The sequence below is a fragment of the Phocoena phocoena genome, chromosome 19, assembly GCF_963924675.1.
Source record: "Phocoena phocoena chromosome 19, mPhoPho1.1, whole genome shotgun sequence".
NCBI lineage: Eukaryota > Metazoa > Chordata > Mammalia > Artiodactyla > Phocoenidae > Phocoena > Phocoena phocoena.
In genome coordinates, this window is record NC_089237.1 from 38,001,851 (window position 1) to 38,072,403 (window position 70,553).

Sequence of the window (70,553 nt, forward strand, 5' to 3'; positions counted from 1 at the left end):
CCCTTCCTGGCAAGAAAACTCTGGATTTAACTTTTAGGATTGTAGGGAGACAAAAGGTACCCTCGGTGGGCCAGCCAACCCCAAAAGTTGGCCATTCGGAGCGGCAGAAGGTGACTAGTTTTTTTTCTCCGGATGTCCAAACTGAGGTTAAGTCCTCGGGACTTAACATCCCCAAAATTAGCGAGAAGAAGGGAGAGGGGGGTGCTCTGCGTTTGGCCCATGCTGTAGATCCTGAAAGAGATTGGTTAGGAAAGGTTAGTCTAAAAAAAACGAAAGTGGGTAAGAGCAGTCCCAATAGCAGAGCCTGTAAAAGGAGGAATGGAAGGTTAACGCGTGCGCGCTTCAGACGGGCTATAGACCCAGATGCGTTACGGTGGACGTCTCCAGCCGTACCCGGCTAAGTGTCCTATAGCGCGTCCGCCAGGACTGTCTTAGCCCCCAGAACAGAAGGTACCTTAAGCCGGCAAACTTACCGATCGGTTGTCAGCGATGACCCATTGACCTGATGTCTGGTGGGTTCGGGGAGGAATCCCGGACGAGCCAAATGAAATGCCCATTGGTCGCGAGACCCCTCCACTAGACCACCAGAGATGAGAGTCAAAGCCAAGCGGCAAGGGTCATTTATTGCAGGTTCGAACCTGGACCTCCGCGCACTCGTTGCCGTTGACGCTGAGAGGTCCCGATGGAGTTTTGTACAGTTCTTTTATAGGTTGGTACAAACAAGTTCGGGACTTTCCGCGGGGCTTTCCAGGGGTGGGGGTTATTGATTGGTTAGCCTCCACATAAGGACACTAGTCGCCGTCTGATAGGCTGTTTGGTCGCGGGGGGAAGTTTGGCAAGCATAGTTACAGAAGCAAAAAAGCGGTTGGTTAAGTTTCGGGGAAGGGGGAAGTTCTCTTGGGTTTCGTTTCTCAGCAGTTTGCAAAAGGTCAGGTTAATTACATTAACTTTGGTATACAATGAAAAGTACCTTCTCTGCCAAGCCTCCCCAATTCATGCTAGTTAGAATTCAACAGCATCACTCCGTTTTAGCACTGTATTCATATCGCTAATGTGACGCATCCTACCGTGTTCGAGGGTAGGAACCATTTTCATTTAGTGTAGCAAGTGCCTAGAGTTCCGCTTGAACGTTACCTAACCTAGAAGACAATTAAGGTACCAGCTTGAATGAAAAATAATCGTCCCAAACTCTGAACAACAGCAGGAAATTTTCTGTTGTTGTTAATAATTGGCAGCCATAAGGCTAAGGCTTCTATCTCGGCTTTGTCGCTTCAAATCCTTCCCGAAGGCGGCAAAAATAGTGAGCCACCACCCCCGCCGCAAGCAAAGTGAGCCTTCCATCTCCACATTCCCTTGGGTCCCTCGCCTCTCTCTATCGCCCCAGGGAACAAAGGCCTCAGCAACAGGCCGAGCTCTGGCTCCGGGCGCCAGACGTCAGTGCGGCGACCCAACACCTTGCCAAAAAGACTCTGTAGAGACATAGCACAGCCGTGGCTTTCCAACAAGACAGCGATACAAAACCAGCTAAGAAAAGTAAAACCTACCAGCGGAAAACTCTCCAACCGAGCCCGCTGGGGGCGGAAGCGGAAGTCCCTGTGAGATCATAGAGTTCTCTAGTTCCGGTCGCGGGGACGCGTTCGGGGCTAGAGCGCCTCTCCACGGCCACCGGGCTCCAAGCGGCTTCTATTTCCGGGTGCGGCTTCTGACATAAAGCCAAGACCTCCTTTCAAACGCGGTGTCGCGTGTTCCTCGCCCCTCGCCTGGCGTCAGCTCACAAGGATTGGAGCGGGCGGGGGTATTGCACAGCCCGCAGCTGAGCCAGGCCGTTGGGGCCGGCCTGCATTGGCACCTTCGATCCCTCAGCGCCTCCTGGCTTTTGAGCCCTCCGGATTGGGAGTCCGTGATTGGCCGCCTCCAGGACTGCCGCTCGAGAGGCCAGTGCTCCTTCGCCGTATCTGTCCCCCCATAGTCACGCTTTTCCCTGTGAGGTGCAGCATTAATCAACTCACCTCTCCCACACACTGCTTCCCTAACGTGGGTGTCCGCGTTGACTTCATTCTTCACCTTCCCTTGAGGCCCCCTCCCCTCTGCCTCCGGAAGAGGTCTTTTTTGCCCAGTTCCTGTAAAAAGCACCCATCTGGCACCCCCAGAAAGTTCATGCTTACTAGAGAGGTTGTGGGCAAAGTAAAACCCAGTGCACACACGAAACTATGGCTGAGCACGGGGCTCATATCACAACTGCTTCTGCGGTGGGTGACCAGCCAGCCATCCATCTTTGAGGTGGTAGCACAGGACAGTTTAATGACAGCAGTGAGACCTGCTCTTCATCATGTGGTCCAGGTAAGGATTTAATTCTCTGAAAAGTTTTAGGAACGTCCGGGTAAAAACCAAGCCAATAATCTGAATTTATTTGTTGGCCTAAGTTTTGTAATAACCAATTAGCATATAATGCACATCACATGATTTAATGGTTATGGAGTCTCTTGTTATGTGTACTGAATACCCAGCACTTCAGGGAGGTTAAGGTAGACCCAGAAAGAAAAGTGTGGAAATTCAGAGGGAAAAAAAGGAAATATAAATACAAGGCATAGTAGCTGTGTAATGGAATGAATTTCATTTATTTATTTTGCTTTAGGTTCTTGCAGAATCAAATCCTGCCCGCTACGGCTTCTTGTGGAAGTGGTTTGATGAAATCTTCACCCTGCTAGATCTTCTGCTCCAGCAACATTATCTGTCTAAAACCAGCGCCTCGTTTTCTGAAAACTTTTATGGCTTAAAGAGGATCGTAATGGGAGACACACACAAGCTTCAGAGATTGGCCAGTGCTGGTCTCCCAAAGAAGCAGCTTTGGAAGTCAGTTATTTTCCTGGTTCTTCTTCCCAGTCTGAAAGTGAAGCTGGAGAAGCTGATTTCTAGCCTGAGAGAAGAGGATGAATATTCCATTGCATCCCCCTACTTCCCACTGGAAACGATTTTACAGAGCCTTTTTGGCAGCCTACCCATTTGTTAACATGGCCTGGGAAGGCTGGTTTCTTGTACAGCAGCTTCGATACATCCTAGGAAAGGCTCAGCATCACTCACCACTGCTGAGTCCGGCTGGGGTTCGGCTAGGTCGACTTACAGTTCAGGATATACAAGCTCTGGAGCACAAACCAGCCGGAGCCAGCATGATGCAGCAACCAGCTGGGAGGTAAGGCCTTAACATTTCCCCAACATATTTGATTAATAAATCCTAAAATCTTATCCCAATTTTATGAAATTTACCCACCTCAGTCCACTTCGGGGTATTTCATAAAATCATCGAAAAATTCTTGTGTCCATAAAACAAGGATTGCCATCCTGGTAACCTTCCTCATCATAATGGCTACATTTTTGCACACACTTGCTATGTACCAGGCCCTTTGCTAGGTGTTTACGTATATTATCTCAATCCTCATCACAGCTCAATGAAATAAATGCATTAGCACCACTTAACAGTTGAGGAAACTAAGTTCTAACATTTGAGTACCTTGCCAAGGCCACACAGCTAATAGGCGGCAGAGCTGAGATTCAAGCCAGATCAGTACAATTCTAAAGACTGCTCTTAACCATTGTGCTATCCTGCTCCTAGTGTCTCTGTTCTCTGACAAGTTCAAATATATTCCTCAGTACTGCTGAGTTGTTCTTTAAGTGAGTTATTTCTTTTTCTGGATATACTATCTTCCACTCCCATAAAAGGTCTATATAATCAATGGCTCATTAATTTCTTTCTCAAAACACAAAGCAAACAAAGCCCTAGTCATTAAAAACAAAGCTTAGCTCCTAGAACTCCTAAACTACGGTAGGTCAGAAAGAGGGAATTGTTTCGAATGGACACTTACAAGTGAAAACGCCAGTCCAGCAACTATTCAATCCCCAAGCTGAATCAACGATTCTAATGAAAAGTGTAAGAATTGCATGCGTATTAGTTGTTCTGTGATTGTACCTAAATAAACAGTTTCTCCTTTTGCCTCCTTGTTCTGTTCTCCAAACGGCGTTGGCGAGAAGATGAAGTCAGCTCTGAAGCTAGCCGTGGGAGGTGCCGCCTCATGCCTCTCTACTGGCCTTTCGGTGGGTGTATTCTTCCTGCAGTTCCTTGAGTGGTGGTATTCATCCGGAAACCAAGAAACCATCAAGTCATTGACTGCCCTGCCTACTCCACCACCACCGGTACCTCTAGACTACAATTCTGATTCTCCCCTGTTGCCCCAAATGAAGACTGTGTGCCCACTGTGTCGTAAAAACCGGGTGAATGACACCGTTCTCGCCACCTCTGGCTATGTGTTTTGTTATCGCTGTGTGTTTAATTACGTGAAGAGTCACCGAGCTTGTCCCATCACAGGTTATCCAACACAAGTACAGCATCTGATTAAACTGTACTCCCCTGAGAACTGAAAGGGATTAGCACCTTGTCTCACAACGAAATGACTGCGCTATAGGGCCAGAGGGCTGGTTTTCTGCACGGTAAATAGCATTGTTTGATCATCCTCAATTAATAATTGTATGAACTTTAAACAGCCACATGGATTTCTTTAAAAGGATGTACTCGTTGATCTTAACCTTTTAGCTTGCTCCCTAGACACCTCTACTTAGAGTTGACCGAGCTGGTCAGAGTGAGGGAATCAGGACTGGCAGGGGATGTGAGGGTCAGCATAGAGAAGGGGATCAAAGAGGGTACTCGGCACAGAAGCTTTTCCTGTCCCCTTCCTTAAAGGACAAGAGGTATAGAAGCTCTCAGGAAAAACCCAAGTTAGACCTCGTAGAGTGGGTAGTGAAGGGGAAGCAGGCCTTTTGAGAAAGGAAAGCATTTATCTGCCTATGAGGAATAGGTTTTATCGGTTTGCAAACAGTATGAAATATGGACCTGCTTTTTAAATTTTTATTTTATTTATTTTTTTTAATACAGTAGGTTCTTATTAATTATCACTTTTACACACATCAGTGTATACATGTCAATCCCAGTCTCCCAGTTCATCCCCCCACCCCCCCCCCACGGACATGCTTTTTATAGAAATACTTAGAAACACTTTCTCCTTCCATATGCTGAGACTCATTTGTTAAGTAACATTTGCTATAGTTTATCACCTTTTAAAGATCCCTTTGTGAACGACACATATCTTCCTTGGGAAACTGGTTACAGGAAAATAGGGGTTGAATGTATATACAGAATAGTCTGAAGACGTCAGTGTGAAAGCAAAGCTATTAATGAAGAGATGAAGTAAAATACTGCCCTAACTATGACTGTGTAAAGACAGTCATCTTTTCATAAGCTCTTTGTGCTTGCTGTTAAGAGTTTGCTAAGCTGACATGAATTATTCTGGCTATTACTAAAGTTTCTACAAAACGCTTAAGTAAAATTTAAGAATAAATGTTTTTTTGGCAAAGAGCTGTTCCATGTCATGATTATGTGGAAACTGAAAGATTAGTCGAGGTATTTAGAGTAAATTTTTCATTCAGGCCACCTTTGCCTTTTTTTTTTTTTTTTTTTTTTTTTTAGCGGTACGCGGGCCTCCCGTTGCGAAGCACAGGCTCCGGACGCGCAGGCTCAGCAGCCATGGCTCACGGGCCCATCCGCTCCGCGGCATGTGGGATCTTCCCGGACCGGGGCACGAACCCGTGTCCCCTGCATCGGCAGGCGGACTCTCAACCACTGCGCCACCAGGGAAGCCCCTACCTTTGATTTTTTGAGGCATTCTGTATTAACATTTTGCTTTTTTTGCTAATCCAATATTGGAGAGAAATCCTCTCCTCCAACAGCAAGAATTCAATCTTGAGTGAAATACCTTATTTCTCAAGTGAAATACTGCATAAACACTTAAGTTGCCACCGGATTGGCAGGGTTAAACATACAGCTTAAAAACATACGGGTTAAAAAAAAAATCATTACTACAAGAGGAAGGATGAAAATGATTTTTAAGTGCCTCTGCTGAGACAGGTGTTGTCCAATACAACTCATTTCAGCAATTCAAAGCACATTTTCTGATAGCACTAAGATAATAGAACTAAATTTTGAAATAGAATATCCTATAGATTTTAAAATATTAACATTTTTATGTACCATGAGAAGAGTATAATGGATATTTGCAAAAATTCTTATTAAACCACAAGGTTTTACCAGAACAAATACCATAGTTAAGTAAACTTTTTTTTTAATTTAAAAATGTTTTAATTTGTTTCAAAGTTAAACCCAAGGCACACTGACTTCACAGGAAATCCAATGAGAAATGTTTTTGTAGGCTGAACACCTGTTTCCCCTTAGTCTCCCCCCAAAAACATGTACATGTTAATTACTTTCATTTTACAATCACTGCTAAATAAACATTTTTAATATAGTAATGAGTCAATAAGGGAACCGAACCAGATTCAGGACTGAAATAATGCAGTTTTCCATGAAGATATCAAAGCCATATTTTTCACCTCAACCTACAAAGAAAAATAGGAAAGTATCAGTAATTCAAAAGAATATTAAACACTCTTACACATAATAAAACCAGTATCCAAATAGGCTAGAACATACCAATGTGGAAAAACCACAACCAGAATCAGCGCAGAGAGAAGATTAAGGGGTCATACCCTGGTCAATGCCAACACTGAAGCAATGGCAATGCCAGGTCAGACTATACTTCACTCATCATTGCATCATTGCTTTTCACCTCCTTGTATTATCTAAGAGCAGCCCAACACCCTATTTTCACATCCAAGAAAACTTAGGTTTGCCCATGAGAAAAAAAGACTTCTTTTTAGATAAGTTGCAACCGTGGGCTTTCAATATTTGATCTTCTACTATTCACCTCAAGCAACTCTGCTGTACAAAAATGCAAACTTGAACAAGTTTTGTTTTGGAGGTGCTTTTTAAAAATTTTTGTAATACAGAGTAGAGTGGAGAAGCATTTACAGTTCAGAAAAACATTTCTTGTTTTAGTGAGTCCAAACACCATGCATGATAAAATCTCAGGGATGTCTGTGAAGGGATTTATAATCTAGTTCTAAAGCAAAATCTTTAGAAAAGATTTGCTCCTAAAAGCCTTTATAAAGTAAACTCCAGTTCATTTAACATACAATTTGATTTATAATTCTGCTGCCAACAAAGATGAAAAGTATAGTAATAAAAAATTTTATACAAGAGTCTGCTAAAGAGTCCAAGACCCACGGAGGCTAGGATTTGACAAAGGTCCATAGCAAAATAACAGCAATGCTGGAAAGAGAAACTGAGGTCTGATTACCAGATTTATATTTTTCCACTACCAGCTAAATACAAGGTTTAATTTCATTTTTCTCCAGGCCATGGGCAAGATAAAGGAAACAGTGCAAAGCCTGGGTAATTCACAACATGGATGATCAATTTCTGAATGAGAAGGCTGCCTGCATTTTATTTATTCTAAATGACATCTTCTCCTAATTCACTATCGCTGACATGCTATGCTAAGGTACTAGGAACACAAACAATGTCAACCTCTCCAGCTTTTCAGCATTGTATCTAACTAACAATTCTGGAGACACAGCATGCCTCCTTCAGCCACTTATAAATGTCAATAGCTTGATACTCCATAGTTAAAAACGTACAGCTATGGTCTGTGTTCTCCATTCAGCAACTGAATTCCACAAAGAGAGGGAAACTAGTAAAGTGCCTGTTTAGAGGCTTGAGCCTTTATCTCATCAACCTGTGCAGAAGTAAGTACACGTTACAAAAAGCAAACAGGCTAAGAGAACTTAAATAACCTTGTCTAAAAGCATGAAACTTGTGAGCAGAGCTCCAAGTGTGCTCCAGCCACAGAGGGCACACTTTCCTTGTTCTCTTCCTCAGTACGCTTTCCTCTGTCTGGAGTGCCTTCCCTACCCCTTTCAATCTGGAGAAAGTCTGTAGTTCTAAAACCTTGTTCAAATGTCACCTTCTCTGTTAAGTGGTCCCTAACTCCCTCAGTCATCCCCTCCTCTGACTCCCACAGCACTTTTTCCCACCACAGTACGCATCACACGCCAATTATTCACCCATTCACGTCCCCCACCTCCCGTCTCTCCCACCAGCCCCATTACGCAGAGCTCCTAAAGAACCAGGACTTCCTCTTACTGGCCTTTGCATCCATTACACTCAGAATGATGCCTGGGACTCAGAAGGCGGCTCAATAAGCGACAGTTTAATTCAGTCAGTGAACGACCCTCCCTACTAAAGCCTAAGCGCCTGGATTATACAAGCATCAGCACAGTTTATAAAGCCGACTTACCTCCAACATTTCACGTAGGTTAAGGACGTCCCTCAAAAGCATCTCTAAGCCCTCCGACCTCCAACTTCTAACTCATGGCATTCTGCATGGCACCCTGCGCAGGATCACCAATTCTTATACACGGTGTATCCTCAAAACGATAATAATAACAACAATAACAATACTACTGCTGATAATAATAATGATAACATCCAAACCCCACCAACTTCAGGAAAGACTGAGACGCCATCCTTCCGGGGAAACACAAGGCCGGATCCAGGGCTCAAACCAAAGCCTCAGGCAGGGGGTCCGCAGCCCGCTTTGGGAACCCCCCAAAACTCTTACGCCCTAGACTCTCAGGAGGCCTGCCCAGGCCTGCAGAGGCTGACCGCAGCCCACCCGCCGCCGTTCAGTCCCAGAGGTACCGGCTTGGGGCTTCCCACACTGCTCCACCTCGCTACCCCGCCGGCTGCCGTGGCAGCCCGATCCGGACGACCAGTCCCGCGACGGCCAGTGGACCAGGTGGGCAGCAGCCCTGAGGCTCGGCTGGTGCTAGGAGCAGCCAATCGGAGGGCTAGGCGAACGCCGGGGTTGGGGTGCGGAGAGCGGGCGGGAAGGCGCAGGCGTCTTTGCAGTCTCTTCTTGGCGTGGCGGGCTGCATGCTCAAAGTTGAAAGCAAGACCCTGAGTAGTCCCCGCTCGCCCTCCAATTCCCTGATCTCCGACCTTGGGGAGACTGACATCCGGAGTGGTTTTGCTGGTGCCTCGTTTCACAACTGGGGAAGGGCATTTGAGGCGGGCTGTAGAGTGTGTGTGTGCCCTGGCTTTCCAGGAAGAACTATCGATTCAGTGTTCCGACATTATCGTGCTTGCGCCGAATTCCCGCCTGAGGGCTAGGGGTTGGGGCGGACTTCGATGAATGTGTCCCTCTCTCCCCGACCAGGAGAAACTCATTGGCTTGTCAGGGCCTTGGACTCTTCCTGAATAAGCAAGAGGTGCCACTAAATATCAAAGAACTGCGAAAGAGAGCAAGAAAGTCTTCCTGGGAGAGGTGGCATTTGATCTGGGTTTTGAAAGATGCGTTGGATTTGGAGATCCTGGGAGAAAATAATTTAACTCCCGAATTAAATGAGAAAGCATAGGGGAGCTTACCAAATTTAGGTAAAGTTGAAACTGGTGTAGTGTTTTCCAAAATTCAGTGAGTTGGAAATACCAGGAGGAAACTTAACAACATAGATGTCCCCCAGTATCAAAACCAAACGACAAACTCCCACAATCCAGACTTACAGAATCATTAAGCTTGAATCTGGAGTTGGAACCCAGGCGTGTATATTTTTAATAAGTACCCCAGGGGAGATTCTGATTCACACCAAAGTTTCAGGACCAGTGTTAACATAAAGAAAGGGGGTGATAAGAGATTTGAAAGACAGGGCAAGACTTTGTTAAAGATAGTGGCTTGCTGGCTGTGTAGTTTAGACTACTCTGGAGAAAGTGGGAGATTTAAAGATTTCAGAGTCTGAGGAGATGGGTGATCACAGCTGAAAACTCAATATGCAACTGTGCTTTAAAAATAGATTGAAGGAAGGCAGAGTGAAAGAAGGGGAAGCTATTGCCAAGTGATTGCAATGGTCCAGGTGAGAGCTAGTAAGAAATGGAGAGGTGGCATATGAAGGACAGCAGGAGGAATGTGATGAGTGTCAGATAGGGATGGGGAGAAAGATATGAGGAAATAAATGGAGAAAAATGGAATGTCCTCTGTACCAGGCCTATGAAGGACCTCCATTGTACTTTAAGGATAGACTTTAGACAGTGAAGAGAACGGGCCTTTGCAAGTGCTGTTTCCTCTGCCTGGTTTTCCCCTTCCTTCTCCATCGTCCTTTCTCAACCTGGTGCATTCTTTTATTTTTATTTTTATTATTATTATTTCTCGGCACGCGGGCCTCTCACTGCTGTGGCCTCTCCCGTTGCGGAGCACAGGCTCCGGACGCGCAGGCTCAGCGGCCATGGCTCACGGGCCCAGCCGCTCCGTGGCATGCGGGATTTTCCCGGACCGGGGCACGAACCCGTGTTCCCTGCATTGGCAGGCGGACTCTCAACCACTGCGCCACCAGGGAAGCCCTCTTTCTTTTTTTTTTTTTTTTTTTTTTTAAGGTAAGTTTTTTTGCTTGTCTTTATGGAAATGAGGTTAGTCCTTTTTTATGTTTTTTATTTATTTTATTTTTGGCTGCATTGCCGTGCGCGGCCTTTCTAGTTGTGACGAGTGGGGGCTACTCTTTGTTACGGTGCGCGGGCTTCTCATTGCGGTGGCTTCTCTTGTTGTGGAGCACGGGCTCTAGGCGCGCAGGCTTCAGTAGTTGCAGCACGCGGGCTCAATAGTTGTGGCTTGCGGGCTCTAGAGCGCAGGCTCAGTAGTCGTGGCACACGGGCTTGGTTACTCCACGGCATGTGGGATCTTCCCGGACCAGGGCTCGAACCCATGTCCCCTGCATTGGCAGGCGTATTCTTAACCACTGCTCCAGCATGGAAGCCCTCAACTTGGTGCATTACTTGCAGGTTTCAGCTCACATACCATCTCATTTATGAAATCTTATCTTGTTCTCACAAGCATAGTCACTGTCACTCCTTAGAACACCCCAAGCACACTGTTCATATGTTTCTAACTCTCCAGAATGGCGCTAGAGTGTAGTGGTCGTGTATATGGACTATAGTATTTGCAAGCACCATAAACTCTCTGTTCCTCAGTTTCCCCATCTGTGAAAAGGGAATAATGACAGTACCTACCTCACAGAGCTGTTACGAGAACTGAATGAGAACAATGCGATAACACCTGGTGTTATCACATACGTTGTATTGCAATGAGTTCTTTAATATATGTGTTCCCCCTCTAGATTGTGAACAGGACATGTGTCTTATTCTTCTTGCTAACAGTAAAGGCTGCATGGCAGAATGATAGTAAATGGGTTTTGGAATCAGATAGATAGGAGTCCAAATCCCAGCTCTGCTACTTACTAGGTGTGTAATCTTCAACTTTACTTCCCTGAACTCAGTTTCTTCATTTATAAGATAGTGAAAATAATGCATGTCTTATAAGTTGTTACGAGGACAATTTGAGATCATCAAAGTTGCAGATCTGGCCCAAAGAAGGCAGTCACTAAATGGTGCAAATGATGGGTGGCCCCAGGACATAGTACCATGTTCAGAACACAGTAAATGCTTAGTAACTGATTATCGAATGAAAAGCTGACGTTATATGCCAGGCACCATGCTAACCTTTTTATATACATCATCGCACTTCATTCTCACAAGAACCATATGGAGAAGGCACTATTATTATCTCCACTTTACAAAGATGGAATGTGAGGTTTGGATTATCTTAACGAAGGCTTCTAAGCCAAAAAGTGCTAGAGCTAGGATTTCAAGGCCCTTGGTGCTTTAAAAAACAGCTGACTGAATGAGAGAATGAATGAAAGGAGACTCACCCAGAGTCAGGTGGTGGCGTGGTAGAACCAGCACTGTTACTCTTGGTCACCATGCTATCTAGTCTGCTATTCTAGCCGAATCATCTTGACAAATGAATTGAGAGTGAGATGGACGCTGGTATTTGGCAGTTTGTGTCTACTGACCAGGAAAGCTGTGCTATACCTATCTCGGCTGATAAATTGAAATGCTCAGTGAATAAACACAAATAAATTGGGAGCTCTAGTTCTTAGCCAACTGTCAGCAGTGTGTCCAGATCATTTTCCCAAGACCTAGAAAAAAACCACTGTACAAGCTACTCATCTCAAGTTGCTTTGTGGTATCAGAGCCAGAATGTGAGCTCCTCGCTGGCCTGATAACATACAATTCATAGCCAGAGGACTTAACTAAGGAACTCTGAAGAAGGAAGAGAAACCCTCTTTGCTCATCTTTCACATTATCCTTCCTTCTCCTGATTTGGTCCCTAATAGTGCATTAAAGAATAAGAAGGAGAACACAATACAGTTCCTAGCTCTTCTGCCCAAGAAATGTCCTTCCTGTTGATTGGGAAGGAAAAAGGAGGTACTTAGGTAGATTTCAGATTTTGAAGACTCCGAAGCAATCCAGAATCCCAAACTTGAAAGGCAGTGGAAGGAGTAGGGGCATTTGTATTAAACAGACCTGGCTGTGCATGCCATCTCTTCCACTTAACTGGCCATGTAATCTCAGGTTCCGTATCGTGTGCCACACTCCCAGCTTGGTCCCTTGTGCCCAAATGCATATGTCCAGTAAATGACGGTCCTTTTTAATCTTTCTAAAAGTAAGTGATATCAGAAGGATTTCAGTGTGAGAGTGAAGCTGAGAATTAAGGTACGTAGTAGAACTAAAAATGAGACTGGGGACTTCCCTGGCGGTCCAGTAGTTGAGACTGTGCTTCCACTGCAGGGGGCGCGGGTTCGATCCCTGGTTGGGGAACTAGGATCCCAAATGCTGCGTGGCACACCAATAAATTTTAAAATGAAATAAAAGTGAGACTGAATTTGGAAATGACGTGAGTGAAAAAGGGTTAAAGTTGAAGCTGAGAGCAGACGTCTGCAGTTTACTATGTTGCTGTGCTGATTATTCGTCATGGTATGTATTCTGCCTCCTATCCTGGAAATAACTTTTGAGCCAGACAGGTACAAAGTGTCATGCCAACAAAGCAGAACTCCATAGGAAGAGTAACCTCAGTTAAAAAAAAAAAAAAAAAAAACCCCGAGGGGGTATTCAGAAACCTATTTCAGAATGCCATTTCAGCATAAGCAAATTGGAGTAGAAACAAAGAGTTGTTTGATGGTTTGAGTTACTCGAGAGAAGTATGTTAGTTTCCTGTGGCTGCAGTAACAAATTGCCACAACTTTGGTTGTTTAAAACAATAACATTTTATTCTCTCACAGCCAGAAGTTTGACATACGAGGGCAGAAATCAAGGTGTTAGCATGGGCTGTGCTCCTCTCAGATGCTCCAGGGGAGAATCCATTTTGTGCCTCTTCCAGCTTCCTGTGCCTGCCGGCATTCCCTCACTTGCGGCCACATCACTCCGATCTCTGCCTCTGTGGTCACATTGCCCCCTCCTCTTTTGTAGGTATCAAATCTCTCTCTACCTCATTCTTTTTTTTTTTAAGATTTTTTTTTGATGTGGACCACTTTTTCAAGTCTTTATTGAATTTGTTACAATATTGCTTCTGTTTTATGTTTTTGGTTTTTTGGCCACGAGGCATGTGGGGTCTTAGCTCCCTGACCAGGGATCGAACCCACACCCCCTGCACTGGAAGGCAAAGTCTTAACCACTGGACCGCCAGGGAAGTCCCTCTACTGAATTCTTATGAGAACACTTGTGATTGGATTTAGGACCCACATGGATAATCCAGAATAATTTCCTCGTCTCAACATCCTTTCTTAATCACATCTGCAAAGACCCTTTGTCCTTGTAAGTTAACGTTCATAGGTTCATCATCATCATCATCATCAATAATTGCTGGCCAATATTCACTTGTTCCAGTTTAACCAACATCCCCCAAAGAGATAACTGTCTCTTACCTGTTTATTTTTTTCACTTGTTTTTTTTACTTAATTTAATTAATTTAATTAATTTAATTTTAATCTCCCCTTTCTGACTCCCCCTCCCCCCTCGCTGGGAGTGGAGGTGCAGGGTGGGGAGGAGCAGGGAGGAGTGAGGACATTTAGGACAGGACCTCGGAGGGAAGGAGACCAGCCTGAACTGTTGGAAGGCCACTGGAGGTTCCGGAACAAAGGGAAGAATAGGATTGGGGGAGGACACAGAGAGGGCACTGCCTACCTAGGAGCTCCTGGCCAAAGTCAGGTGGAAGGAGGTGTCATAGAAGGTCCTAAGAGACAGGAGGCAGGAAGCTGTCTGTGGGGGGATGGAGGGGAGTGTCTCAGTGACCTGTTGGTTGACCTTCTGCCAGGAGGGAAGTTCCTAGCGGCATGAGGGAGGCGGGCAGAGGCACTGGGAACCAGCTGTGGAGGCCCAGGCCTGGATCTTATTTGCCCGAGTGCCCAGGCTGGTCAGAGATTGCAGGTGTCAAGAAAGAGGAGGGCCTGGAGGCCAGGGGTGACGCCAGCACAGGCACTGTGGTTGCATCGTGGAGGAGCTGCAGGGGCAGGGACCCTGGCAAGCCCTCTCAGACTCCCACCCTCTGCCAGAATTACCGCTCAAGGGGCCTTCTACATATGGGAGTGATCATGGGATCCTTTGGGGACATGGCAAGAGAAGGGTCCAGAGCTCAGGACTTAGGCCAGTTTGGGGGGTCCGAGACTAGAGCTGCACCCTGGCTTCATTAGGCAGGCTCTTTCCCACCCTGCCGCCTCCGGCCACAGTAATTAAGCTGGGGGTTGCCATGGTAACTGGGGAGGAGACCAAGCCCCCAGGGACCCTAGGGCCTGGCACCCCCTCACCCACAGAACAGGCTACCATGTGGAGCTGAGGCCCACGGCCTGAGTCGAAGGCAACGCCAAGACCCTCCCAGGATCTCTAGCTCCAGTGGCAGCCTTGGGAGCTCGCTCTTCCTAGGAGCAGGAAGGAGATTTGCTGTGTGTGTGTGGGGAGGGGTTCCCCTGGGTCCAGCAGATGCCCTGAGGAGGGCCAGCCCCCAGCCCTGCCTCTGCTAGGCTTCTTGGAAGGTCTGCCAGGCATGGGGAGAAGTGCTGTAGGGCACACGGGCAGGAGGTGGGGAGGGATCTTCCGCCAGGGCTAGCTGGGGAGGGAGGGAGGGGAATCCGGTCTTGCCCCCCAGGGATGGGAGTGACATGTCTCCTGAGCTCAGGGCTGGAACTCAGCAGACCTGGGAGCCGGGCAGTGCTGCTTCTGGTCTGACTGTGTCCTTGTCCCCCACCCCCACCCCGGCCCACCTACCCGCCCCCTCCCCACGCAGATATCCGGGACTCCGGGAAGAAGCCGATGGTGCTGTTTCTGCATGGTGGCTCCTACATGGAGGGCACAGGGAACATGTAGGATGGCTCTGTCCTGGCCACCTACGGCAACGTCATTGTAGCCACACTCAACTACCGGCTTGGGGTGCCTGGTGAGGGTGGGTAGCCAACTCTAGGGGCTGGAGTCTGGGAGGAGGGCCTGCTGGCAGGGTTCCTCTAAACCCAGCAGGAGCAGAATGGCTTCTGGGTTGGACTGAGCTGCCCAGAAAGAGGGCAAGCGTGCTGTGACACCCCCAGGAAGCCCCCTTTCTTCCTCTACCCCCAGGTTTTCTCAGCACTGGGGACCAGGCTGCAAAAGGCAACTACGGGCTCGTGGACCAGATCCAGGCCCTGCGCTGGCTCAGTGAGAACATTGCCCACTTTGGGGGCGACCCCGAGCACATCACCGTCTTCGGATCTGGGGCAGGGGTCTCCTGTGTCAATCTTCTGATCCTCTCCCACCATTCGGAAGGTACCAGCCACCTCCTCAGCCTGTCCCTCTTGTCCCCTTTCTCACACCCCCAACCCCACCAGGGCCCCTTTCTCCTCCCTCAGGCTGATACAGCCCAGCCTAAAGCCTGCCTGTCCCACCAGGGCTGTTCCAGAAGGCCATCACCCAGAGTGGCACTGCTATTTCTAGCTGGTCTGTCAACTACCAGCCGCTCAAGTACACGCGGCTGCTGGCGGCCAAGGTGGGCTGTGACTGGGAGGACAGCGCCGAGGCTGTGGAGTGTCTGTGCCGGAAGCCTTCTCGGGAGCTGGTGGGCCAGGATGTACAGCCCGCCCAGTATGGGGGTGGGAGAGGGCCAGGTCCAGGCCTCCATTCTCCTTGCTGGTTCCAAGGAGGTTGAGGGTGAGAGGTGCCCACAGGCAACAAGCATTCCATTTAGCCAGGAGAGGTGGACTTCAAGGCCCTCCCGGGGCCCTGCCTTCTCCCAGTAGCCTTCCCTAGGTGGAGGTGCCTAAAGAGAGCCAGTGTGCACGAGGCTCCATGAAGTGCTTGAGGGAGGACTTCCTCCTGAGAGGTCAAGTACCCTGAAGGGCTCAGAAGGTTTTAGCTAGGGGACTCTGAGCAGAGGACTCAGCAAGCTGTGAGCTGAGAGGAGGCCGGTGAACAGGTGATGTGACCTTGACCCCTTCTCCCCAGCTACCATATCGCCTTTGGGCCCGTGGTGGACGGTGACATAGTCCCTGATGACCCTCAGATCCTCATGCAGCAGGGAGAATTCCTCACCTACGACATGCTCATCGGTGTCAACCAGGGAGAGGCCTCAAGTTCGTGGAGGACTCGGCGGACAGCGAGGACGGTGTGTCCGCCAGAGCCTTCGACTTCACCGTCTCCACCTTTGTGGACAACCTGTATGGCTACCCAGAGGGCAAGGATGTGCTGCGGGAGACCATCAAGTTTATGTACACGGACTGGGCCGACAGGGACAATGGCGAGATGCGGCGCAAGACCCAGCTGGCGCTCTTTACCGGCCACCAGTGGGTGGCACCGGCTGTGGCCACCGCCAAGTTGCACGCTGACTACCAGTCCCCTGTCTACTTTTACACCTTCTACCACCACTGCCAAGCTGAGGGCCAGCCCGAGTGGGCAGATGCAGCGCACGGGGCACGTAGCTGCCCTACGTCTTTGGTGTGCCCATGGTGGGTGCCACCGACCTCTTCCCCTGCAACTTCTCCAAGAATGATGTCATGCTCAGAGCCGTGGTCATGACCTACTGGACCAACTTCGCCAAGACCGGGTGAGGGCCAGAGGGGCTGGGTCGGGCATCCCTGCAGGTCAGGGCACACACCGCCTCCGTCCTCCGCCCCTTCTCTCCCTCTCCTTCATATGGCCATCATTCCTCCATCAAGGCACTCTTGCCTTCTCGACTCAGACTCCTGCCGGACAGCTCTTCTGTGTGTGTTGAAGACTCAGAAGAGTTGGACAGAGAGGTCCCTGTCTTTTCTGGGGGGCGGGCTCACTTGGTGCCTTTGGCTCCGTGTCTGTCTCTCCTTCCCTCCCTTGCCCACCCAGCTCTCTCCTTCTCCTCCCAGAGCTCGGCCCGCTGTCTGAGTGCTCTCATCTGTGTATCTGAGTGTCTGTGAGGGTTTGTGTCTGTCTGTCTATTGCTGTCTCTGCCCCTCTCTCTTGAAATCTATTGATATCTCTGCTTGCTTTGATCTGGTTACTCTGTACTCGCTGGTTTCCCCCTGGCTGTCTCTCATGTCCTTTTGTGTCTCTGTTTCCATATGTCTCTATCTCATTCATTCTCAGACTCTGCCTCTGTCACTGGTGGTCTGTCTCTTCCCTCTCTGCCCCTCTGTCCTCATCTCAGACTGTCTCTGGCAGTCTGGCTTCATCCCTATTTGTCTGTCTGTCCGTCCGTCTCTGGCAGTTTCTCTGTCTCTTTATATCCGTCTCTGTCTCTCTTCCCGTCTCCCCAGCTCTCTGCATCTCTGTCCATCTCTCTCCCCATTCCTCCCATAGCACGCCCCCACCCCTGCCTTTCATGGGAGCCTCACCCTTACTCCTCCTTTCCCTGCCGCGCTGTGTCCACAGCGACCCCAACCAGACGGTGCCACAGGACACCAAGTTCATCCACACCAAGCGCAACCGCTTCGAGGAGGTGGTGTGGAGCAAGTTCAACAGCAAGGAGAAGCAGTACCTGCACATCGGCTTGAAGCCGCGCGTGCGCGCCAACTACCGCGCCAACAAGGTGGCCTTCTGGCTGGAGCTCGTGCCACACCTGCGCAACCTGCACACGGAGCTCTTCACCACCAGCACGCGCCTCCCTCCCTACGCCACGCGCCGGCCGCCGCGCCCGCCCCCTGGTGTCCCCGGCACTCGCCGCCCCCCCCCGCCTCCGGCCACCCTGCCGCCCGAGCCCAAGCCCGAGCCGGGCCCCCGGGCCTACGACCGCTTCCCCGGGGACTCCCGAGACTACTCCACGGAGCTCAGCGTCACCGTGGCCGTGGGCGCCTCCCTCCTCTTCCTCAGCATCCTTGCCTTCGCCGCCCTCTACTACAAGCGGGACCGGCGGCAGGAACTGCGGTGAAGGCGGCTCAGCCTCCCCCCCACCCCCGCCCCCGCCCCGGCGGCTCGGGCACCGGCGTGCCCGGCGGGGGCACCCTGCTCCCTGCTGCCGGCCGTGAGCTGCCACCCGAGGAGGAGCTGGTGTCGCTGCAGCTGAAGCGGGGCGGGGACGTCGGGGCGGAACCTGCGGAGGCCCTGCGCCCGCCTGCCCGCCCGACTACACCCTGGCCCTGCGCCGGGCGCCGGACGATTTGCCACTCTTGGCCCCCGGGGCCCTGACCCTGCTGCCCTGCGGCCTGGGGCCACCCCCTCCCCGCCGTCCCCCTCCCTCCATCCCTTTGGGCCCTTCCCCCCGCCTCCCCCCACCGCTACCAGCCACAACAACACGCTCCCCCATCCTCACTCCACCACTCGGGTATAGGGGGCGGCTCGGGGAGGCCCCCCTCCCCGGCCCTCCCGGCCAGCTCAGAAGGCAGGGAGGAGGACATGGCAACAGGCTTTTGTCGTGTGGAGCTGTGACACATCGAGGAGCTTTAGGTGGACATGGGTTTCCTCGCTGGGATGTGTGCGCTTCTCCCGCGCGGAGTGGCCCGTTCTCTTCTCTGGACCCGGGCCTTTGAACAACTAGGGGGGTGTTTTTTCCCCTCCGTCGTCTGGACACCCGTCTTCGGTGTGTGGAGACGTGGAAGTATTTTCCCACGTGGAGGTGTGCTTTCTCACGAGGGGGTGAGAAACCATGTGCAGGGTGAGGTTTTTTTTTGCCGCCCTGGACACATGTTGGCTCCCTCAAAGAATTTCTGTGGGGATTTGTGCCCCCACCTCCTCCCTCCTCCCACCCCCTGGAGACCCTGGAAGTGGTGTGTTCTCAAACAGCGACCTTTGGCCACCGGATGACGCAGGGCGGTGCCTGGGAAGTATCGAGGAAATCACAGCCCCCCTGCCCTGCCCCCAGCCCTCTCGCCCTAGCGAAGCATGTGTATCCCCCGGGGCACAAGTGAGGTGAAGCACGGTCTCCCCCGGGCAGACCTCGCCTTTCACAGATGACAGACACACATTCTCTGCCACGGGGAAGAGAGGAGATCTTGCATCCCTGTGCTGCCTGGGAACTTGTCTTCCCCTGGGTCCAGGATGCATTTCTGAGTGGAAACATGTTCTTGCATGTGGATGTACGTTTTCCCATGCAGACGGCCCCTTTCTCTGCAGCACTGCCCTGCATCTTAGGGCCTCAGGCCCAGCACTTAACTTCTCACACAGCAGGTGTGAAAGGACTTCAAACTGACAGAAGCTGAGGGGGAGGGACAAACCCTGAGGAGTTGAACAGACCCTAAGCTCTGCCCTTCCTTTCCCTAGAGCTCGTGGGGTGGGGGGCTGCGTGGCACCTGCCACCCACAGAGGCCGTGCATGTTTGACCAAAGCCCTCACCGCGGTCTGAGGGCAGCCCTTCTTCCCTCAGTCCTCAGACCGTCGCTCATCCGTGCCAAACTGCTGAGGTGGGTTTGAGGGGCGAAGACCCCCCAAAACGTGCCAAGGATTCCTCAGCCCTGGGCCAGGGCAGGTAGGATACAGGAGAGGGGGAGGTGGCAGCTAAAGGTGTCCCGCCTGCGTCCCTCTTCTCGCCATGTCTCATCCCTCCCTCTCTGCCCCCGTTTTCCCTCCCCCCTTCACTGTCCCCCTCTGAAGACATCCCTTCCTGGTCTCAAGCCAGCTTCTCCCTCAGCTGCCCACCCCCTCCTTTGACCTGCCCCCTCTCCCCTGCGCCCCCAGGGCTGAAGGAAAGGAGCAGTGGAGGGGGGAGGGGAGGAGAGCAGGGGAGAAAGTCTTCCCCGGACAGGTTGGGGGAGAGAACGGGGTCAGCTGTACTGAGGAACAGATGGAGGGGGCAGTGGGGGACGGCGCTTGGGCAGACACCAGCAGGAAGAATTTGATTTGAAAGGATGTGTGTAAGGTGACTGCCCAAAGAGAAACGGTTTGGGCCTCTGGGGAAAGGAACAATGTCGGGAAGGGTTTCAAGGGACACCAGCCGAGAAGGAGCCAATCCTCGTCTGCTGGCATTTTGTGGGTTCATTAGTGCCAAATTTGAATAGGGGGTGGAGTGCTGTCTTCCACTGACCCCCAAATCCCCGGTCTTGGCTCCTCAGAACTTTGCCTCCTGACTGTCCCTTCTGCCCCCACCTCCACCCATGGAAACTTAGTTCTATTCCCACCCCTTCCCCTGCCTGGTCTAGCTCCTTTCCAAACAGCCCTGCCTTCTAAATGCTAGGGACCTGGGCCCTGAACCCTGTAGACAGATGCCCCCCAAACTGGGGCATGGGAGTGGGGCTGGGGGAACCCATGATTCAGCCACAGACTCCAATGCCCAGCCCCTGTCCCCAGAACAATTCCTTGACAATCCCATGTCCCCACCCCAACCCTTCGCGGCTCTGTACACATTTTTAAACCTGGCGAAAGATGAAGAGAATATTGTAAATTGTCGGAGTCCAGCTCCAACGAGTCCAGGTAAACCTGAGGGATGGACGGCGTCGGCGAAGGAAACAAGACCTGACACCCTTTGTAGATGTCAGCACGTCAAGCACAAATTTATTTTTCAGAGCGGGTATTTATATATAGGCAGGTTTCATCATCATGTACAAAATCAAAACATCTCAACATGTTCTAACCTCAAAATATTTTTGTCAGTTTTCTGAAAATGTCCACAGTTTCTAGATGTACTAACAAGATAATTCCCCAAGTTCTCATTAGTTGCAGGTTATTTTCTAATAGTTAAGCCAAGCTATTATGTAAGTCTTTAATACAGAAGTGCAATCTTCGTGTTCTTTCTGCATGGGCAAGTTTTTTTTTTTTTTAACATCTTTATTGGGGTATAATTGCTTTACAATGGTGTGTTAGTTTCTGCTTTATAACAAAGTGAATCAGTTATACATATACCTATGTTCCCACATCTCTTCCCTCTTGCGTCTCCCTCCCTCCCTCCCACCCCTCCAGGCGGTCACAAAGCACAGAGCTGATCTCCCTGTGCTATGCGGCTGCTTCCCACTAGCCATCTACCTTACGTTTGGTAGTGTATATATGTCCCTGCCTCTCTCTCGCTTTGTCACAGCTCACCCTTCCCCCTCCCCATATCCTCAAGTCCATTCTCCAGTAGGTCTGTGTCTTTATTCCTCTCTTACCCCTAGGTTCTTCATGACATTTTTTTTTCTTAAATGCATGGGCAAGTTTTTTGAACAGTGCCTTAAAAATATTTACGATATATCCTACAGTTCCTGTGTACCTGACTCCACTAGTAGCACTTACAATACCTCCTACGCTCCTGTTTATCACCTGGCAATTGTTGCCAGAGTATTAACCTTTCTTTATAGTGGACCCATATGAAAGCAAAATCATCAACAACCCCTTTGTAGGGCCACTGTTGTTCAATTGGGGGTGTTTTCCATAGGAACATCCCTATATTTCCATTTGTGTATTGCATTCCCAGTTTCCTGGGGCCGAAATAGGTACTTTCCATTTTGTAATAACAATAGTAGCGGGGGTAGTAGTTTTTCTCATTTTCCTAACCCTGGGCGCAAATCCCCCTTGTGCTGTTTCCATATATAAGCTTAACACAACCAAACAAATCAATAGAGATGTAGTCCACCGTCCTGGCACAGTGCTGCTTTGCAGTCCTGCCTTTGATTGCATCATGACTTTGTCACTGCGCAGGGACTCCAGGATGGAATATTGTAAATATAAAAGTTGAACTGTTGGTTTTGCCTGCTGTTATGTTGGGTGGTAGGGGTGGGGCTCTGAAGAAACAAACCCTGGAGAAGTGACTCTGCCAGTGAGGGAGGAGGAGGGGGTCCGAGCCCACAGCCCTTTCCAGTGAACAGCTCTGAGGTCAGAGAGAAACGGGGAGTGAGTGCTGGGGTGAGATGGTCATTGGTAATGGGGTTGTTCGGGGAGTTAAGATCAGGACCAGTGTTTGTGCAGAGGTCAGAGCCTGGCGTAGAGGACCAGGCAGGGGCTGATGGGGACAGACACCAAACAGGCCAGAGGGCCTATGGGCTGGTGCAGGTGGCTGGCTACAGGAGAGACATGCAAGGTGAAGGGTTTGGCCTCTGCTAAGCCCTGGCCCAGGCTGGAGGGTCAAACACAGGCCCAGGACTCTCCCTCTTGGCACACTGTGAGAGAGAGCCCCACATCATTGTGACCCGCTTACCCCCAGGAGCCTCTGGAACAGGAAGGCGGCCGGTAGTACTGTGGGCACAGTAGGTTGGGGCCCTAGGGACCCCCATGGCCACGGCCACTCAGTCACTGTGTCCTCCCCCACCTAGCTCTGGCGCAGACTCCGTGGCTTCTTACACCAAGTGTTTCGTGTTATTTGTGAGAAAGGTAAGTGGAGGATGGGGAGGTTGGGGAATAGGAAAGGCAGAAACCAGGTGTTCTAGCCCTGACCTTAAGTTGGCCCCTCCCCCTCCCGCTCTCCCTGCTCAGACACCATAACTATGCAGCTTCTCTTCCTGCAACCTGCCTCTCCATCCCTGGAGGAGCCAGGCTCCCCACCTGTCCCCGATCCACAGCCTCTCACCTGTCCCCGATCCACAGAAGCTTCTAAGTTATGCTCACCTGGGAAGCAAACCCAGCCCCCGAAGCAGAGCACCCCTGCAGTCTGCCTTCGGTGCACCATGGACCCTGTGAAAATGATCGTGTCCCCCCCACCCACTCGCCACCATCGCCTTCGAGACACTTCAGTACGCCACACCCACCGCCCTGTAGCCTGGGCCCCTGACAACTGACAGCGAGGACGAGAAGCCCCCACGACAGCACACAACAATCTGCTCCCACAACTGGAATTTCCCCAAGGACTGGGAAGGCTTTCAGTCCACCCAGGGGTTCTGGACTCCCTGGGCCCAGGATGCTGTGGAGCCACCTACCCAGACCATCTGCTTCCAGCAAACTGTAGAGGGAAGGCCGCTCAAAAGAGAGGCAGTCAGAGCTGGGCCTACAGGCCTACGCGTACCCTGTGAACCCCCGCCCCACAGCCCTCAGGCCCTGAGCCACAAGAACGGTTGGGGGGTGCCCCAAGCAGAACAGGAGCAGTGCCCGCCAGCCCAGCCACCCATCCTGGGCCCGGCCCACGTCGCAGACATCCCCTGGCGCCACTCCTCAGGGCGCGTAGCCTATAATGCCAGAGACGTGAGACGGCAGCTGCGGGAGCTGACCAGGGAGGTGGAGGCCCTGTCCCACTGTTACCTCCCGGTCTCTGGATCCAGCACGGCTGAGGGGACGGAAAAGGCCTAGGTATACCGTTCCTTGACAGAGAGGTGACTGGGAGAAGAATAAAAAGAAGAAAGGAGGTGGTTTGTGGTGGTGTGCGGGGTGCCAGGGCCCACACAGCCACAGGGAATTCCCGGGATGTCCAGTGATTAGGACTACACGCTTTCATTGCTGACGGCCCCAGTTCAATCCCTGGTCGGGGAACTAAGATCCTGCAAACCACACTGCATGTCCAAAAAGAAAAAAAAAGAGAGAAAGAAATAGAAACAGCCAGTGGGCATTTTCCATCAAGACTCCAAACACATAGCAGGTGCTCAATATAGACCCACTTAATGGAATCAGCTTAAAGTGATCGATAACGTTAGTCAAATGAAAATGAACAGAGAAGCAGGGTGATTCATAAAAGGACTATCTGCTCACATTCCAGGAACCCAGCTGGTATGGAAAGTGAAGTGTATATTCCTCTATATCTGTTGAGATGTTCATTGTGCAAACAAAATGACTTGAGGATCGCCAGGTACCAATTTCAGAAACCTCAGGAATGAACCCCAGCAATGATCCCAGGACTGCCTACACAAGAACGCAGGCCTTACCCGAGACCCAGGTCTCCCCAAGAACCCAGGCCTTGCTCAAGATCCAGGCCTCCACAAGCTTCTGGGCCTTACCCAAGACCCTTACCTCTGCAAGAATCCAAGCCTTTCCCATGACTCTGACCTTCAGAAGAATCCAGTCATTACCCAAGATTCTGGCTCCCAGAACAGCTTAGGTTCTACTCAAGACAGACATTTCTTTACACGCCCATACCTCACCCAGCCCTCTGGTCTCCACAAAAACACACCATTTCTCCAAACTTCTGACATTCAGAGGAGCTCAGGCTTTATGCATGATTCTGGAGTCTATAGGAATCTGGAACGAAAGCAAGAGACTGTATTCTATAAAAGTCAAGAGCTCTCCCAAAAAACTGGCTTCCATAATAGCCCACACCCTTCTCAACATTCTGGATGTGACAAGAGTACAGGTAACGCCCAAGATTCAGGAATCTCTAGGAGTCCAGACTTTACCCAAGTTCTAGGCCAGAGAAGTGTCCATACCTTGCCCAAGACTCTGGAGTCAACAAGAGTTCAGGCCTTTGCCAGGAATCTGAAGAGCCCAGGCCTTGTGCAAACCCCTCGCCTCCATAAGGGCTCAAGCCTTACCTGAGACTCAGGAGACTACAAGAATCCAGGTCTTACCCAAGATTCTGGAGTCTGCAGGAGCCAAGGCCTTACTCAAGATTCTGACCTCCATAAGAATCCAGGCCTTACCCAAGCCACTAAAGTCAAAAGACGATGTGGCCTTACCCAAGAGGCTGGAAATTACAGGAGCTCAGAACATATCCATGACCCTAACTTCCACAAGTATTCAGGAGGTAATCGAGATCCTGGCCCCTATAAGTGCCCAGCCCTTACTCAAGGCTCTGGCTTATCCAAGAGATCAGGCCTCCATAACAACTCATGCCTTATCCCAAACCCTGGCCTCCACAAGAACCATCTAGGAACCCACTCTGTCCAAGTTTTGGGCCCACATCAGACCCACAAGTCATTTATATCTGAGGGAGTTCCTCGAAAGAAGGGTGCTGGGCAGCACACACCATGGACTTCTGTCCCACCCAGTCAGAACTCCTGCTCTCCCAAGGCTCAGGTGGCCTACAATGACCTGCAAACCTTCTCAGAGGTACCTGTACTGATTGAGCTGCAATCATCCTCCCGGCGAGCAGGCAGCCAAGACTGGGTGTACCACCCAATGGATACACTTCCTCCAGCCTGCCAGAACTATCGCCAGATGTCTACGCCTCCCAAAACCAGCTGGAAGCCCTACTGTCCTGGGTCAGGCACCCGGCTCGGCCATGTGGTCTTTGACGCCCGTCAGAGACAGTTTAGAGCAGGCAGGGACAAGTGAGAAGCTCTGTCTCCCAGGTGCCTTCACCGAGACACATCCAACAACTCACCGGAGACCATCAAGGAGTGGGGATATCAGTGTGGGGATATCAGTGCCATGCTCTGGCACCATCCCCAGGAAATATCAGGAGCTAGGAGACTCAATTCTTTTGCTCCTGATCAGATTCATCTTTCCAAAACTTGGGGATGAATGTGGTGACTATGGTCAGAGCAGGATCTGGGCAGCGGAGTTGGGGGAGCCCTGGGGCCTTGAAGGGGCTGAGGTGGGAGGGCTGCTGGGGTGTGGCCGGACAAGGGTTGGATTTCAGGGCTAACCCTGCTCTCAGTCTCCCCCCTCCCCTGCTTCCCTCAGCTCTGGAGCCATCTGAAGGGTTACTTGCGGGTACTTTTCAATCGTATTCTCCCCAAGGGTGAGTGGGCGCCAGCGTGGGCTCAGGGCATGTGGGCCTGTCCCCTTTCTTCTATCCCTGCGTTGGTTCTCAGCCCCTCAGGAAGCCAGGCCCTGACCCATCTCGCCTTTCCCCGCAGACAAGCAAGCCAGCTGTGTAGGCAGCTATCGCATGTGCATGCGCTGCTCCGTGGATCCCAAGAACCTGTGCTCAAGAGTTTCTTCCCGCTTCCGCCATGGCCCAAGCTTCCTGCTCGGGCACCCAAACCACCTTGACTCCTGGATACCAGACAAAAAATATGAGAAGGCTCCTAAGTGCTGCTGGATGCCGCCTCAGTGTGGACGGGCTGCGGCTTCCACGGAGGCTCCACGGGGACTGGGGAAGGAGCGGGTAGTGAGAGCTGGGGAGGTCCCTCCGGTCACAGTCTTAAAGTCCCAAGCCAACTTTTACTCCAGGTAAGAGACATCTTCCAAGCTCCACAGGATGAGCAAGGTGGACGTGGTTCCTCTCTGCCTGCCCCAAGAGACCAAGACTAAGACCCCAGACTCTGACGCAGCCCAGTCCCAAGCCCGGGCCCAGACCCGCCCCCCAGTTCAGCCCCCTGCGCATGCACCTGCCAAGGCCCAGACCTTCTCCTCAGCCCACCCCACTGAGCACACCCATCCCCCATTCTGAGGTCTGCTCCTGAGGCCACGCCCATGAGCACACTTCCGCCCAGGCCCAGAATATGGGGAATATGGAATGGAAGATCTCAAATGATGCCAAAGACAAATTTGAACAGTCCAAGACCTTCCCTTACTGCAGCTTCCTTCCTTGCAGGTCTGAGAAGAGAAACGCGGACCCCCAGACTCCAGTCTACCCCAAATTCCTGTACTCTAAGGATGCTGCACCTTCTCAACCTTGCCTCCATTCTCCAATGAGTGCCCAGAGCTCACCATGCAGCATGCACTCTTTATCTGCCCCTTGTTTCTTTCAGATACCGGGTCCTTCATCAACACAGCAACATCCAGAAGCCCTCCAACTTAATACAAACCCCCACCTTTCCCCCAACCTCCAAGTCTTCTCAGTCTGTCCTCTCTTCCCAGGTCCCCATCCCTCCCCTGTTATCCATTACTTCCCAAATCCCAAGCCAGGCCCAAACCCCTGAACTTCCTGAGAGTCAAGGCCTCAACCAAGGCTCTGTCCTCCCAAGGACCCCAGGCCCTTCCAAAGTCTGCAGAGTTTCCTGACACCCAGGCCTAACCACAAACCCAGGCCTCCCCAAGAACCCAGGACTTGCTCAAGACCAAGGCCTCCACAAGCTTCCAGGCCTCCCCGAAGATGCTGGAATTTACAGGGCCTCAGAACATACACCTGACCCTAGCTTACACAAGCACTCAGGAATTCATCGAGATCCTGGCCCCCATGAGAGTCCGGCCCTTACTCAATACTCTGGCTCATCCAAGAGATAGGGCCTCCATAACAACTCATGCCTTATCCCAAATCCGGGCCTCCACAGGAACCCTCTAGGAGCTGACTCTGTCCAAGTTTTGGGCCCACATCAGACCCGACAGTCATTTATATCTGAGGCAGTTCCTTGAAAGGAGGATGCAGGGCAGCACATACCATGGACTTCTGTCCCACCCAGTCAGAACTCCTGCTCTCCCAAGGCTCAGGTGGCCTACAATGACCTGCAAACCTTCTCAGAAGTACCTGTACTGATTGAGCTGCAATCATCCTCCTGGCGAGCAGGCAGCCTAGACTGGGTGTACCACCCAATGGATACAGTTCCTCCAGCCTGCCAGAACTATCGCCAGATGTCTACGCCTCCCAAAACCAGCTGGAAGCGCTACTGTCCTGGGTCAGGCACCCAGCTCGCGCATGTGGTCTTTGACGCCCACCAGACAGTTCAGAGCAGGCAGGGACAAGTGAGAAGCTCTGTCTCCCAGGCGCCTACACCTAGAGACATGCAACAACTCCCCGGAGACCATCAAGGAGTGGGGATATCAGTGTGTGATGAGCAACTTAGAAAAAGAGGGGACAGATATGCATGAGGAATAAAGAGACAAGAGAAGTGTTCTGCGGTTGTTTGAGGACATTCACCCCAGCCCCATCCCACAGGGCCTGATGAGGACCTAAGCCATCCCTGCTTTCCCTCCATCTCTGTCTAGCTGAATCTGTCATCCCCAAGGCCCTAGAGCTGCATTGTCAATTACAGTAGCCACTAGCCAAATGCCTATTAGAATGTAAATTAGTTCAAATTAAGGAAAATTAATTCTGTTAAAAATTAAGTTAAAAATTCTCTTCCTCAGGGAACGGAATTTCCCTGGCATCCAATTCTGTTCCCTGGCGGTCCAGGTGTTGGGACCTGGCGCTTTCACTGCTGTGGCTGGGTTTCAATCCCTGGTCTGGGAACTCAGACCCCGCAAGCTTCATGGTTTGGCCAAAAAGAAAAAAGTCTGTTACTCAGTGCCACGACCTTCTAAGTGCTCAGTAGGCACATGGAGCTAGCGGCTACTGTGTTGGACGGCACAGATTTAGAACATTTCCATCATCATGGAAAATGCTATTAGAGAGCAGTGCTTTAGAGTTTAGAGCAATTTTCCTTTCCCTGTCACCCACCCCCAGCATCTTAAAGCTCCCCCAGAGCCCAGAGAACTTAGCTCTTTTTAGGGTGGCTCAGAGGCCACCCTCTGGGGAGGAGGTAAGATGTGGGGATGGACAGCCAATGCCTGATTTCCCCAGACTGTGAGAAAGAGCCCAGGCTTCAGTTTTCCTCATCTGGTCTCTTGGGTCACGATCAGATGTATGGAAACTTGCCTCCCCCGTTCTGGGCTGTGTTTGGGGCTCTTGGTTACTGAGGGAGAAGACCTCTCTTTGTCAGTGACTAGGAGAACTTGTGTTTTAGGCTCCCTAAATTGAGCCCTGGATTCTGAGCGTCCCCTCCTTCATAGGCCTCTATATTTTTCGAGGTGTCTCCACTTAATTTTCTTGCCCATGGACTTAGGCCTAGTTCACTGTGGAGACAGACCCCTGGGAAAAAGGAATGTAAGAATTCCTGGGCTGCCGGCCCGAAGCCTGGCGGCGCAACTCCCCCCCGGCCCACGGACGGAGCCTCCCCAGCTGTGCTCACAGCCAGCCCAACCGCAGCCCGCACCCCTTCACGGGACACTTGAACTACTCCCGGGTACCCCACGAGGTGTGGCGCCGGGCGGCCCAATGGGCCGAGATGCTGCCCGTGCGGCGCCCTCTGGCCACGTCCGCCTCCCTCACGGTGCTGGCCGAGGCCTCGTACAAGCGGGCCGCAGCTCCCAGCTCAGCGCTGCTCCTCCGCTCCTCCCAGCCCCTGCCCAACGGCCAGGCTACCGAGCACCCTCCTCCAAGGCCTACCGTCATGCCACTCAGGCAGAACCCGGGGGGCAATGCCAACTACCAGGTGTATGACAGCCTGGAGCTGAAGCGGCAACCGCAGGACAGCCAAACGTGGGCCAACTCACTGCTACCTTCCACCTCGGCCTCGAGGCCCTCTCTGCACAGGAACCAGACTGGGAAAATTAACTGACCGGCGGCAAATGGGGGCGGGCGCGGGGGGGCCGGGAAGGCATGGAGAGAGGAATAAAGAGCGACAGAGTCCAGGAAACATTGGTGGTCTGTGGCTTGGAAGCGCCACTCCTTCTGCCAGCCTTGGTCCCTGCCCTTGGCTTCCTGCAATAAGAAGCCAGTGTCCCCTTGGCCTGAGGGTCCCCTTGGTTTAGTGGCCACAGTCCTGCCAGCAGGCCCCTCCTGGTCCTATATCATGCACTAAGTACATCTGCAGCTGCAGACTCCAAACCACTGGTCTCTGGGCACCTCCTCTGTGTCTCAGCTGTCCCTGTCCCCAAAGAGCCTCATACAAGAAGCTGCTTCCAAACTGGGAGGTTCCACATCTGGGCAGGTCCAGCTCCACGCCCAGTGAAGGGCATGAAGAAGGCTGAGGCTCTGGACTGCAGCCAGGCCTCCCAAAGGGCTCTGAGGCCAAGGTCTTCATATTCTCAGGAGGGACCAAGAGATGGAATGTGTCATTTGAACAAGTGAGTCAGCGGGTGGTGAGTGAATGATTGATCACTCAAGTGGTGGTATGCCGGCCTTCGGGCCCTGTTTGACTCTCCAGGCTCAGCTTACCTCACCCTGGTTACCAGGGAATTCCACCCTGGGCCCTCCTTTTTGTCCCCCTCCGTCACTGTGACCTCACCACCTGCCCCATTATGACCCAGTCTAGCTCCCAGTTAAAAGTGGAGGGCAGGGGGCCCAAGCAATCCTGGGACCAACGGCCATGGGTGAGAGAACCTACTATGGAGCTGAGCCGTTCCCTGGCCCCATTCCCAGGAAATGCCAGGAGCAAGGAGACGCAATTCTTCTGCTCCTGGTCAGCTTGATCTTCGTCAACGTGGGGATCAACATGGTGATTATGGTCAGGGCAGGATATGTGCAGCGGGGTTGGGGGAGCCCTGGGGTCTAGAAGGGGCTGAGGTGGGAGGGCTGCTGGGGTGTGGCCGGACAAGGGTTGGATTTCAGGGCTCACCCTGAGCCCGGCCTCACCCCTCCCCTTCTTCCCTCAGCTCTGGAGGCATCTAAAGAGATTCTTGCGGGCACTTTTGAAACGTCTTTTCCCCAAAGGTGAGTGGGCGCCAGCGTGGGCTCATGGGATGTGGGCCTGTCCCCTTTCTTCTATCCCTGCCTTGATTCTCAGGCCCTCAGGAACCCAGGCCCTGACACATCTGGCCTTTCCCCGCAGACAAGCAAGCCAGCTGTGTAGGCAGCCATCGCATGCGCATGCGCTGCTCCGTGGATCCCAAGAACCTGTGCTCAAGAGTTTCTTCCCGCTTCCGCCATGGCCCAAGCTTCTTGCTCGGGCACCCAAACCACCTTGAACCCTGGATACAAGCCAAAAACTATGAGAAGGCTCCTAAGTGCTGCCGTATGCCGCCTCAGTGTGGACGGGCTGCGGCTTCCACGGAGGCTCCACGGGGACTGGGGAAGGAGCGGGTAGTGAGAGCTGGGGAGGCCCCTCCGGTCACAGTCTTAAAGTCCCAAGCCAACTTTAACTCCAGGTAAGAGACATCTTCCAAGCTCCACAGGATGAGCAAGGTGGACGTGGTTCCTCTCTGCCTGCCCCAAGAGACCAAGACTAAGACCCCAGACTCTGACGCAGCCCAGTCCCAAGCCCGGGCCCAGACCCGCCCCCCAGTTCAGCCCCTGCCCAAGCACCTGCCGGCCCAGACCTTCTCCTCAGCCCACCCCACTGAGCACACCCATCCCCCATTCTGAGATCTGCTCCTAAGGCCACGCCCATGAGCACACTTCCGCCGAGGCCCAGAATATGGGGAATATGGAATGGAAGATCTCAAATGATGCCAAAGACAAATTTGAACAGTCCAAGACCTTCCCTTACTGCAGCTTCCTTCCTTGCAGGTCTGAGAAGAGAAACACGGACCCCCAGACTCCAGTCTACCCCAAAATCCTGTATTCCAAGGATGCTGCACCTTCTCAACCTTGCCTCCATTCTCCAATGAGTGCCCAAAGCTCATCATGCACCATGAATCCACCATGCACTCTTTATCTGCCCCTTGTTTCTTTCAGATACCGGGTCCTTCATCAACACAGCAACATCCAGAAGCCCTCCAACTTAATACAAACCCCCACCTTTCCCCCAACCTCCAAGTCTTCTCAGTCTGTCCTCTCTTCCCAGGTCCCCATCCCTCCCCAGTTATCCATTACTTCCCAAATCCCAAGCCAGGCCCAAACCCCTGAACTTCCTGAGAGTCAAGGCCTCAACCAAGGCTCTGTCCTCCCAAGGACCCCAGGCCCTTCCGAAGTCTGCAGAGTTTCCTGACACCCAGGCCTAACCACAAACCCAGGCCTCCCCAAGAGCCCAGGCCTTGCTCAAGACTAAGGCCTCCACAAGCTTCCAGGCTTCCCGAAGATGCTGGAATTTACAGGGGCTCAGAACATACAACTGACCCTAGCTTACACAAGTACTCAGGAATTCATCGAGATCCTGGCCCCCATGAGAGTCCGGCCCTTACTCAATACTCTGGCTCATCCAAGAGATAGGGCCTCCATAACAACTCATGCCTTATCCCAACTCCTGGCCTCCATAAGAACCCTCTAGGAACTGACTCTGTCCAAGTTTTGGGCCCACATCAGACCCGACAGTCATTTATATCTGAGGCAGCTCCTCGAAAGGAGGATGCAGGGCAGCACATACCATGGACTTCTATCCCACCCAGTCAGAACTCCTGCTCTCCCAAGGCTCAGGTGGCCTACAATGACCTGCAAACCTTCTCAGAAGTACCTGTACTGATTGAGCTGCAATCATCCTCCCGGCGAGCAGGCAGCCTAGACTGGGTGTACCACCCAATGGATACACTTCCTCCAGCCTGCCAGAATTATCACCAGATGTCTACGTCTCCCAAAACCAGCTGGAAGCGCTACTGTCCTGGGTCAGGAACCCGGCTCGGGCATGTGGTCTTTGACGCCCGCCAGAGACAGTTCAGAGCAGGCAGGGACAAGTGAGAAGCTCTGTCTCCCAGGCGCCTTCACTGAGAGATATCCAACAACTCACCAGAGACCATCAAGGAGTGGGTTGGATTCGGAGGGTCCCCTCCTTCATAGGCCTGTAAATTTTTCGAGGTGTCTCCACTTAATTTTCTTGCCTATGGGCTTAGGCCTAGTTCACTGTGGAGACAGACCCCTGGAAAATTTGCTCATCAAGGAGTGGGGATATCAGTGTGTGATGAGCAACTTAGAAGAAGAGGGGACAGATATGCATGAGGAATAAAGAGGCAAGAGAAGTGTTCTGCGGTTGTTTGAGGACACAGGGCCTGATGAGGACCTAAGCCATCCCTGCTTTCCCTCCATCGCTGTCTAGCTGAATCTGTCATCCCCAAGGCCCTAGAGCTGCATTGTCAATTACAGTAGCCACTAGCCAAATGCCTATTAGAATGTTAATTAGTTCAAATTAAGGAAAACCTAATTCTGTTAAAAATTAAGTTAAAAATTCTCTTCCTCAGGGAACGGAATTTCCCTGGCATCCAATTCTGTTCCCTGGCGGTCCAGGTGTTGAGACCTGGCACTTTCACTGCTGTGGCTGGGTTTCAGTCCCTGGTCTGGGAACTCAGACCCCGCAAGCTTCATGGTTTGGCCAAAAAAAAAAAAAAAATTCTGTTACTCAGTGCCACGACCTTCTAAGTGCTCAGTAGGCACATGGAGCTAGCGGCTACTGTATTGGACGGCACAGATTTAGAACCTTTCCATCATCATGGAAAATGCTATTAGAGAGCAGTGCTTTAGAGTTTAGAGCAATTTTCCTTTCCCTGTCACACACCCCCAGCACCTTAAAGCTCCCCCAGAGCTCAGAGAACTTAGTTCGTTTTAGGGTGGTTCAGAGGCCACCCTCTGGGGAGGAGGTAAGATGTGGGGATGGACAGCCAATGCCTGATTTCCCCAGACTGTGAGAAAGAGCCCAGGCTTCAGTTTTCCTCATCTGGTCTCTTGGGTCACGATCAGATGTATGGAAACTTGCCTCCCCCGTTCTGGGCTGTGTTTGGGGCTCTTGGTTACTGAGGGAGAAGACCTCTCTTTGTCAGTGACTAGGAGAACTTGTGTTTTAGGCTCCCTAAATTGAGCCCTGGATTCTGAGCGTCCCCTCCTTCATAGGCCTCTAAATTTTTCGAGGTGTCTCCACTTAATTTTCTTGCCCATGGACTTAGGCCTAGTTCACTGTGGAGACAGACCCCTGGGAAAAAGGAATGTAAGAATTCCTGGGCTGCCGGCCCGAAGCCTGGCGGCGCAACTCCCCCCCGGCCCACGGACGGAGCCTCCCCAGCTGTGCTCACAACCAGCCCAACCGCAGCCCGCACCCCTTCACGGGACACTTGAACTACTCCCGGGATCCCCACGAGGTGCGGCGTCGGGCGGCCCAATGGGCCGAGATGCTGCCCGTGCGGCGCCCTCTGGCCACGTCCGCCTCCCTCACGGTGCTGGCCGAGGCCTCGTACAAGCGGGCCCCGGCTCCCAGCTCAGCGCTGCTCCTCCGCCCCTCCCAGCACCTGCCGGACGTCAGGCTAACGAGCACCCTCCACCTCCACCCACCTTCATGCCACTCAGCCGGAACCCGGGGGGCAATGCCAACTACCAGGTGTATGACAGCCTGGAGCGGAAGCGGCAACCGCAGGGGAGCCAAGCACGGGCCAACTCGCCGCTACCTTCCACCTCGGCCTCGAGGCCCTCTCTGCACAGGAGCCAGACTGGGAAAATGAACTGACCGGCGGCAAATGGGGGCGGGGGCGGGGGGGGGGGGGCGCAAGGCATGGAGAGAGGAATAAAGAGCGCCAGAGTCCAGGAAACATTGGTGGTCTGTGGCTTGGAAGCGCCATTCCTTCTGCCAGCCTGGGCCCCTGCCCTTGGGTTCCTGCAATAAGAAGCCAGTGTCCCCTTCTTGGCCTGAGGGTCCCCTTGGTTTAGTGGCCACAGTTCTGCCAGCAGGCCCCTCCTGGTCCTATACCATGCACTAAGTACATCTGCAGCTGCAGACTCCAAACCCCTGGTCTCTGGGCACCTCCTCTGTGTCTCAGCTGTCCCTGTCCCCAAAGAGCCTCATACAAGTAGCTGCTTCCAAACTGGGAGGTTCCACACCTGGGCAGGTCCAGCTCCAGGCCCAGTGAAGGGCATGAAGAAGGCTGAGGCGGACTCCAACCAGGCCTTCAGCAGGCCTCTGAGGCCGAGGTCTTCCTAGTCTCAAGAGGGGCCAAGAGACGGAATGTGTCATTTGAACAAGTGAGTCAGTGGGTGGTGAGCAGATGAATGACCACTCGAGGGGAGGTGTGCCGGCCACCGGGCCCTGTTTGACTGTCCAGGCTCAGCTTACCTGACCCTGGTTACCAGGGAATGCTACCCTGGGTCCTCCTTTTCGTCCCCCTCCCTCCCTGTGACCTCACCACCTGCCCCATTATGACCCAGTCTGGCTCCCAGTGACTATGTGGAGGCCAGGAGACCCAGGCAGTCCTTGGACCCCCGGCCATGGGTGAGCGAGCCCTCTACCGAGCCGAGCCGTGCTCTGGCACCATCCCCAGGAAATGCCAGGAGCTAGGAGACTCAATTCTTTTGCTCCTGATCAGATTCATCTTCCTCAACTTGGGGATGAACGTGGTGACTATGGTCAGAGCAGGATCTGGGCAGCGGAGCTGGGGGAGCCCTGGGGCCTTGAAGGGGCTGAGGTGGGAGGGCTGCTGGGGTGTGGCCGGACAAGGGTTGGATTTCAGGGCTAACCCTGCTCTCAGTCTCCCCCCTCCCCTTCTTCCCTCAGCTCTGGAGGCATCTGAAGGGTTACTTGCGGGTACTTTTCAATCGTATTCTCCCCAAGGGTGAGTGGGCGCCAGCGTGGGCTCAGGGCATGTGGGCCTGTCCCCTTTCTTCTATCCCTGCGTTGGTTCTCAGCCCCTCAGGAAGCCAGGCCCTGACCCATCTCGCCTTTCCCCGCAGACAAGCAAGCCAGCTGTGTAGGCAGCCATCGCATGTGCATGCGCTGCTCCGTGGATCCCAAGAACCTGTGCTCAAGAGTTTCTTCCCGCTTCCGCCATGGCCCAAGCTTCCTGCTCGGGCACCCAAACCACCTTGACTCCTGGATACCAGACAAAAAATATGAGAAGGCTCCTAAGTGCTGCTGGATGCCGCCTCAGTGTGGACGGGCTGCGGCTTCCACGGAGGCTCCACGGGGACTGTGGATGGAGCGGGTAGTGAGAGCTGGGGAGGCCCCTCCGGTCACAGCCTTAAAGTCCCAAGCCTCTTTGTACTCCAGGCAGGAGACATCTTCCAAGCTCCGAAGGATGAGCAAGGTGGACGTGTTTCCACTCCGCCTGCCCCAAGACAGCAAGACTAAGACACCAGACTCTGACCCAGCCCAGTCCCCAGCCCGGGCCCAGACCCGCCCCCCAGTTCAGCCCCCTGCGCATGCTCCTGCCAAGGCCCAGACCACCTCCTCAGCCCACCCCCCTGAGCACACCCGCCCCCGACCCAGGCTGAGACCTGCTCCCGAGGCAACGCCCATGAGCACACTTCCGCCCAGGCCCAGGCCTTCTCCCTACTGCACCCCACTGGGAACACTCCTGCCAAAGCCCAGACCTTCTCCTCCACCCACCCCTCTTAGCACGCCCCACCTCAGGCCCAGACTTGCTCCACATTCCACTCCCCTGAGCACACCACCCCCCAGGCCCAGACCCCCTCCCCAGCCCTCACCCCTGAGCACAGCCCTGCCCAGGTCCATGGCCCTGAGCATACCTCAGCCCATACCCCAGCCCAGGCCCAAGACCAGGACACCTCACATGCCTCAGCCCAGTCCCTGGGCCAAACATCTGTCTGCACCCTGACCCATGCTCATCTGACCTATATCCATGCCAACACTCTGGTCCCTCTCCCAACTTCTGCCCCTGCTACTACTCCTGCCCTAGCCCCTACACCAGTCCCTGTCCCGATCTCTGCCACAACCTCTGTCCCAGGGCTGGGCATGGCCCTGACGAACACTCAAGTCCCGTCCACCACCCCTACGCCCATTCTAGGTTCTATTCCCTCTACCTTGTCTGCCTTTAGCCAAGGCCTCTCCTCCGGCCATGTGGTCTACCATGACCGCAGGGTAAAGCAGAACTTATTCCATGTGTGTCCGCCTCAGAACTCTGGGTATTCCAGAAAGAACTTGCTGCTGGATGCCGGCTCAGTGTGGACGGGCTGGTACCCCCTCCAGGCCCCAAGAGGGGCATGGTCTGGTGAGCTCTGGTACAGCAGAGCAAACACTGAAGCAATGTAGTAGGGACAGTGCCAAGCCCTCCACAGGATCCATACTGGGTTACCTGGAGTTGGGGAATATGGAAGGGAAGATCTCAAATGATGCCAAAGACAAATTTGTACAGTCCAAGACCTTCCCTTATTGCAGCTTCCATCCTGGCAGTTCTGAGAAGAGAAACACGGACCCCCAGACTCCAGTCTACCCCACATTCCTGGTGTACTCCAAGGATGCTGCACCTTCTCAACCTTGCTTCCATTCTCCAACCAGTGCCCAGAGCTCACCATGCACCATGCCTCCACCATGCACTCTTTCTCTGCCTCTTGTTTCTCCCAGATCCTTTGTCCTTCAACACAGCAACCACCAGAAGCCCTCCACGTTAATACAACCCCCCACCTTTCCCCCAACCTGCAAGTCTCCTCAGTCTGTCCTCTCTTCCCAGGGCCCCATCCCTCCCCAGTTAGCCACTACTTCCCAAACCCCAAACCAGCCCCAACCCCCTGAACTTCATGAGAGTCTAGGCCTCAACCAAGGCTCTGTCCTCCAAAGGACCCCAGGCCCTTCAAAAGACTGTAGAGTTTTCAGAAACCCAGGCCTTACCCCAAATCCAGGCCTCCACAAGGACCCAGGCCTTATCCAAGACCCAGGCCTCCACAAGAATCCAGGCCTTACGTGAGACCCAGGTCTCCCCAAGAACCCAGGCCTTGCTCAAGATCCAGGCCTCCACAAGCTTCCAGGCCTTACCCAAGCCCCTTACCTCTGCAAGAATCCAAGCCTTTTCCACGACTCTGATCTTCAGAAGAATCCAGTCATTACCCAAGATTCTGGCTCCCAGAACAGCTTAGGTTCTACTTGAGATAGACGTTTCTTTATACGCCCATATCTCACCCAACCCTCTGGTCTACACAAAAACACACCATTTCTCCAAACTTCTGACATTCAGAGGAGCTCAGGCTTTATGCATGATTCTGGAGTCTATAGGAATCTGGAACGAAAGCAAGAGACTGTATTCTATAAAAGTCAAGAGCTCTCCCAAAAAACTGGCTTCCATAATAGCCCACACCCTTCTCAACATTCTGGATGTGACAAGAGTACAGGTAACGCCCAAGATTCAGGAGTCTCTAGGAGTCCAGACTTTACCCAAGATTCTGGGCCAGAGAAGCGTCTGTACCTTGCCCAAGACTCTGGAGTCAAAGAGAGCTCAGGCCTTTGCCAGGAATCTGAAGAGCCCAGGCCTTGTGCAAACCCCTTCGCCTCCATAAGGGCTCAAGCCTTACCTGAGACTCAGGAGACTACAAGAATCCAGGTCTTACCCAAGATTCTGGAGTCTGCAGGAGCCAAGGACTTACTCAGGATTCTGACCTCCGTAAGAAACCAGGCCTTACCCAAGCCACTAAAGTCAAAAGGAGATGTGGCCTTACCTAAGATGCTGGAAATTACAGGAGCTCAGAACATAACCATGACCTTAACTTTCACAAATACTCGGGAATTAATCGAGATCCTGGCCCCCATAAGTGTCCAGCCCTTACTCAAGACTCTGGCTTATCCAAGAGATCAGGCCTCCATAACAACTCATGCCTTATCCCAAACCCCGGCCTCCACAAGAACCCTCTAGGAACTGACTCTGTCCAAGTTTTGGGCCCACATCAGACCCGACAGTCATTTATATCTGAGGCAGCTCCTCGAAAGGAGGATGCAGGGCAGCACATACCATGGACTTCTATCCCACCCAGTCAGAACTCCTGCTCTCCCAAGGCTCAGGTGGCCTACAATGACCTGCAAACCTTCTCAGAGGTACCTGTACTGATTGAGCTGCAATCATCCTCCCGGCGAGCAGGCAGCCAAGACTGGGTGTACCACCCAATGGATACACTTCCTCCAGCCTGCCAGACTATCGCCAGATGTCTACGCCTCCCAAAACCAGCTGGAAGCCCTACTGTCCTGGGTCAGGCACCCGGCTCGGCCATGTGGTCTTTGACGCCCGCCAGAGACAGTTCAGAGCAGGCAGGGACAAGTGAGAAGCTCTGTCTCCCAGGCGCCTTCACCGAGAGACATCCAACAACTCACCGGAGACCATCAAGGTTTGGGGATATCAGTGTGCTCAGAGCAACTTAGAAAAAGAGGGGACAGATATGCATGAGGAGTAAAGAGAAAAGAGAAGTGTTCTGTGGGTGGTTGAGGACATCCACCCCAGACCAATTCCACAGGACCTGATGAGGATCTAAGGTATCCGTGCTTTCCCTCCATCGTTGTCTAGCTAAATCCGTTATCCCCAAGGCCCTAGAGCTGCACTGTCAACTACAGTAGCCACTAGCCAAATGCATATTAGAATGTAAATTAGTTAAAATTAAGGAAAATTAGTTCTGTTAAAAATTAATTTAAAATGTTAAAAATTCTCTTCTTTAGGGAACAGAATTTCCCTGGCATCCAATTCTGCTCCCTGGTGGTCCAGTTGTTGGGACTTGGCGCTTTCACTGCTGTGGCTGGGGTTCAATCCCTGGTCGGGGAACTCAGACCCCGCAAGCTTCATGGCTTGGCCAAAAAAAAAAAAAAATTCTGTTCCTCAGTGCCACGACCTTCTAAGTGCTCAGTAGGCACATGGAGCTAGCGGCTACTGTATTGGATGGCACAGATTTAGAACATTTCCATCATCATGGAAAATGCTATTGGAGAGCAGTGCTTTAGAGTTTAGAGCAATTTTCCTTTCCCTGTCACCCACCCCCAGCATCTTAAAGCTCCCCCAGAGACCAGAGAACTTAGCTATTTTTAGCGTGGCTCAGAAGCCACCCTCTAGGGAGGAGGTAAGATGTGGGGCTGGACACCCAGTGCCTGATTTCCCCAGACTGTGAGAAAGAGCCCAGGCTTCAGTTTTCCTCATCTGGTCTCTTGGCTCATGACCAGATGTATGGAAACTTACCTCCCCCGTTCTGGGCTGTGTTTGGGGCTCTTGGTTACTGAGGGAGAAGACCTCTCTTTGTCAGTGACTAGGAAACCTTGTGTTTTAGGCTCCCTAAATTGAGCCCTGGATTCTGAGGGTCTCTTCCTTCATAGGCCTCTAAATATTTCGAGGTGTCTCCACTTAGTTTTCTTGCCCATGGACTCAGGCCTAGTTCACTGGGGAGACAGACCCCTAGGAAAAAGGAATGTTAGAATTCCTGGTCCAGTATGCATTGGTCTAATCTGTGAGCGTGTCTCTGGTGTCCTATCTTTCTGTCCTATTATTCTGACTCCTAGGTTCATCCTGGACTTAAGCTGTGTCCATGATAGCACTGGTCGCTGAAAGCCATTTCCTTCGCCTGATAATTTTTCATTGCCCTGCCCTAGCCCAGCTAGAGTTTCCTCTGGACTTGATTTTCAGTCCTGATAACTGTTCTGTATACACACATAAACTGCGAGATTCCAAAGTGTTTTCCCTGACACCACTTGTGTGTCTGAGGTGGGCAACACTAATATGTCCCTTCACTGAGTCAGATGTCCATCCCTGGGTCACTATATGCACACTATCGGTGTGTTCTTGTCTAACGTTACCACCACCGATTCCAAGGAGATACGTCCCAGCTGGAGAGCCCATTTCCAACAGCTCTCTGGCTGAGCTCTGAACTTGGACAAGTCATGTGCAACCTTTCTAGGCTTGCAGTCTCATCTCTAAACTGAAGTTATAATTGCATGCAAGAACCCTTCTAGATTTAAATGACCAGGGCTCCTCTACTCCCAAGTGAGATGTAGAGTCCCCTATTTCTCCGCATTCCCTAGTGTATGTCCCTCATTATTGTTTGCTATTCAGATCCATCCTATTAGGCCTCTGTTCTAACCCCAAGGAGTGTTTGTGCGCTTCACCTGGCCTTGTAAAGACACAGAATAGTTTATCATAAAGACAAAGAATAGCTTACCTCCATAGAAACTACAACTTCCCAGGCACTACTTCAACGGAACAGCAAAGGATGTGGGGGCGTGGCCCCAACGCCCTGGTAGCTTTGAAGACACACTACAACTCCCAGGATAGCCGCGAGATCTCTGCAGAGCGAAAGGAGTGACTGAACTCTGACTGGAGGCCGGGCTGGTCCGGAACCACCCCGACAGTCTCCAGAAAGGGGCGTGGTTATAATTTAAGGGCGTGGCCTTACAGGCAGCAGGAAGAAGTTACCTGTTGAATCTTCCTATCCATTCTCTTCCCAGCCTTTGTAGCTAACCCTAAGAGGGAAGCCGCAAACCACCAGCCTCTTCTGAAAAAGAGGTAAGGGGACGTAGACAAGGGGCAGCGAAGGAGGCAATTGCATTCCTTAGGAGGGGCCAAACAGCTACTTTCTACCTGCTGAGTCAGGTGAACCGTTCCATGGGGGCGGGGACCAGCATATGAGAAAAGGGCAAGGACGGAGGAGGTATTTATTTGTTCTCTTTCAAGACTAAATTTAGGGCCCTTCGTCTGCAGACCCATTGGCGGACTGTGTCTTGGGAACCCTCTTGGCCTCTGGAAGAGCCAAGAACGGGGACCAGTTTTCCGCAGCAAAAGGTACGGCCCGTCTGGGCTTCCTCCCGTTTGTGTATTTCCTAGCCCCCAAACGACAGAGCCATATGGCTTCCGCGGTCTGGGGGAGTGCTCCCTGGTTGGGCCCACCGCCCCCAGCCCCAGCCCGGCCGCTCACGGACATCGACTTCTGCTCTGGGGCGCAGCTGCAAGAACTAACCCAACTGATCCAGGAGCTGGGTGTGCAGGCGAGCTGGAGTGAAGGTCCCAAGCCAGGACCAGATCTCCTCCAGGCCAAGGACTTTGTTTTCTCTTTGCTTGCTAAGTAACCCTCCGAGCCTTCGGGAACTTGCAGCTCTCAGCTCCGCCTCACCCCGCCCCGGCTCTGGATCACGACTTTACGATCCCTTCTCTTTCCTTAGGTCTCGTTCACCGCCGGGACCCTCGCTTTCCTCCTCAGGCAGAGCTCCTGCTGCTTCGTTGCGGGATTCGCGAGGGCTCCCTGGATCTGGGGCCTGCGCCTCTAGGTCCCTACGCTCGGGGACCTCACTACAACGCCGGCTTCACACTCCTGGTGCCCGTGCTTTCGCTAGATGGCACTGGGCAGGAGCTGCAACCGGACGTGGGATCCTGTTACACATGGCTCTTCCTCCCAGAGCAGGTACGCGGAACCTCGGCCCGGGAGGCATGGCAGGATTTCCTAGGACCCCTAGTCCCAGGAGGACGTGATTCGATCCACCCAGCCCAAAGCAAAGAAACTCCCAAGGATCCGCAAATCTCCGTGGACTGGCTACACGTCACTGAGCCTGAGGCACACGAGTCTTTGGAAAACTCACCTAGTAATGTTTCAGTGCCAGAGTTGCCTCAACAAGACGTAACCGATGTTGGCTTTCCCTCACCACTGAAAAAAACGGAATGGTGACGTCACCAAAGCAACCGACGTTAGCCCAGTGCCACAGCCGTTGGAGGCTCCGGAGGCGTGGCCCACATTGTGCCCCGCCCAGGTGGCTGCCTGGTTCTCTGCTTCGCTGGCTGCGGTCACTGAGTCCCCGTTTCCGGTTCCGGGTGCCCCGCGCTTGGTCCACGCAGCCCGCCACGCGGGGGTCACCAGCATCCTCCTGGCTACGCCCGGGCCCCCGCGCCGCCTCCTGCTTTTCGACTTGATCCCCGTGGTGTCCGTGGCCGGCTGGCCCCAGGGGCCTCGGAGCCACTCGTGGGCCGGCCCGCTGGCCTCGGAGTCGTCTTCCTTCTACCTGGTGCCCGGCGGCGGCGGCGGCGGCACAGAGCGGCCGGACGCCTCCGGCTGGCAGTTCTGCTTCGCCCGCCAAGAGCTGGCGCTCAAGACGCGCATATCCGTTCCCCTGCTGCAAGCGCACGCGGCGGCTCAGGCGCTGCTGCGCCCTCTGGTGGCCAGGACTAGGGTCGCGGCGCCCTACCTCCTGCGGACGTTGCTCTACTGGGCGTGTGAGCGGCTGCCCGCGCCCTCTCTGGCGCGAGCCGAGAATGCGGGCGCCTGCTGCCTCGGGCTGCTGGATGAGCTGGGCCGGGTGCTCGAGGCCGGGACGCTGCCCCACTATTTTCTGAGTGGCCAAAAGCTCCGTGCGGGGGACGGCGCCGCTTCGCTGCTCGGGGCGTTGGCCCTGCTTCGCAGGGACCCTGCCCGCGCCCTGCGCGCCGCTGTGGAAGAGGCCAAGGCTGCACGCAAGGGGGGGCGGCTTAGCGGGCGTGGGAGGCGGGGCCCATTAAAGAGTCTGTTCCTACTAACCTGGAATGTGCTTCTGTTGGCCAGCGGGATGTGGAGGGGACTGCTCTCCCCTCACCTGGGAGACAGGCTGAGCGCTTTGGGCCTGAAGAGCCCGTTCTAGAAGGCCTCCTCGCCGGTTCCTCCGCTTCCTCCCACCCTCCTCCCGCCCCATCCCTGGCACAGGTCGTTCCATTCTGGCCTCTCCACTTTCCAAATCTGTGGCCAGCACCCCTCCCACTCCGGTGCAGCCTCTGGCATCCATCTCCCGCCTGTTCTTATGGTCTTTTCTCTTAGGAGTCAATAGGGGTGGGGGTAATATATTTGCTGAAAGAACGTGTAAAGGAGAAAGGTATGGAGACCAGGGACTGACCAATTTGTCTCACACAAAAGCAGAGACATTAAGGAGGCCGGATTTCACCCCAGGCTAGACCTCACCACCACCGCTATCTCTTCAGTTATTCCCCCCACCTTCCTCATCCAGTTCTTTCCTCCATCCCGGGCAGTAGGGTCCCTTTCTCCATTCTCGGGGCATCCGCCATTCCATCTATCTAAGCCCAACCTCTCCCCCCCATCCAGAGTTCCATTCAGTGAAGTCGCCTCCTTGTCCCTCCTCCTCTGAACCCGGAGACATGCGAGACATGCGGCCTTGCCTCGGCTCCGCCTGTCTCTAAGACCGTCGCCACTCCCTGCCTCCAAGGAACACCGGGGTTCCGCCCGCCCAGCTTCACCTCCCCCTCTTTCCCGGCGTCTCCGCCCCCTGCCCCGCCCCCGGACCGGCTCTCGTGGGAGGGGGAAGCCGCTGTAGCCGCCGCCGCCGCCGCCTCAGCCTCAGCTTCCCACAGCCGCTACCGCTGCCGCCGCTGCCGCCGCTCCGCTTGGTCCAGCCGCCAGGCCCAGCGCTCACTTCGCCAGACCAGGGCGCTTGCGGAGACCCTCTCACTCCTTCCTGGGGTCCGGGACGCCTTGCCGGGCGTGGGGGGAAGCTCCGCTTGTGGGGTACAGGGAGGGAGGAGCCTGGAACCGGAGCCAGCGCCAGCCGTCCCCGGATCGACAAGAGAGGACAGGTTGAGGGGTGTCAGGGAAGGAAGAGGGGGCGCTATAGGCAGTCCCAGGGAGGACAAGGAAGCCCTGTCGCAGAAAGCTCTGATGCGCTCTGACTTATAGCGGGTCTGTTCACATTTGGGGACCCGTGACAACGTGGGTGCACTCCTCTCTCGGGGGGCTGGTTGGATTGGAGGGCGTGGGATCTAAACAGCACCAGCTGTCCCCGAGGATATTAGGGGCTGTCAGAAAAAAGGAAAAAAGCCAAAAACCTATGCTCCTTATTCCGAGGTGACACAGGGCCCTCCAGACAACCACCTGGTGTAACCACTAGGAAGGGCGGATTTGGAGGTGACTTCAAAAGGAGTGGATGGTAACAAGGTGAGGAAAGGGGCTCAGCAGCTGGAATGCTGTGCCACTAGAAATGGGGGTGACTTGGTAAAAAGCGGTATCGTCCGCTGATTGGCGTCTTCTTGCTGATTGGCGACAGTCTGGATATTTCAAGGCATACCTTTTTGGGGACTTCAGGGAAAAAAAGTGGGGGAGTCTTCAATTAGAGGGTGGCAAAAGAAAAGACACCAAGGTTGGGTTCTTCCTAGACACTGGCAGCACCCCAGCAGGGGTGGGGTGAGCTAATATCCCCAAAGCTAAGGACCCACACCCTTAAAATTACAAGAGTGGCTTTGGCAGGAGTGCAGGGCCCGGAAATAGGGTGGAAAGGTGCCTGGGGATATTGGAACCACATCCTGGAAAATTTGAGGGTCTTGGCTTTGGGATAGTGTTAGTGGGGGACAGGGACACTGGAGATCAGAGAAGGGGGAGTTTTCTGTGGGGGGCAAAGGTCGAGGGTGGGGTCAACTGAGAGGTACATAGGCTGCTGGGTCTGGCGAAGCTAGCACGAGGCCCAAGGGTGGGAGCTGGTGCCTGGGGTGGGGGTCGTCTAGGGCTTATCCTCAGGTCCCGTGGGTGAGGCGGCGAGTCGGACCGGAGAGTCAAGAGCATGTCCTGGTGAGCTAGCGGGCTTCTCCGGGGTGGCCCAGCGCGCTCCGGGAGCCTGCGGGTTTTGGGGTGTCTCCTCCCGGGGCGCCATGGCGGCACTGGCCAGCAGCCTCATCCGGCAGAAGCGGGAGGTCCACGAGCCCGGGGGCAGCCGGCCCGTGTCGGCGCAGCGGCGCGTGTGTCCCCGCGGCACCAAGTCCCTTTGCCAGAAGCAGCTCCTCATCCTGCTGTCCAAGGTGCGAATGTGCGGGGGTGGGGGGGGGGGTTGGCGCGCGCGACCGGACCGCTGACCGGGTGAGTGGCTGGGGCGGGGTCTCCGGGCCGGGGGTCTCTCTGCCTGGGAGGTTGAGGCCAGGGACTCGGAAGAGCGGGGCCTGACTGACGGGGACTGCCCGAAAGTGAAAGGGGGTGGGCCTGGACCACAAACCCTCGGCCAGACGATGCCTCAGTTTTCCTTGTCTCGCGTCCATAACCCCGAGTCTCCTCGCTTTCGAGGGCAAGGGGAAGGCTTGAGGGGCTAAGCCTGGTGCCCCGAAGCCTGGAAGCTCCCGCTCGCCCTCCCCCCAACACAGGAGTCCCCACCCCCACCATCCTCTTACTACGTGCCCTCTCTCTCGATTCTTTCAATGCCGAGCGGAGGGGCCTGGGGGTTCCGGAAGCCTGGGTCACCCAGAGGGTTTCTGCGGCTCCGGAAGCCCCGTCCCCGCCCCGGTTCTCCCGCTCCTCCGAGCCTTGGCTCCGTTCCTCCTCGCCGAGCTTGCCTGGCTCGGTACCAATCTCCCCAGCTCTTCCCCGGGTGTCCTTGCAGCTACCTCGAGAGTCCGCCCCTCTGTGCGCCCTCCTCCCGTGACCTGCACTTCAAGAAGGGAGCTGGGCACTCCCCAATGACCGCCTACGCGGCTCAGAAATCGGGCCCCACGGGCTCAGGAGACCCTCTGCCGCGAGGAACTCAGACACACTACACGGCTGGATAGCCGCACGGAGACTGGTGGTCGTACCATCTACGAGGGGGTACCGGGAACTCGGCCGCAAGCGCCAGGCAAAGAGAGTTGTGAAAGTTAGCCTGTGGTCCCCGTCCAGGTGCGACAGGCGGGAAGTCCCTCTGGCCTCGCTCCCGTCCGCTCTCAGCTCCCCTAGGGGGAGACCCCCCACCCCCCCGCTGGCGTCCTCCTCCCCCCGGCCCTCCGCAGTGGTACGGTCAGCAGCCCACCCTTTGTGTGGGACTCAGCCCCCACGTGAGTCAGCCTGCCTCACCAGCTCCCTGGCCCCTCCCCCATTTCCTTGGTTTAGTACCGAATATCCCCCATCCCAGGTGGGTTACCTGGCTGAAGGGGAGAGGCTGAGCCTCAGGGAGGGCTGGGCCCCCGTGAGCCAGCAGACTGACAGACAGACAGACAGACAGATGGGTCAGTGTCAGGCTGGCGGTGGGCCAAGGCGAGGCCCGCGCGAAGCGAGCGGCAGCTGCAGCAGCAGGTGCTGAGTCAGCGTCAGGTCCAGTCCCACCCCCACTCCTGAGGGTGCGACCCTACCCTGGGGTCACCTTAATGCCCTCCACATTCGCAAACACACTGCACTTTCAGCAGCTCTGCCTGTCTCCCTCTGTCCTCTGCGTTTCCATGTATCTCTCCCTTTCCTCTTCCTTCTTCTCCCCTCCCCCCATCCTGGTTGAGCTGTAGAGTAGGAATTAAACCTTTAAATAAATTTCAGTCAATTAAACTGAAAGCTGGTAAGAGGAAGCAGAAGGGACCCACACCCCAGCTTCCTCTGGAGTCAAAGAGAGGTGGGATAGAGCTTGCTTAGAGGGTCAGGGAGCTGGGGCCCTGGGACCCTCTTCCTTCCCTCCATCCTCCTTTCTTTCTCTCCTCTGATCCCGCCAAGTGTAGCAATGTTTCTGGGAACAGAGATGTCATGTTCCAAGATGAATGTCTCTCTCTCCAGAGCCTCAGCTCAAAGGCATCGTCACCAAACTGTTCTGCCGCCAGGGTTTCTACCTCCAGGCGAATCCCGATGGGAGCATCCAGGGCACCCCAGAGGACACCAGCTCTTTCAGTGAGAGGGGAATCCAGCTGCTGGGTGGGAAGGGGGAGCGCAGGCATAGGAGATGACAGTCCTATTGTGGCTTCAGGTTCTGTTGTTTTCAGTCTGGCTCTTTGACCCCGCAAAGGAAGAAGTAGAACTAGGACCATAATTGGGGGGGGGGGGCTCAGATGGGCATTGGAGGCTTGGGGTACCGATACCCCTTCTCTCCACCCGCAGCCCACTTCAACCTGATCCCTGTGGGGCTCCGTGTAGTCACCATCCAGAGTGCCAAGCTGGGTCATTACGTGGCCATGAACGCTGAGGGGCTGCTCTACAGCTCGGTGAGACAAGGGGGCAGGGTGGCCTGCAGTCAGGGGACTCCCCTAGCTACAGTCTTCCCAACTACCGATATTTTGCAGCTCAGGGCTTCCTCTCCCTCCAGCTCTTGCCGACACCCTGTCCTCACTGCCCGCTCCCAAGCACCTCCTCTAGCGTCCCTCCAATCCCTTCTCCTCCAATAGCCTCCTAAATACACCCAGGCTCTTTGAATGTCCAACTCTTGCCACCTTTTAGGACCCCTGTGTCTTCTCCAACCTCCTCTAGACCTCATTATTACTCACTTCCCCAGAGTCATTCAGGATGCTGGGGAAGGATTCAGGAACTCCTCCAAGCAGAAATTCCCTCCAGGTGCCCTGGATGGTGAGAGGTTGGGAGTAGAGCAGAGAGAAGTTATCTTCTTATCCCAGGTCCCCAGAAGTCTAGTTCCCGGCCCTCGGGGGGCCACCAGACTCTTCCTCATCCTCCCTTTCTCCCATTTCCTGCATGGACTCAGAAGTTGGCTCTGCCAGTCTCAAACATATGGATTATATCCTACCTTGTTCTTCCCAGGGCTCCCTTCTGTTCAGTGATGTGTCTTTTTGTCTTTCTGTCTGTGTGTGCCTTTCTGGGTCTTTGTCTCCTAAGCCACATTTCACAGCTGAGTGTCGCGTTAAGGAGTGCGTCTTTGAGAATTACTATGTCCTGTACGCCTCTGCTCTCTATCGCCAGCGTCGTTCTGGCCGGGCCTGGTACATGGGCCTGGACAAGGAGGGCCGAGTCATGAAGGGAAATCGAGTCAAGAAGACCAAGGCAGCCGCCCACTTTGTGCCCAAGCTCCTGGAGGGTGAGTATGGACCCCTAGCGAAGAGGTGGACCACATGGGATGGTATTGACCTTGACATGGACATTTAGTGACACCCAGCTAAGGGGCTATAAGTGTTTTAAGAGGACACATGCTATGACAGGTCAAGCCAGGAAGGCTTTGGCCTTTGGAGGTTTGGGAAGCTCTCCTTCTGTGGGTTCCCAGCGGAGCAGTGTAGGGGAAGGGAGCCCTTCCGAATGATCACATGTGACAGTTTTTCCAAATGTTTACCTATTACATTACATAGCTTGCTGGTTTTCCAGCTCCCTGTAGTAGTTACATCCCTGCCTGCCACTCAGCCCCAAAACCAAAACCACACATTTTATTCTTTGGGTAGCACAGCACCCCACTGCTAGGTACTAGTTTCCATATTGGTCAGCTTTCACTACCATAACAACCCCCCCACCTCATTCCCCAAATCGGTGGCTTATAACAAGAAACATTCCTTTTTGCTCTCAAGTCTGCAGGTCAGTTGCATCTCTGCTCCAGCCTGTGGGTCAGCTCCTTGCCCCACGTCTTCCCACTCCTGGGCTCAGGCTAAAGGAACAGCTCTTGTTTAGGATATGTCATTCTCCTGGCAGAGGATCCAGGAAAAAGAAACTTGCAATGCTTTTAAAGCTTCTGCTAAGCTATGGCACATATCCTATCTGCTCACATTCTGTTGGCTCAAGGAAGTTACATGGCCAAGCACAAAGCCAATGTTGTAGGGCAATATATTCTGAATCATTTTAAACAAGAATAGAGTCTCTCACAGATATCAAGGAGCTCTTGATACATTCTTATATAATCCTGTGTTAGGATGTGGATTGCCATATAGTCTACGATTTGTAGCTTATTTTCTTTCTTTTTTCTTTCTTTCTTTCTTTCTTTGGCTGCGCCGGTCTTAGTTGCAGCATGCAGGATCTAGTTCCCTGACCAGGGATCGAACCCAGGCCCCCTGCACTGGGAGCGCGGAGTCTTAACCACTGAACCACCAGGGAAGTACCTGTAGCTTATTTTCAAGTTGTCTTTTTAAGAAAGAAAACTCTTAATTGTAATACAGAAAATGTATCATTCTTTTCTTTTAGAGTCAACATTTTTGTATCTTGTTTAAGAAATCTTTCCCTTCCCCAAAGTTCAAAAGATATTTCTATTAAAGTTTTCCATTAAAATTTTCAGGGACGTATTTTTTTTAAAGAAGATGTTGGGGGTAGGAGTTTATTAATTAATTTATTTATTTTGGCTGTGTTGGGTCTTCGTTTCTGTGTGAGGGCTTTCTCTAGTTGTGGCAAGCGGGGGCCATCTTCACCGCAGTGCGCGGGCCTCTCACTGTCGCAGCCTCTCTTGTTGCGGAGCACAGGCTCCAGACGCGCAGGCTCAGTAGTTGTGGCTCACGGGCCTAGTTGCTCCGCGGCACGTGGGATCCTCCCAGACCAGGGATCGAACCCGTGTCCCCTACATTAGCAGGCTGACTCTCAACCACTGTGCCACCAGGGAAGCCCCAGGGGCGTATTTTTAACATTTAACCATCTGCAGTTGATTTTTGCATATGGTGTAACGTAAGGATCCAATTTAATCTTTTCTTCCATATGGACTGCCATTTTTCCAGGCCTAATTTTTGAATTGATGTGACATACAAGCCATATCACATACCGTAGCATCATACATATGTGGTTCTGTTTATGGACTTTCTTTTTATTGGTCACCTACTTTATCACTGCATTGACCATAATGAGCCATGGTATCTGGTTAAGTAAGGCTCCCCTCTCTTGTTTTTGTTGTTTTTTTGTGTTTCAACCAGAAGTGTTCTGGCTATTTTCACCCTTTTACTCTTTTATGTCAAGTTTGGAGCCATTTCATCAAGTCCCAGGAAAATCTCTGTTGGGTACCAGTCTGTGATCTTTACACAGCCAGCTCATTGAACCCTCACCACTACCTGATGAAGGTCAGTGTTATTTTCCTCATACTACAGCTGAGATGCACAGAGATGGACTGCTGGCACACAGCTGCAAAGCAGTAGCTCTTCTGCATGCCCCAGCACCCAGCTCACCCAGGCAGCACAGTGGATACACTGATAAGCCTGAGACCACAAAGCCTGGGTCATCTGCAGAGTCACTAGCAGTGCATGCTGTCACTTTGCTGAGGATCCCTGGTGACAGCAGAAACCATGCATGTTTCTAAGTTGACCATCTAAGTTTCTAAGTTGACCATCTAAGTCAGTTCATTCTCATTGACTGAAAAACAAAACAAAAAACAAACAGGAAACTGACCCCTGGAGATAGTTCATATTGAAAAAGAAGGCAGGCTGGCAGTGGGTCTCCATAATAGAGGGGAAGATGTGTGTGTGTGTATGTGCGTGTGTGTGTGTGTGTGTGTGTATTGGTATTCACATCAGAGCAAATGACTAGTATCTGGATTGTTTCATCAATTCCATATTTCAGTTCTTGAAAGAGAAGGAGGTAATCTTATTACCAAGAAGATTAAATGACTTTCCAAGTCACTCAAGTTCTCTGTCCTCTTAGTTCATGGGAGTAATATTTAAGGCACTTCATTTGCAAGGTTATTTTGAGCAAAATATATGTAGAGCAAGTGACCCTCCATACTGGGTCAGCAGCTTCAACATCACTTGGCAGCTTGTTAGAAATGCAAATTCCTGGGCCCCACTCCAGTCCTACTGAGTCTTATCACAGGGTGTGAGGCCCAGTAACCTCTGTATCAACAAGAAACCCCCTCCAGGTGATTCTGGCGCTCCTGAAGGTTGAGGACCTCTGGTGTAGGGCATCCACCACAGCACCCAAAGTGGTCAATTTTCAGTGAATGCTAACAAGTTTGGTCAAAGGTCACAGAGCTAGTTCATGGAAAGCCTAGACCTTATTTGGTCTCTGGCCCTACTGAATAACTTTTTTCACCAACTGGAGTCTTATCTCCAAGGATCAAGAGCTGCAAGGTCAGATATTGGTATTAAATAGATCACCTGAAAATATTCAAGTTTAGGACTTGGAAGAATAACAGAGGTGAGCTTTAGGCCTGTGAAGCACCATGGACAATTCTTAGCTTGTCATTTAAGACTCTTGTAGGTTGAGGCTGGGAGGCTGACCAAGTCCAATGTACGCATGGCATTCTTAGAGATGTACATGTCTGTGTATACAGCCCCTCGAACACAGGAGTTGCTAAGGGTCCATTATCCGCGAGTGGGTTAAATCTTTACTTCAGTTGTCAGGCTGGCTTACATTGGGATTTTTATATTACAGATAGCTTTGGGAACAGAGATTTTTATTATACCAACATTAAAGTAAACAAACAAAAAACCAAATCAATAATAGTCATATCTCTCTCAAAGAGCTGTTCGTTTCTCACTTTCCATTGTTTAGCTCTTTGTAGACAAATCTTCATCTCATCCCATCCACAGTGAACTCCCAGTTTTGTGCTCTTCTTTTTCACTGACTTTATCATAAATATTTTCTGTGATGTTCCCTAGTCTTCATAATTGTCATTGTGATGTGGCTGGAAAAGATTGCCTCAAACTGAGATGACAGGATTTAATTGTAGATATTTATCTGGCTACCACTATTTCCTAAGTAACAGTGTTGTGGCTACTTTTCTATAAGTCAAATTTTCTTCTTGTTGATGTTTTTCTTTAGATTAACTTCCTAGAAGTGGAATTACAGCAAAAGAGAGTATAAACACATCTGACTACTGGATCGATAAGAAAGATGTTTCCCAAAAAAGCGACCATTCCTTTGTTAGTGGCAATGTATAAAGACACTTGTTTTATAAAAAGTAGTCCTCAGCATTGGGTGTCATTATTCAACTCCCCTCCAACTTTTGTTTTTCCAGTTTAGTGAGCATGTAAGTTTACCCTGTTATCGTTGCAATTTTCCTTTTTGTAAATCCTATATCCCTACTTCCTTCCAAAGACATCTGGTCAAACGGGCTTCAGAGAGAATTCATTTCAATTAGGGTGTACGTGTATGTGTGTGCATGCTGTGTAGCTATGGCTCTTTGTATCTGGATACATATAAGAGTCCGAGTATCTGACCGTCTCTGTGTGTGCATCCGCTTCCATGTTTATGCCTCAAAGAACAGACGTGTTGTGGAGTGTATATGTCTGGGGTTCTGCTGCAGACACCTTGTTTCTGAGCATGTATTCCTTAGAGTATGCTCATGTGTATGTGTGAATAAATTGTAGTGTGGAATCGTGGAGAAGATGCAAGTAATGAAATCAAACACAGACCACTTGTGGCTTAACACAGTTCTCTCATCTGTACCTTCCTGCATAGCTCTGCTAACATAGGGAACCAATTAATGAATTCCAAATAACAGTGAAATGTATAGAAGAGATGGGACGATTTGGAAAAAAGTGGACAGATCCTACAAGCCTCTAGTTTTCATACAGAAAATAAATAAAGCTTCAGTGGGCTGGGACTTTTAAACCATTTATCAAATGAGTGATACTGGGCAGTGATACATACCAACAACAGCAACCCCCGCACATGCCTCCGTGCTCTGTTCTCTGAGTCTAAAATGAAGATCGGAGCAAAGGATGCTTGTGAAAGTTAAATAAGATGTTGCTATAGAAGGTGCTCAGAAGACGTGGTCCCCTGTAGGAAAAGGAGTGGAGGGGACCCAAGTCCCAGGCCTAGGGCCCCAGTCTCTTCTCAGACTCTGAAATAGACAATGATGATTCCTAATTGTAAGTGTTGCCAAAGGTCTTCCCAAAATACCTTAACCAGAGCTAAAAATCTTACACGTCATTGGTAAATACATGTCGTTTGGAGGTAGACCAAACTCTTCAAACCATGGGGTTTATGATGAAAAGGTAGTCAAAGGTCCTCATGGGGTAGAGGGAGCTGGAAATCACTGACACAAATCTGTAGATTTCAAACTTCTAAAAAAACCAATAGAACCACCCACCCCCCAGCCCTGTCAACACACACACACACTTTTATCCAAACAACTTTTACAGGGAACCCCAAGCTATGAAACAGATGGGGGCAGGGGCAGAGGCAGAGGATAGGTGGGCCTGCCTACTCCTCTCCGGAATCTGACGAGGGGCTCCTGGGGCACGTCCACACACCCTGGAGCCCCCCAGGTGAAAACCATGCATCTAGATAACCCCAGAGTCCCGGCCAGCACTGCGACTCTCTAAGGCTAAACCGCAGTTTCCAAGCAGTAACAGACCGGCTAATGTTTTCTGAGAGCTTCCTATACTCCAGGATCTGTGCTTAGCTCCTGACACATGCTATCTTATATTGGCCTCACATGTTCTCCAGGAGGAAGACCCTAGTAGTACTCTTAGGATCCCCATTCTCAGCTGAGGAAGATAAGGCCCGATGCAAGGATACTGGGCATTATAAGAAAAGTGTCCAAGTTCATTGAGTTTGAACATCATGGAGCCAAGAACAAACCTAGATAGTCTGGGTCTCGAATCTGTGTTCTTAACCCAGCCTGTAAAGCCTCCCAGTTTTGAGGGTTAAGTAGCATCTTTGTGAGTTAAGGTTTCCAATTCGCCATCAATTGACATTGTAACACCATTTTTAGTTTTGGGTTTCTTTTTTGTTTGCTTGTTTTGTTTTCTTTTGCTTTGTTTTTAAGAAGAGGTATGGAAGTGACCCCCAATTCACCTCAATCTCTTATCTAAAACCCTCTGTGATCAGGCCAAAAGAGTAGAGCTCAGAGTTACTGTCTAACTTGAGGATCAAGCCATAGACTTAGACAGCAACCATGGCTGCTGGGAAGATTGTTCCTGCAAATATTTTTTGATGACAGGACAAGGTGGGAACGGAAACAGAGAGTAGCATCTGATACCTCTCAGGGCTTTTAAACCCACCTTATTGGACTCCCCTGGTGGCACAGTGGTTAAGAATCCGCCTGCCAATGTAGGGGACACGGTTTCAAGCTGGTCCGGGAAGATCCCACATGCCACGGAGCAACTAAGCCCGTGCACCACAACTACTGAGCCTACGCTCTAGAGCCCGCGAGCCAAAACTGCTGAGCCCACGTGCTGCAACTACTGAAGCCCATGTGCCTAGAGTCCATGCTCTGCAACGAGTGAAGCCACTGCAATAAGAAGTCCACAGAACTCAATGAAGTGTAGCCCTGGCTCGCATGCAGCAATGAAGACCCAACGCAGCCCAAAATCAATCAATCAATAAAAAAAAAAAACCCGCCTTATTTACCAGGCACTACACTCCAGTGAAGTAGACAGGACTATCCCCATTTCATGATGGCAAAACTGAAGCTCAGAGAAAATCTGCTGGAGATCCCCTAGGTCAGAAGCGTCAGAGGTTGGATTTGAACCCAGCACTCTCTGACCTTCCATCACTCTACACGAGACCTTGGGGAGAGTGGGTCCTTGCCCTTCTTCAGAGCCTTCCTCAAAGCCTTCCTTCTTTGCCTGCTTCCACCATAGCCCTTGTCACCAGCCATGCCAATACTTGTTGCCACTTCTGCCTCTTCTACTACCCAGAGAGCCTTGGTGGTAGAGTGTGAGTACACACAGGGCCCTCTGTGAAGGTCTGCTAGGGAATGAACAGCCCAGTCCAAGTAACCCAGACCTCCGAGGAGATGAGAACCACCCCTCCACGAAGGAAGGATCTTAGATTACAGGAAAGCACCACTGGACTGCCCAGCACCACTGGACTCCAAGCACTGAGAACCCCTCCGGCCCCTGGAAATTCACACTTCCTCCCTCCCACACATGGTGGCCTTCTTTGGTCTCTGGGAAATCCCAGGGCAACTTTTGACTTCTAAGTGGGTGCCCAGGAGCCAAATTTTCCCCAAAAGTTGAGTTTGTGATTGGGTATTCAAATTCTCCCAGCTAGAAGGACTCTTGTCTGTCTTTCCCTCTGCTTCAGGACCAAATATCGCACAGGACAGTGTGTTTAAGAACCTGGGATCTGGAGTCCGCCAGACATGGGTTTGTGTCATGGCTCTGCCTAGCTCTGTGATTTGGGGTAAATTAACCTCCTTAACCTCCCTGAGCCTCCAAGAGGAAACAGTTAGTAAGTAACCGTGACCACACAGTGACGTTTTGAGAGTCAAATAAGATAATGCACAGAAAATGCTTAGCACAGGGCCTGGTTCAGAGCAGGTGCTCAAAAGGAGTGGAGCCTTGAAATTGAGCCCTGCCTTCTCTCAGAGGCTCTGAGCGGCTGGTAAAGGAGGAGCCGGTGGTCAGAGTGGAGCAGGGACCAGCTCACCTGTGGGAGGGGGGGATGGGGACAGGAAGGGAAGCCCAATGCTGAGTCAGTGGGAGCTGCGGAGGGCACAGTGACTCAGACAGATGTTCCCACTCAAAGAACCTGCCCCAATACTAACCACAGGAAGCAGATAGGAGTTCAGGCAGTAGGGCCTTTCCATGGTAGAAACCCACGGGCAGTGTGCTAGGGAGGTGGAAAGGGGACACCAGGGTGGGCAGGGAGGGGAGAAGATTAAACTTCAGGCTGTAAAACAGAGAGCGAGACACAGGGCACAGTCTCTCCCACAGCCCCTCGGAGCGAGGTCCAGGAAGATGAAAAGGGCAAGCTGCCTGGGACCAGGAAGAAGCCGGCTCCAACTTCAGTAGGACACCCTGTTTCCTGTAATCTAAGATCCTTCCTTCGTGGGCTGAGACCGGAGAACCTTAGCTGAAGCCTAGAAAGAGAAGAAAGGAACTCGGGTTGACTGAGCCCCTACCCTGCGCCCAGAGCCAGAACTTTATAATGAGCTTTATCTCTAGATGCCTCTCTTGTGTCCACACAACCCAACACTGCAGGGCAGCACCCCCATTGCATATCTAGGGGCCCAGGTGAGAGAGACGGCACCAGCTAGACGTGGCAAAGCGGGGCTTCAAACCCAGACCTATATGGCTCTCTCAAACCTGTGCTTTTCCTTTCAGAAAGGCAGCACCATTCTTCAGCACTGAAGCTGTCGGTCCTGGGTTCAAGTTGACACTTCTGTCAACTACTAGGTATGTTAACTCGGATCAGTCACTCATCTCTCTGGGCCTCAGTTTCCCTGGTTATAAACCAAAGAGAGTAGTGGTTCCCACTGCTTAGGGTGTGGTGAGGATTGAAGGAGTTCAAGCCAAGCCTGGTACAGAGTCAGTGCTCCATTTATGTCGACTGTGGAGTTTGTGTTCTTCTCCAATAAAGCCACTCCCCAGGAGAGTGGAAGAAAGCACGGCTGCCCCCACTCCATGTAGGCTGCAAAGGAGAGAGCCCTGGGCATGGGGGCTAAGGACATGATATCAGAGCCCAGCCCTACACGTTACCCGGGGTGTTACCTTGGACAAGTCACTGGACGTCTCTGAACTTCAGTGTCCTCACCTCTAGAACGAGGATAGTGAGGCTACCAACTGTGCAGGGTAATGGTGTCACGCCGGGTAGGTGACAGCCCCTAGCACGGTCCAGAGGAGAGCAGAGACCAGGAGGCAGGGACTGGAATTGCCCTGTGGTGGAGACTGATGAGCTGTGGGGAGTAAGAAAGAGAGGGGAAGGGACGTGGAGGAAGGTTCAGATGCCCCAAAATATCCAAACCCTACTGCCAAACCAAGGTGGGCATTTCCCAGCCACAGAGAGAGATTATGATATTCACGGAGCAAAGATGAATGGGAACATTACAGGACTGGGATCTTTACCGTTTTCTGTCATCTTCTGCTGACGGTGGCCACCAAGAAACTTATTGTCCACAGAGACCTTCCCGCTGTGTAACCCAGGGGAAGTTGCTCACCCACTCTGTTCCTTCTTTTTTTGGTGTCTGCGATAGGAGAATGATGTTCACAAAGCTCGTAATTGGGAGGGATGAGAATGAGGAGGAATAAACTACTGGAAAGGAAAGAGGTAGAAGACCTCAGCAAAGAACCCCTCCACCCCCGCCAGGGCATTCAGTGGTATCTCCCTTCCTTCGGTCCCTGGCTGGGAGATAGGGGCCTGAGGACATCACAGGAAGGTGTGGCAGAGGAGGACCAAGCCACAGAGACCAAAATTAGCAACAAGTTGGGGCAGGGAAACCCTGTGTGGGTGCAGCTCTGAGGGAGGCAAAGCTCCAGCAGGGGAAGGTGGGTGTGGACTGCTGTTCCCTCCCAACTTCCACAGGGTCAAAGTGGAACCAGCATGGGCTGGGGCTGGGGGGCGGGCGGGGGGAGTAGGGCATGAAAGATCCGGGATCATATTCCAGCTGTGTCTGTGTGAGATCGTCTATTTGACAAAGGTGTACTGAATACTCTTTATACCCAAGGCACTATTCTAGAAGCTAGACAAGGGTATGACAGGAAGAAGCCCAAGGGCCTGACCTCAGAGAACTTCAAGGAGAAGAGAGATGCAAGGCAGAAGCTGACCATGGTCCAAGGGTGAGACCAGTGAAATGCCATGAGGAGTTCAGAGGACAGAGCTGGGAAGGGAGAGAGATCCAGGTCAACCAGCTGAGCCAGAGCTATGAGCATCACAGTTGGAAAGGACCTTAGAGGTTTTCTGATTCAAACGTCTCAGTTTCCAGATTAGGAAACTGAGACCCGGGGAAAAGGAATTCTTTGCATGAAGTCATGTAACGTACTGGCATCAGCAGAGCCAGCTGAGGACCTAGGTATCCTGACTCCTCAGGCCCATCCCCAGCACTATCATGGTTCCATTTACACCCCTGACCAAGGCTGACAGGTGATCTAGCAAACGGAGCTCAGGCAGCCCAGGACAAATCCATTGTCAGAACCGTAAGAACTCAACATACTCAACCATGGCTTCAGCTTCAGGTAAGATTCAATTCAGCTGCACAAAGAAACCCGAAACATTCCGAGCTTTTGCACCCTAGTTTTTAATCTCTCAGGCGAAAGTCTGGAGGCCTGAGGTCCAGGCTATGAGAGAGCTCTGATCCACAAGGTTGCCAGGGACCCAGGCTCACTCCAGCACCCTCTTTCCATCCCTAAGTTATGGCCTTGGTCCTACAGCCTCGAGTGAGGGCACCTGCACTCCAGGCAGCAGGGCAGGATGAGGAAGAAGAGGGGGCAGACCTTGTCTTTTAACAAGGGTTCCTGGAGGCTGTCACATGACACATCACTTTACAGCCTCCAGTGGGAGGCTGGAAAATAATTTCTTTTTTTGTGTGTGTAGTATGCAGGCCTCTCACTGTTGTGGCTTCTCCCGTTGCGGAGCACAGGCTCTGGATGCGCAGGCTCAGCGGCCATGGCTCAAGGGCCTAGCCGCTCCGCGGCATGTGGGATCTTCCTGGACCGGGGTGCAAACCCGTGTCCCCTGCATTGGCAGGAGGACTCTCAACCACTGCGCCACCAGGGAAGCCCTGGAAAATAATTTTTATTCTGGGTGGCCATAAGCCCAGCTAAAAGTTCTGTGACAATGGAAAAAGGGGGAAATGGATACTTGCCTTTTGTTTTCTCTTCTAAGTTCATTTTCTGGGCCGTGCACCTTCAGCCTCTCCTTCCCCAGGTCCTAAACACCCTGGATGGAGCCCTCCCTTGTTGCCTTGCCTTATCAACAGCTTGGGGTATAATCACCCTCCCTCCCCCAGCCCCACTCCTGCACCTTCCCCAGCTCAGCTGCTGTTGCCTGCTTCTCTGGTGAGCCAGGGGACCACGTGGAGGTGGGCAGAGGCAATGCTGGATGGATTAGGAGGTCCGGCATCCGAGTTCTAATTCTGACTTAGCTCATCACTTATTCTATGATCTTCTTCTAATTATACCCCCCCCTCTCTGGACTAAGAAAGAGAGTGCATTTCAGATCCAGAGGAGGACAAAATGAAATTAAAGGGAAAACATCACCCAATTTACCCTACCAAGAACCCTGTCCATAGACCCAAAGATGTGTGTATCATCTTTTGAGCACTCGGGAAAGTTTTGGTAATGGCAAAAGACTGGAAACAATCATTTAATTGGGAGCTGGTTAAGCGCTTATACCTCTACACAATAGAATGTTCTGGAACTTATAAGAGATCACTTTATGTGCACTTATATGAAACAATAACCAAAAATACAGTAAGTACTAAGATCCAGAGACAGAACAGCATGCATAGCAGGAAACCATTTGTGTGAAACCATATGCACTCAGAATTACATACTCCCTTGTCTGTGTGTAAAATTCCTCTGGAAGGATACTCCAGAAGCTGTCTCAGGAGAGGAACTTATGACTGGAGAAGACAAAGAGAGGCTTACTTTTAACCCTAAGGGCTTCTTACATTTTACACCACGAAGCGTCTACTGTAAGAGATAAGAAAGAGAAAGGAAACATTTCATGCTAAGTATTTAATCTTGGGCTCAGAGAGTTTTTTTCTCTAGACCTTAACTTTTAGAAAAGGTGAGAACACTTGATAAAGCAGCTGAGGCCCCACCTGGTTCAGCTCTGTCCATGATCATTGTCACGGCTGCCCTCAAATCCACCAGAATCCATGACCCTCCTCCCTTTTGATGCGGCTCTTGTGAGGAAGAGACTGAAGATGCTGGGGAGGAGGGGAGAACCTGAGAAGGAGGCTCTGGGTCTTGTCAAGCTGAGCTCTTTCTCCCAGAGATGCACCCTTCTGCTCCTCTTATGGAGGGAAGAAGATTGGTCAGGATGCACATATCCCAAGGGACAGAAATCTCTAAACTGAACTTGCTAAAACTGCCCAACTAGTTTAATGGCTCATATAACCCAGGGAAAGAATTGGATTTGGGGACACTGGATCAGGAGCCTCCCCTACTGTCAGAACTCTCCATCCAGCCCATCTAATTTTTTCCTAATGCAGTCTTGTTTCTTTCTTCCATCAGGTAAGATCCTTCCAACTATGGAGATGTAACTACCAGCAGCTCTGGGCTCACAACCAATAGCTCAGCTACCTGGAAAAAAGGGATCACTTTCTCCCACATCCTGATAGAAAACCCCCAGGGCATGGAGGCCTGGTGACAGTCATTGACCTAGCAAGAGTCACAGGTCCATGTGTGCACTAATCAGTGCACCGAGAGATCACCTCCTCTGAGAAGCCTCCCCAGATCCTTCCATTAAGCTCTCATTGCAGGAGTATCTCTCTTTTACAGCACTCATCTGAGCTCCGCTTCTGCAAGTTTGTGCAATTATTCAGTTAGTATATGTCCTCCCACAGACACTAAATAGAAGCTCCACAAGGAGCTATAGTTTTGCCATCGCTGTATCCATAGCACTTGGCACACGGACTGGCACATAGTGGCAGGTAGTGGAAATAGTGGGTTCCAAAGCAGAACAATAAGAAACTGAACCATAAGGCTATCCAGGGGAGAAGAATTCCAGGCGGAAAAACTAGCCAGTGCAAAGGTCCTGAGGCAGAAACATGACTAGAAGAACAACAAAGAGTCAGTGTGCCTGGAGTGGGCAAGAGGGAGAAGTTCAGTGTTAAGTCTACGGAAGAAACAGCAACCAGATCTCTACAGAGACTGGGAAGCCATTGCAAGACCTTTGACTTTAACTCAGAGTAAGTCAGAGATTTTAAGCAAAGAATTGACATGATCTAAATTGTGTTTTAACAGGAGTTCCCCTGCTGCTTTATGGGGCAAGGAAAGAGCAAGGATCCAGTTAGAAAGCATTGCATATGCCAGGTGAGAGATTATAATACCAGGAGCCAACATGTAGAGGGGACAGTAACTGTTGTCAGGGTTGGATATATTTTGAAGTTAGAGTCAAAAGGATTTGCAGATGGATTGGATGTTGGTTGTCAGAGGAATAGAGGATTCAAGGATTTTTAGCTGAACAACTGGAAAAATGAACTTGTCATTAACTGAAATAAGCAAAAATATTATGCTTGTAATGCATCTTAGACATCCCAGAGAAAATATCAAGCCCCATATACAAGTAGATGGAGGTACCTGGAGCTCATGGGCAATGATGTTTGGGAGTTATTAGGTTTAACCATATGAAAGTACTGATAGTCAACCCCTTGGACCCATAAAATGGTGACTTCTTATGCATCAGCCTAGAGATGGTTGTTAAAACCATCGTATTGGATCCGATCACCAAGGATTGGATGTAGGCAAAGAGGAGGCAAGGTTCATTGACTGATCCCTGGCATTCTCTATGGTTAGAATGTCAGGAAGGTTAACAGAAGTCAGGAAAGAACACTAAGAAGGAATGGAGGGGTGGTGGTGAAGGAGGAACAATAGGAAAACCAGGAGACTATGGTCTCCTGGAAGCCAAAATAAGGAAGTATTTCAGGAAGGAAGGGGTGATCAACCGAGTCAAATGCTTTTGAGAGTTCAAGGAGAATAACTGACAACTAGCTTCATCATTGGTCCCTGGGGACCTTGACAAGTCTTATTACAACGGATTCAAGAGAGGATGGAAGAAAAGAATTGAAGACAGTGAGTATAGACAACTATTTACAGAGCCTACTTTTCTCTTAATGCCTGAAAGGGCTGCTGTATTTGAGGACTGGCAAAGGACTGAGAATAGAAGATTCGTAATCATACGACATAGAGCGAAATTCAGACGCAACTTCCAATCCTCCCCACTAACAGTTAGTGGACCCCTTAGCTAGGAAAAGAATTTCTATGTGTAGAGCCTACCTGGATCCCTATTCTGCATCACCCAGGACCTGCTTAACTTGACCGAACTGGTCTCATTCCACACCGGTCCGAGCTGGGAAGGTCACTTCCACGTATCAACATGTTTAATATTAATTATAGAGATTTATCAGTCTCTCAGTGTGCAATTGTTCAAAGTGCTGACTTTAAGCAGGGTTCTTATTAATTATTTTCTCGAGAGAGTTGCTGTCTCCAGTAGCCTTGCAAAACATCTGCAATTACCTGGAAAGTCTTCTCTGTGTAGCCGCACTGTAGCTCCCTCTGGGAGCTTATTAATGTTGCCAAGGCATGAGCCCAGGCCTTCAGACTTCAAGAACCATGCCCTTTCCACTGTGAAACACTGCTTTTTGAGCCATTTTTTGAAATCTTTGGGGAAGTAATACCTGCAATGTAATTGATATGTTTACCTATAGCTTACTCTGTGCTCCAACCCTGCCTGTCCCTGGGGTCTTCAAATAAATCACCGCAGCTAGAAAGGCAGAATGGAATTTTTACAACCGCAGTAAAGAACAATTATTTAAATCATCCCATCTTGAAAGAACCAGGAACTCAATCACCCCAGACAGATGTGGGCCATAAAAATCTGTTAGATCCTAAGATCTACCACCCCAAATACTGACCATTTGGGCTGATGAAATTCATCCTGTCAACAGCAGAATGTACACACGTCATCAGTATCAGGGCTGTTTCTTTGCTTGGGTTTTTTTAAAGGTCATTGTTTAAAGGGTAGCCCCCTGTGGGAAAGAATGCATGAGAATTCTGTTGAATTTTTTAAGCCTATGACATTTAGGCATTAAATGATATTTAAAAGCTCTGTCACTCTGCTTTGGTCTCTATCTTTGCCCCTTTCTCTCTCTTCTCTCTCTCTCTCTCTCTCTGCCTCCCCCAGATACTTTATAGGGGAAAATAAAAGAGTGGCATTTAAATAATATATGATTTTTATTATACACAACCTTAAACTTCTAAAATTATACAATAACCTTGAGATTTAAAAAATTCCCTTTGTAGCTGTCCTTGAAGGGTTTGTGGCATTGTGGTCCAGCCTGAGGGACGGTTCTAATTCACAGCCCCCTTACAGACATTTAATGATTTGCCTGCCCTGGGACCTGCTAGGGATTTACCTCCAGGGCTTGGGCTTTGCTTCATTCCTCGGGTGGGGACTCTCTCCTCGTACTACCATCCTCAGTGCCAAGCGAGCACCAAGGAACATGGGAAGATGACTTTCCCCCGTTACTGAGATTTTAATAGCAACTGCATGGCAGACAAGCCCACCACAGCTTCCAAAATGAACCCAGTGGGCTGGGAGCTGTTGGATGAAAGAAGACCAATGACCTTTTTGCAAAGAGGCTTTGAAGAGACTCTAAGAGTCTGAGTGGAGTCTCTGCCTTATCTAGAACACCACTAATTCTGACTCAGCTGGGCGGCAGAACACCTTGTACAAATTCCAATGCAAAGCCACTCTAGATGCTCTCCAGGGCCCGATGACATACCTGGCTGGAGCTCCCCAAAGGTCTTCAGCATGAACAATAGCAAAGGCAACCTTACCTGGATAACGTAAAGACACCCAGGGCCAACGACTCACCGACCCCACAGCACACACCAATACCAGCCTTAAAATATAGCTGCTAGGAAACTATACAGGCTAACCTGTTGAATAGAATTGCTTAATATTAACCACCTGAGGGCCACAGTGCTTCTGCCAAGATGAATAATTTGGTAGGTCAGCATCAACATCATCATCATCGTCACCATCTTAACAAATGGTACCAAGTGCCTGATCTATGCCAGGCATGCAGCATTCAGTGCTTACAGGCATCATTATCTCAGCGAAGCTTCATGACAAACACGGTGGTAGTTACAGTGATCCGCATTTTACAGAGAAGGATACTGAGACCCAGTAAGTTAATCAAGGTCATCTGCCCAGCAAGGTGAGAATTTGAACCCAGATTTATTGGTCCGCAAATTCATTTTTATAATTATCATGTTGTACTGCCTTAAAAGTTAAGAATGTCATCAAATTCTTCAGCTTTACCCAGGAGGTTGTTAGTGCCTCCCTCTTGGGATAACACACATTCACCTTCCGATCTTAGCAGAATGCAGAGAAAGTTTGACAAGTATCTCCCCGAGGCAGTGAAGTGCAGTGGAAAGAGCCCAGGCAAGGGTATATTTTCTATATCTACCCTTCTTGGCTAAGGCTCTTAGTTTAGGCTCATTCATGCCCTCTTGTTCCCCACATTTATACCTGTAAAATAAACTTAATAATACCTGGGTGTCTTAGCTAAGACAGTTTTGGTTGTAAATGACAGAAACAGAAGCCAGTTCAACTTTTCACTTAGCACAGTGCTTGGTGAAGAGTCGAAGCTCCATAAATATGTGTTAAACGCATGAATGAGTATCTTAAGAAAATAGGAAATGTATCAGAAAGATACTGGGGCATCTCATAGCATCAAAGAGAAACCTGGACATCAAAGCCCGGGAAGATCAAAAATCATAGGCAGGTCTGGCGATCCCAGAAGGAGGAGTGCACGACAGAGTAAGGGCAAAAACTGGGTCTACCAGCTCCTCCTAACACACCTCTCCCCGACCCTGCCTGGGGAGTGGCCTGGGGTGTGTGCACGTGTGTGTGTGTGTGTGCACACACATTTGGAATGTTAAGGCCTCGTGGAATGGTTATATGAGATGTCAAAGCTAAAAGGGATGAAACAATAGAGGTTCCAGTTCCAATCAAGATTCGGAACAAACCCAGCTGCTCAACCCCTACCCAAGATCATCTCCAAAGGAGCCCAAAGGAATTAGAAAGGAAAAACTAGGAACCAGGAGAAACTTCTGGAGGTGGGGTGCTAGTGTGAACTGGAGGGTAGGGTAGAAGGTCATAGTGTCTTTGGTCTGGGCAGAAGACAGCCCAGCACAGCAGTGGAAATATAAAAGAGAGGGGGAAATATTAGGAATTCTGGTCTTACTTCTTCCCAGTCATAGCTTTGGGAAAAACCTATGGAGACTCAACCCTCTGATCTAGGTATCCTCAGGAGTAAAATCAGAGCTTTGCTGGAGTCCTGTGCTTAGGAGAGGCTGAGGCAAGAAGATGGAGCCACCAACTATTGGCAGTTACTTCCTCTCCTGCCCTGTCTGAACCTCCAGGGCTGTGAAATTACATTGTAAGGATTGTGTCCCCCTAAAGCTGCCTCTTCCTGCCAGCAAAGCATTAAGACCTCATCAGGGAGCTGTTGGTGGGGGGTGGTTGTTTTCTCATGCCTGGGGCTCCCAACCCTAAGGCTCACCTCCCCCTATACATTGAACTCATTGAAATTGGAACAGAGCGGTCTGGCCTCTCACTACCAGCATTGCCCAAAGGCGTTGCCTACATTCCCAGAAGCCAAAATAACAAAACATTTGAGAAACACAAATATTTCAATAGGAAATAGAGTTGTCTTTCTGGGACCAGAGGCCAAGGCTGGGCAGGGGACTGAGATCCCAGCATTGTGGGAAGGGGAGGAAAAGGGGCTGGTACAGTTACTGAGCACATATCTTGTGGCAGGTACTGGATAAGCTGCTACATAAATCATCTTGCTTAATGCTAACCTCTCTCCTTTGAAATAAGATTTGCGGCTACCACTTAACCATGAGAAGCTGAGGCTCAGAGTGGCCAAGTGGCTTACTGAAGGACATCCAACTTACAAATTATATCACTGGGATTTTAAGCTAGACCTGAGGTCTTATACGTTCAGGTTCAAGTCACTTCCTGGTTGTGTGAACTTGACCCAGTCACTTAACCTCTCTGACTTCTACTCTGTCTTTTGAAGAACAGGGATGAGAAGTGCCCCTAAGTCATCCTGTTGTGGTAAGAGCACAATGAGTTTAAACAGCTCCTGACACTTACCTAGTACTCAATAAAGATTGCTTGTTATTTCTGTTATTCTCACTTATATGTTCCCTTTAACAGTCGGTCCTTTGGGTAAAAGGTAATAAATCACCTCTCTTGTTTTTTAATTTTTATTTTATGCTGGAGTATAGTTGATTTACAATGTTGTGTTAGTTTCAGGTGTACAGCAAAGTGATTCGGTTATACGTACATGTATCCATTCTTTTTAAAATTCTTTTCCCATATACATTATAAAAAATATTGAATAGAGTTTCCTATGCTGTACAGTAGGTCTTTATTGATTATATATTTTATATATAGTTGTGTGTATATGTTAATCTCAGTCTCCTAATTTATCCCTTCCCCCGCCCCCAGTCATCTCTCTTCTTGTTTAGATAACAACCAGTTTGGTTTGCTACTTTTGCTTCTTAAATAGGAAGTCTACCCGCATGGTCTATCAGGGTGACTGACCAACAGGGAAACTTCTCTCTGGCCTAGAACAGCGTATTTTGTCAGCTGTCTGATGTCACTCTTCTAGCTTGGTACCAGGTTAAAAGGCATTTGGGAAGACAATTTGGCACCTGAACTTAGCATCTGTGAAAGGATTTTGAGGGGGAAGAGGGGTTCCAGAGACCCCCCCCACAGTTATTATTCTTCAGATCACACGGAACCTTAAATGATATCACAGTTGCATAAAAGGTACTAATACATTCCAAGTTTTGACCAGGTATCAGGCACTGGGCTAAGCCGTGTGTGTGTGTGTGTGTGTGTATACATAAATATATGTATTTTGTATAAATGTATGTGTTACGTATATATGTATGTGTGTATATACATATTCATATGTTTATTTATGTATATATGTATACATACATCTGTGTGTGTATAGAGGGTATAAATATATGTAAACATATGTGAATATATATTTTGTATACATGAGTATGCATATGTATATATACATATTCATATCCCTAGATGTACTCATGTATATACATTTTTATATATACTGTATGTGTGAATATGTATATAGTGGAGAGAGACAGAGAGTGTGTATATGTGTGTGTGTGTGTGTGTGTGTCTGTGTGTGTGTGTATCCTCACAGTAGCCGTCATTAACAACCCATTTAAAAATTAGGGAAACTGAGGCTCAGTGAGATTAATTAACTTGCCAAGGTCACAAAGCCAGATTTGATTCCAAATGGTCATGACTGGGAAACCTATGTTCTTTCCACACTCTTTCCTCTCCTAAAAACAACACATAGGAACTTCCCTGGTGGCACAGTGGTTAAGAATCCACCTGCCAATGCAGGGGACATAGGTTCAATCCCTGGTCCAGGAAGCTCCCACATGCTGTGGAGCAGCTAAGCCCGTGTGTCACAACTACAGAACCCAAACTCTAGAGCCCGTGTGCCACAACTACTGAAGCCCACATGCCTAGAGCCCGTGCTCCGCAACAAGAGAAGCCGCCGTGATGAGAAGCCCACGTACTGCAACAAGGAGTAGCCCCCGCTTGCCACAACTAGAGAAAGCTCGCACACAACAACGAAGACCCTATGCAGCTAAAAATAAATAAATAAATAAATTTATTTTAAAAAACACATAAATATACACATGACAGATCTAGGTCCCTGAAATATTTCTCTGAATTCTGTGTACATCGACTCCAGGCATCCCCAAAATGTGTCTTACCAAACCCAAGGGTGGGGGAGGGAGGTGGCAGCATGCTCTGGGCATAGCCGGGTAGCCTAGGTGTGCCAGGCCAAGAGACCAGAGAACCAGTTCCCAGTGAGCTGCCTGATGACCTCAACCCCCTGGTTCCTAGCCCTTGTCTGTCTGCTCATGTTAAAGGGCCACCTAATCTATAATAGAACGTTTAGACTCCCATGCACGGGCTCAGGAGAAAGTGTTTGGACTTAAGAATACGGAGCAATAATTCCCTTTTGGTTTCTATTGAAACTTTGCACGTTACAAATTGCCTCTTTGCAGACTCTAAATAATGTGTGACTCTCCAATGATTACTGAACAGAGTTGTTTTTTTTTTTTTCCTACAATATCCTGTGGTCTATTACTGGTCTCTGGCATTTTCATAATCTTAGTCATCATCCGTTTAGCATCTCTGGTCTGCTGTGCACGCAGCAAGGGGGCTTATTCAATAACGGAGCTGCCCGCAACACCTGGCAGGTGGGCGGTTTTGGCTAAACAGGTAAGGAAATCTGGTTCTTGACTGGGTGACCCACTGGACCATAAGTTCCACGTAGGCAGAGTCGGTGTTGGAAGGGCTTAAAGGGACGGGGCCCCAGGACGTAGCATGGTCATTGGCACCCAGCAGGCATTTCATATTTATTGAATGAATAATGAATGGATGAATGTCGGGAGGTTATATTGTAAACATCCAAAGCAGAGTCTGATCCCAGGTCTGCAGCTCTGAAGTCCATATCCTTTCTGCTATATTCTGCCATCTTGTCATTATATTTTGTTTTCTCTCATCCTTTTTCTTCAATCACACTTTTCAAAATTTGTGTGTGCCATTTATTTAGCTGGGAAGAGATTTGCATTTTCAAAGTTCACGTGTTAGTTTTCAAGTCAAGGTGTTTTCATGACCGTCATTTCTCTGGGCTTTCACCTTTCACTTTTGATTATTGTATTCAGAATTCCCCATTTCTCCAGGGATTAACTGGGGGGTTGGTGTGAGAAGGGCAGTCAAGCGTACTGCTTACATGGACAATGGCCTGTCCCTGGGCTGCCCATCTGAGGGTCCCCAGGCCTCCATGTCCTTCACTGGCATGGACAGCAGGCCCAGCCCACAGACCTTCTCTGCCAGCATCCTACCTTACCCTCCCCCCAACATGGGGGATGGATGACAAGTCGGGCCTATTAATCAGGACAGGCTGAGATACGTTGTGGTACCCAGCAACCCCAAAGCTCACTGGCTTATAATGAACAGTGGTCTATTGCTTGTTCATGTTACATGTCCAGCAGGGGGCTTCCAAGGGTTCTGCTCTACCTCCAGGCAGGTGGAGCCACAGCCATCTGGAACACTGACAGTTAACACGGTAGAGGGAAAGAGAACTTGATGGGGTCTTACACCAGCCACTAGATGCTTCACCCAGAAATAACATATGTCATGTCCACTCACGTCTTGATGGCCAGAGCCATTCGTGGGGTCCCATCCAATCACAAGGAGGCTGGGAAATGCAGTGCCACCAAAGGCCCACAGAGGAGAACCAGAAATAACTGATAAACCACACGAATGATGGCACATCTACCAAGACCACACCCCATCTTAAAAACCTTCCCGGCTTTCTCTCCCCACCAAGATCCAGTATGAGCCCCAGAGCAGAACACATGAGGCCCTCCAAGCGTGGCTCCCACCTGATCCACCAACCTTGCCTCCGATGCGCCTCCACAGCACTTCCAGCCTCCAAAGACCCAGATGGCTGTCCATGCTTCTGCCTTGAACTCAGGCTCTTCCCACCCGCTGATCCGCCTGTGAACTCACTTATGAAGACGCGGGGCAGATGGCTCCTCCTCCAGGTCAGCCTCCTCTGACATCTCCAGTTAGAGTTGAATCCCCACCTCTGTCCTCCTTAATGCCTTGTTCATTGTCATCTTGCCCCTTCTGTGTCTTCATGTGTACGTGTCCTCCATGACTCAGACGCCATGGGACAGTGGCTATGTGCCGTTCAGAATACCCAGACATAACACCATCTTCAGTTTAAATGAGATATTCAGCATATATTTCTTGACTATTTGGTGATGATTATTTCAACAGCACCTACTACTGTGTGTCTTATCAACCTTTAAAAATATGATGAGTATAGCTTCTATGGTCTAGGACTTATTCCATAATTTTCCAAAGGATGGGCCACCTCAGTCATGCTGCTGCATCTGAAGCCCATCGGCATGGCTATTTGGCTGCACGGTGAGATTTGACCTTGAGAATCAGGAAAGTATGTCACAGAGAAGAAAGTAGATTCTGACTTACGATACACCTCTATGATACCCGGACTTGTAAAGCCTCATTGTCACCAAGACTTAGATGGCATGACTCCCATAACTGCGTTCTTACTACTCTCCTAGAAGGATAGGTGTGGGAGGTGATACTAGGGGCCTGTGCCTGGAGAGAAAGGAACTACATAAACTTGTGAATTAGCTATGCCTCTGTTGATGTATGGGACACATCATACATCCAGCTGACACACGAAGGAAAAATAAGTGCACAGATGCATCTCTTTGAAACTCTTCGAAGCCTCTTCAAAATTGTCTTAAGGACAAAAGGTAGCAGGACTTGAATGCTGCTGGGATTTCACCTTCTCTCTGGCCTCTCTACATTTTTCTATGTGTCACCTTGAACCTTCTCTCTCTACAGACCAGCCTCCTCCTCTTTCCATTTCACAAGGTGGGAAATAGGGTATCAGCGAGACTATCGCTTCATACATAACAACCCCGACCATGAGAAAGGCTGCACAACTCTCTTGGCTCCAAATCTAAAAGTCCCAGGGAAAGGACACCTTGGCCCAGCCAGGGTCGAGGGCCCATTCTTAGACTAATCAACTGTGTCCAGAGGCTGGTATTCCACTGTGACCTAGGTGCTCCTACCATGTGGATGAAGGAGAAGATTGAGGTTACTAAAAGCCATGTTGGCCCGGGACTCCTTAAGTCTCATTTGAAAGAATCAACATTGTCTAATGTTGATTAGACATAGCAGTTCTGGGTGCATAGCAGTCATGAAGGGCATTTTTCAAAAATACAGATTCCAAGGCCCTGTCCCTAGTAAGTCTGACTCAGTAAGTCCAGGCTCAAGTCAGGGCATCTATGCTTCAGACAAGCATCCCAGGTAATTCTGATGCATTGGAGGCACTGGCTTGGCTTGCGCTTCAAATTCAGTTTTATGTCTCTGTTTTATTCATTTCTATTTTTGGCTTCATTACTCTTTCCACTTTGCTTTCATTTGATAATTTTTACCCTTTCTGGGTTATTTAGGTAGAAACTTAATTCCCAGTTTTTCTTCTTTCTCGCTATTAGAGACCATCTTACACAATACTTTCTCCTCTAAGTACCATCATAGCAGCATCCCACAAATTTATATGGTATGCTGTGTTTATATCTGTGTTCTTTAAATACTCTGCTCTGAATTACTCCTCTTTCCGTGGTATTATTTAGGAGTGCCAACTTCTGTGTGAATGGATAACCCCTTCTTGTTGTGAGATTTATTTTGAAT

General features: G+C 51.0%; 2 protein-coding genes, 1 non-coding gene and 6 pseudogenes across 3 annotated transcripts; 8 read left to right on the top strand and 1 right to left on the bottom strand.

Moving 5' to 3' along the window:
- The first annotated feature begins 2,210 nt into the window (after positions 1–2,210).
- On the top strand, positions 2,211–4,413 carry LOC136138784 (peroxisome assembly protein 12-like; annotated as a pseudogene).
- A 2,148-nt stretch (positions 4,414–6,561) lies between these two features.
- LOC136139583 (Z30 small nucleolar RNA) lies at positions 6,562–6,658 on the bottom strand. The gene has a single exon (XR_010657104.1). It is a non-coding gene; the product is annotated as a Z30 small nucleolar RNA (small nucleolar RNA).
- Positions 6,659–14,160: 7,502 nt separating this feature from the next.
- On the top strand, positions 14,161–18,584 carry LOC136139112 (neuroligin-2-like; annotated as a pseudogene).
- Positions 18,585–22,081: 3,497 nt separating this feature from the next.
- LOC136139115 (spermatid maturation protein 1-like) lies at positions 22,082–23,464 on the top strand (annotated as a pseudogene).
- A 1,834-nt stretch (positions 23,465–25,298) lies between these two features.
- Positions 25,299–26,414, top strand: LOC136139116 (uncharacterized protein SPEM3-like; annotated as a pseudogene).
- A 61-nt stretch (positions 26,415–26,475) lies between these two features.
- On the top strand, positions 26,476–27,190 carry LOC136139117 (uncharacterized protein SPEM3-like; annotated as a pseudogene).
- Positions 27,191–34,778: 7,588 nt separating this feature from the next.
- On the top strand, positions 34,779–38,649 carry LOC136139118 (uncharacterized protein SPEM3-like). Its single transcript, XM_065898016.1, is given in 10 exon segments — positions 34,779–34,916; positions 35,065–35,122; positions 35,241–35,794; positions 35,905–36,450; positions 36,482–37,199; positions 37,236–37,755; positions 37,757–37,793; positions 37,795–38,422; positions 38,425–38,600; positions 38,602–38,649. Coding segments are annotated over 10 exon segments (3,423 nt in total).
- A 2,457-nt stretch (positions 38,650–41,106) lies between these two features.
- Positions 41,107–42,745, top strand: LOC136138037 (transmembrane protein 102-like). Its single transcript, XM_065896552.1, is given in 4 exon segments — positions 41,107–41,316; positions 41,418–41,903; positions 41,905–42,705; positions 42,707–42,745. Coding segments are annotated over 4 exon segments (1,536 nt in total).
- A 2,127-nt stretch (positions 42,746–44,872) lies between these two features.
- LOC136139119 (fibroblast growth factor 11-like) lies at positions 44,873–55,893 on the top strand (annotated as a pseudogene).
- The last annotated feature ends 14,660 nt before the right edge of the window (positions 55,894–70,553 follow it).